General features: G+C 35.3%; 1 protein-coding gene across 1 annotated transcript in view; it reads right to left on the bottom strand.

Annotated features, from left to right (window-relative positions):
* Positions 1-70,134: 70,134 nt before the first annotated feature.
* Positions 70,135-72,089, bottom strand: part of LOC149531013 (putative serine/threonine-protein kinase PBL1) — a 2,969-nt gene continuing 1,014 nt past the window's right edge. Inside the window, exons 2-4 of the mRNA XM_089811084.1 lie at positions 71,907-72,089; positions 71,549-71,662; positions 70,135-70,738 (exon numbers count right to left, since the gene is read on the bottom strand). The exon at positions 71,907-72,089 is cut by the window's right edge and continues 84 nt beyond it. Coding sequence (XP_089667210.1) covers positions 70,241-70,738; positions 71,549-71,662; positions 71,907-72,089 — 795 coding nt within the window. The 3' untranslated portion in view covers positions 70,135-70,240. The remainder of the gene's footprint in view (positions 70,739-71,548; positions 71,663-71,906) is intronic.

Consider the following 72,089-nt stretch of genomic DNA (forward strand, 5'->3'; position numbering starts at 1 on the left):
GAAAAAGTGTGAATCATCCAAACATAGATAAAAAAGAAGAGAAAGTGACATAGAGATCTGATCAAGCAAGGTAGCACTATATCCAAAAGATTATTTGAGTGTTACGTTGTTACCATTGTAGCAAATAAAATCTCTAAACTGAGTAGACTTGACAAGTCTTTGAAATCCTATAAAGTAATATCAATTAGTGATGTTTGTAAGTCATTTTAGAAGAGTGAAATATTTTGGTTGCTAATTCTAGGTGGTTTTTTCCTTTACAAGGGTTTCACGTTAAATATTTGTGTTAAAATGTGCAATTTCCTTTGTGTTGCAGGTTTATTTTCACATTCCTTACATATTGTTACAACTCAATATAAGCTAAGTTCTATCTTTGATACTCACTAAAGTAATGGACAGTAAGATAACAATGTAATATTAGAAGATTATAAGTTTGAATTGGTAGTAAATTATTTAAAAGGCTTACAAGATAACTAGATATTACTAATTTACACCCCTCCATTATCTAACATTATATGTACTAATTTTTTTTGCATACTTAAAAATTAGTGATTCTTGGCCAAATGATCACATAATCATTTATTTGATTATGTCCTATAGTTTGACCACCTTATCCTAAGTTTATTTGATTAAAATAACAAATCCTCTTTTAATTAAATAAAAAATCCACTTTATCCTAAGCACACATGAAAAATACATTTTTAAAATAAAAATAAAATAAAATCCCATCCACTCAAAAGTGCAATTTCTAATAAGTGGAATCTTTTGAGTTTTTAAAAGGCTCTTTTGTCTCTTTATCTCAAGCACTCTTTGTTTTCCCTCTTAATCATAGCCACTTCTTTTGCCTCTTAATCATGATCATCCACTCATTTCTAAATATCTTTAAAAGGAGGCTGTCTCCTCAATCTAGAGATCTAGAGTTCATGTTGTTGTTACAATGTCGCTTTGTCATTTTCTTTCTTGAGATTTCTTTCATCCTCATTTAGCTTAGATTTTTATCTAATTTCTTGCATTTAGAATATAAAATCTAGAATAAATACTATGGAATTTTAATCTTTCGTCTTGCTAGTTTAGATTTTTTTCCTAATCTTGCACTCCTGCATATAATCAAGGTTACTTTGCATTTGCATTCATGTAGATAATGAATATTTGGACTCTCATTGCTTGATATCTACTTGAATTTTCTATTATATAGTATATCTTGTAGGGATTTTTCTTATTGGATTCATTTGAGAGAAACCATATTTATCTACACAAGTCTTGCATGCTATGGATAGGAAGCTATACGTCACATTCCAAGACTCCAAATTCATTAGATATCTTGGAAACAAGGTTTATAGAAGTATCCATATTTTTGGTATACATTATTGGCACCACCATGCAACTCAGACTAGTTTTCAGCTCTACTCACTTTCCATTTTTTGGATTTTTACATTGCAAGTTGGTTGTTTTAGTGCTCAAATACATGATATCATATGATATAGCTCTAGTCTATGCATGATTTTTTTTGGGTCTATAGGTGACAAACTCTCACCATAGTTTTTCATTCTACCTCTATCTATTTTATTGCACCACTTTTGTAGATTTATCATTTAGGATCTATACTTATTTCATCTTTGCATGTTTTATCACACAACTTCTAGAAGTTTATTGTATGATGCCCTAGTGAAGTTTATTTTATTGCACTTTTCCAACAAGAATAGTCTAATTCTTATATCTTGAATTGCTTTCATTTTTAGTTTCATCTTGCACTTTTTGTTTTTCACAATAGTGTACATCATTTAATCAAATGGTTTTGAAGGTTTATGTATTTTTATTTTGATATTTTATGGCCTAATTTGTAGGTTTACTTGTAAAAGTTAGAAAATAAAGACTACCAATGCCATTTATTTTGAAGGTTGCATTGGTGGCTCAAGTAAGCATTGTGCTTGTTACTAGATTTGATTTCATTTTACTAGGCACATCAAAATATAATTAGTAGGGGTTTATTCATTTGAAGGGGATTATAATCTTTCCTTTCTAAGACAATCAGAAACCAAAACCCTTTAAATTAATCATCGAAATTGAGTTTGGATAAGGTTTCTCTTTAGCAACCTTAATGAACCAAGTATTTGGTGCATTTTGGAGAAGCATATGAAGTAGGAGAGTATGCTCTTTGTCGTAAGGAAATTAAAAATAATAGAACTTCAATTATCATCCATTTTTTTAGATCCTTTAAAGGGTCATCATTGAGGGAAAAATCTTGTGGGAACAAAGTGGGAACAATTAGACCTAGCTATTCTAACCCACTATAAAAAATAATTCCCTTTTTGAGATCAAAATCTTAGAGGATGTGGTTAATTCTATCAAATAAGTGGGGCCCTTGTGGATTTACTCTTGCTTGTGAGACTACTAATTTGGTCATGCTTATTTATGTCTGGGGCCCTTGAGGTCTTAACATATCTAGTGAGACCATCATATATAAGTACTCCTAGGGTCATGAGGCCTTAATCCTATATTAGGACTAGGGGTGATAGGAATAAAACCCTTACTAACTACCTTAGGTTAGATGCCACCTTTTTATTCCCAAAAGTATGATTATCTTTGTGCAATGATTAATCCAAGTGGACTACCTAGATTGCTTGAAAATTTTATACTCACCATTTGTACTACATAGTACACAAATGTGAATGGGGCATCTTTGGATATAAGGGCCACTCACTCTCCAATGCATCAATACTTGTTAGATACCTAGCATGGGTAAATAAGTACAAATTATTTAGCATGTCTCTGAATTGTGCTAGATCCATTGAAATTATTTTGAACATAGACATTGATGGTAGCTAGGGCTTACACCACATTAGACCTCACAAGCCTTTGTATCTTGCAAGGTTACTTTGTCCCTTGTGAGATTGTTTGGAGACTACTTCTTGCATCACATTATGTCTTATGTAAGTGACTTTGAACAATAATCTACTACCATAATTAAGCCTGGACATTGTTAAAACTATCAAACCTTGTCAAACCATCAAAATAATAGGTCAAATCACACATTTTGAGTTAAACATTCAAACAATTTATGCTTCCATATTCTTTAGTTGCATTCAGTTTTGAGGTTTTTCATACAACATAGTGTTCTCTCATCTACCTATTATCCAAGTTATCATTTTTCTTCTAGTATTTTATTGTCCAAGATCACCCATTCTATCACTTTAGGAAGTTCCATTGTCTATCTTTTGGAGTTGTATCGTGTTGTCTCTATTTTATCACGTTTACTGTAGAGCTCCAAACATAATTTATTTTTCTTGGTTTCTAGTGCTTAAAAATTTATCAAAATTACTTTAGGGACCCTTTATTTTTGGTCTTTTCCTATTTTTTAGATTACTACAATAAGTTAGAGTTCTTTTGGTTGAAAAGAGAACTTGAATTGCTTGATTTCATGTCTTGGTTAGTTGGTTGTATCACTTGTCCATATCTTTTTTTTTCATCTCTATTTTCTATCTTTATCTTATCTTTTCTTGTTCATGGGTGTCATACCTTGGGCATTCATACCCTCAGTTTGGACATCTTGTAGAATGTTATCATTGTTTTTTTATATCACCACTTTGGACAAGTGTACACTTTTCTTAGCTAGTTTGGAAATCAAGAACATTCTATTTTTCCTATTAGCTTCTTACATATCATTTCATTCATGTCAAAAATATAAGTTATATAATTTGAGGAAAGCAACCCAAGGTCACTTTTGATAATTCATTTTCGAAGGTACTAGAATGTTGGAGTTTTAATCCATTTTCTACAACACTTAGTGAGTCCGAGTCATCATCTTCTTCACCTAGATATGAAGAAATTATTTCTTTAATACCTTCCATGGAGGATACAAATATGAAGATAGACTAACTCCTTGATAGAATAGCACATGAATGAAACCAACATTGGAAACAAGAGACACAATACTTTTCGAAGAAAAAGATAGACACTTGAACCAAGACTTTACATGTCACACTTCTAGACATGGTTCTCAACATGCTTCCCATCACACTGTGCATCATGCATGCCAAAATGAGCATCATTGAGGAAGACATTATACACTTTCAACAAGACAAGACTTTGAAAAATCTCACGAATATGACTTTGAATCAAGAAAAGGACAAATAGTTTATGCCCTTAGCCTCCTGAGGAGTGAAACTTCCACACAAATTTAAGGTAGAGGACTTGATTAAAATAGGTGTTCCATTACCTTATGAAATCTTAAACAAGAAAATAGAATAGATGATAAAGAAGATGATCCAACTTGAGAAGGAGAAGGAACAACCAAAGATGCCACTTTCACTTGAGCCCATATGTCCATTTTCCTTTTACAAGGACCTATACATCCCTCATTTTCTTCCTAAGATTGATCTTCTTAAATATGAAAAATATGATTGTAATAGTGATTCTCATGACCATTTTAAGGATTTTTTCACTCTCATCATGGAGTTCTTACACAAGCCTACCTATCTCATGAGTCTCTTTCCTAAGAATCTTAGTAGGCAAGTCATTGAGTTGTTCACAAAATTATCTTCCCTACTTAGGTCCTTTGACCAATTAGTGCAACACTTTATCTAATAGTATTCATATAACATTAAACATGTGGTGATTATGCTAGACCTATGCAATATCAAACAACATCATGGGGAATATTTTGTCACTTTCCTTCAATGATGGAGGAAGATACATTCTCATTATCCTCAATAAACACTTGAGTTTGAGAAGATTGACATATTTTTTAATAACCTTATTCCTAATTTACACTTTGAACTTAGGAAACAACTCTTTGCAACCTTTGATACGATGATAGAAAGTGCCCTTCACATTAAGGAAATTTTCGTTAAGAAGGGTGAACTAACTTGAACAAGGATAAATATAACAATAACAATAACAACAACAATAATAATGGATTAGATAAAGGAAAATGTTGGAGCATGAACAATCATATTGTGACTGATTTTGTAGTTGATACACCCACTATGAAACCTAAAGAGCCCATTTTTAGCTTGACTAGTGGTATCCAAGTTGTGAAAAAATAAGAGGCTCCAATAAAATCCAATGATGTAGGAGCATCTTGGGTTGTTTGACAATCTTGCATCAACTAAAAAATATTTACAATTTTCTGTACTAGTCTGATATTCATCGGGTGACCCTTGTTATCTATGTTATCTTTTTTTTCAAAATTGATTACTTGATTTGGACCTATTATGGATCACTCCTCTATGTTTGCAAAACTAGATTTATTCTCACTAAAGAGTTATCCTTCTCTTCTCCTGATGCATGTTCATTTTCTAGCATAGTGAGTAACATATGGCTATTTCCTTTTGTGAGGTTTTTTTGATTTCAAGGATTTCTTCAGCCTTGGATATATTTTCTTGGATTTCTTTTGGACCTATATTATTTCTCATGGATGTTAGTTTTCTTGATTGTTTGGTCACTAATTTTCTCTTTGGAGTAGGACCTATATTTGTAATATATATATTTTTCAAGATGACTTGTTGTCTTGATTGCTATATATTTGAGATCTAGGATGAGATTAGGCAGAATGAGGATAGTAAGAAGAGAGATTGATGCAAGATCATCTAGTCGTGTAAGGGCAATCCTTTATCAACCAAAAATATTCTTAGTGTTAGTTTTTGTTTAATGTGTTTATATTTCTAGATACCCATTTGGGCCAAATAGAGATTCTAACTCTCATAGTTCCACTATTGGTTTTTTGGGTTAGTTTTTAGCACCTTGGGATATGTGTAGTGTAGAAAATAGGTTATTTTTTAATTGAGTCATAATTATGATGATTTATAGGGTGTAAGTTGGAGGGATGATTGCACTTGTAACTTAAAGCATTCCAAAAAAAAATTAGGTCAAAAGGCTTGAAGGTTAGAAAGTTATTGTAGTTTTAAGTTGTCTAGAGACCCCCTAAGAATGCTTTAGAGTCATATTTGAGGCACTAAATGGCCTCATATAGGCCTAAAAAATGGGAGACAATAAAATATGATCCATAGAGCTATAGGGCACTTGGAGAGATTTCTGAAAATGTAAACGGTTTGTCAATTAGAGTCCCAAATCAAAAGTTATGCCTCCTAAAAGTGGGTCTACCATTTCTAGATTCTTCTAATTTTGTAATAAGTTTTGGCATGTCTTCTAGAACCTTTTGCATTTTTGGTGGATTCCAAATGGAATATTCTAAAATTTATTCCTTTCCCTAAACTTAATTTAGGTTACTTAAGGTCATTTCTTGCATTGTAAAAGTAGTTTTTGTGGAGTTTGGGAGAAGGTACTTTAAGAAGGGTTTTTCTCCAAAATATGATAACATTGTAAGCCCATATAACATGTAGTTGAGTATATTTTTTCTTTACTACATGTAATATCATATTATTTTTTATAATAAAATTATCCTTTTCCTATTGTGTTCATTTTATTTTGGTTTGTGCCCTCATCAAGTGGTATTCGAGTGGGAATTCTTGAGTGTGTAGACATAGCGTTGACTATGAGATAGTTTGCACTAGGACTATGTGGTTGTGGGTTTTGGGATAGTGAGAAGATTCCTCAAGAAGATAGCATAGTGGAAGGGCTAGAGGTGTTTCCCTTGAGGTTAGAGTCCCCCAGAGACAAGTTTTGGCATCACAAGAGGAGATTTGTAGAGGGACGAATCTTGTCATAAGGGATGAAAGTGAGGAGGAAAATGAACAAGAAGGAAATATTGTGCATGAAGGGGAAGAATAAGGAGAAGTCCTAAACTAGATGGAGGAGAAGTTTTTTAGGGCCATTGGAAAGCTAGGCAAAAGACCTAAACTCAAGGTCAACATATTTTTGGGAAATCTAAACCCAGATGAGTTAATTGACTAGATCAATGAGCTGAAGGAATATTTTGAGTATGAGGATATTGAGGATCTTGATAGGGTTAAGTTTTTGAAGGCCAAAATGAAGGGCCATTCCAAAATCTAGTTGCAAGAGATTTAGTTAGATAGGAATAGAAGAGGGAAGGAGAAAATCACAAAATGGAATTGCATGGTAGACAAACTAAAGAAGCAGTTCATTCTTGTTGACTATGAGCCTGATTTGTTCAAGAAGATGCAAGAGTTAAATCAAGCAAGAATATATAGAGGAGTTTTACTAAGTCCTTATTAGGATATGGCATGTGGAAGAAAACAATGGGAAGGTTTCCCATTACCTTAATGGGTTAAAACCTAGCATTTAGGAGGAGCTACGCCTAGTTAGAATGACCAACATTGAAGAGGCATATCAGTTTTCTGAGTTGAGTAGAAGCTAAACAAAAGCTTTAATGGAAGGAAGAGAGGGTGAGGTAAAGGAGGAAGGAGAAATGGTAGGTCATTGGGAGGCCAAAATGAGGACAAGAAGAAAAAAACTAGAGGAATGAGAGCTTCAACCACTCTCATGATCAAAACTTTGGAGACCAAAGAGGAAGAGATAGAGGACATGGAAAAGGTTTAGGAACAGGAGGCTTCTGTGGTACATACAACTTTCACTACAACAAAGAAGGCCATCATGCATATGAGTTCTCTCAATGCCAAGGATGGAAAAATCAAAGAGATGATGATCAAGCAAGGGTTTTTCATGTAAATGATGATGCTAAGTCATCTCAATTAGAGGATGCAAAAAGAGGAGAGGCTCTAGTTAATGAAAGGGTCTTGTTGAGTGGTGAGATTGAGTCTATTTCATAATAGGTGCAAGTGTGAGGGTAAATACTAAGATGTGATTATTGATGGTGGTAGCAGTGAAAAATTGGTGTTAGAGGAGATGGTCTCAAAGATAAAGCTTGAGAGGGAGAAATGCCCCCATCCATATTGGATTGCCTAGGTGTAGGATGATTATAAGGTCCAAGTTAGTAAACAATGTATGGTAAAGTTAAAGATTCAAAGTTACCATGATGAGGTTCTCTATGACATCATCTTGATGGATGTATGCCATTTTTTGTTGGGAAGGCTATGGAAGTGTGATAAGCATGCTATACATGATGGTAATGTAAACACCTATTCTTTGATGAAGGATGTAATTTGTCACAAGTTAAAGAACTTGATAAAGGAGGGTGAAAAGGCATGTAGTAGTGCTAGGGTATGTCTTTTTGATGGAAGAAAATTTCTAGATGGCATGAAACATCAGCATATGTGTTATGCTTTAATTCCTAGAAAGTATAATGAAGGTAGTAGTGAAGTTCTAGTTGAGGTTTTGGGTCTATTAAGTGAGTATGGAGATATCATATCTGATAATATCCTAGAAGGGCTATTGCCAGTCATGTAAATCAATCTCAAATAGATTTAGTCCCTAGAGCTAGTTCTTCTAATAGTGCTACTCATAGGATGACTCCTACTGAGACTAGGGAGCTAAACAGACAAGTTCAGGAGCTATTGAGGAAAGGTTTGATTCAAGAGAGCCTAAGTCCATGTGTAGTACTTACAATACTACCACCAAAGAAGGATGGAGAGTGAAGGATGTGTATAGACTCTTAGGCTATAAACAAGATAACCATCAAGTATAGGTTTTCTTTGCCAAGGATGGATGATCATATTGACTGGTTGAGTGGAGCACAATACTTCACAAAGATAGATCTCAAGAGTGATTATCACCAAATATGGATAAGAAATGGAGATGAGTGGAAGACTAAATTCAAGACAAAGGAGGGTCTATATGAAGTGTTAGTCATGCCATTTAGATTAACTAATGTGTTGAGCACCTTCATGTGACTTATGAATGAGGTACTAAAGAAAATTTTGGGAAAATTTGTTATTGCCTATTTGGATGATATTTTAATTTTTAGTAAGTCTCTGTATGAACATTGGCTGCAAATTTTTAGTGTCCTTCAAAGGTCGAGGGAAGAGAAAATGTTGATTAATTTTGAATAAATGTAGCTTTTTCAAAAAGGAGTTAGTCTATTTGGGTTTTTTTTTTTATCAGTTGAAGGTCTTAAAATGGACCTAGAGAAGGTGAAAGTAATCCTAGAATGGCCTACTCCAAGGTGCGCCACTGAGGTGAGGTCATTCCATGGATTGACTAGTTTTTATAGGAACTTCATTAGGAATTTCAGAAGTATATGTGCACCCACAATTAAAATAATGAAAGGGGGTAGAAAAGAGTTCAAGTGGACTATAGGAGTTGCAAGGAGTTTTGAGTTGCCAAAGAAGAAGATGATAGAGAAACCTATTTTGGCACTTCCCAATTTTAACAAAGTGTTCCAAGTGGATTGTGATTCTAGTGTTAGTGTTTTTGGGGAAATGTTGAGCCAAGAAGATAAGCCTATTGCCTATTTTAGTAAAAAATTAAATGATGAAAAGAAGAAGTAATCTATTTATGATCAGGAGTTCTATGTAATAGTTCAGGCTTTAAAGAAATAGAGATGTTAATTGTTGCCAAAAGATTTTTTCTTGTATACTGATCATCAAGCATTGCAGTACCTAAATAGCCAAGGTAAATTGAGTCAAAGATATTTGAAATGGGTAGAGTTCTTGTAGAGCTATACATTTGTATGGAAACATAGAAGTAGAAGATATAATATGGTTGTAGATGCATTAAGTAGGAGAAAATTGTTGCTGACAAAAATACAGGTTGAAGTGGTTGGGTTTGATGAACCCAAAAATTTGTACCCTAAGGATCCTAACTTTGCAGAAGCTTGGAAGGCTTGTAAAGAAATTGTTACTCTAGAAAAGACTAGGTGGTTGGATTACATGATCCAAGATGGTATGTTTTTCCAAGGTAGTTAATTGTGTATTCAAAGGAGTTCCATGAGAGAGAACATGATCAAGGAGAAACATAGTGGAGGGATGGCAGGAAACTTTGGTCGAGATAAGACCATTGCCATTGTTAGTGAACATTATTTTTGGCATCAATTATCACTAGATGTGAAGAAGTTTTTGTGGAGTTGTTGAGTATGTCAGACAACCAAAGGAGTCCGTCAGAATATTAGACTCTATCAGCCATTGCCTATTCCATCAAAGCCCTGAGAGGACATAAGTATAGATTTTGTTCTTGGATTTCCAAGGACACAAAGGGGTAATGACTCAGTATTTGTGGTGGTTGATAGGTTCTCCAAAATGGCACATTTCATTCCATGCCACAAGAATCATGTTACAATGCATATTGTAGATTTATTTTTTAGAGAGGTAGTGAGGTTACATAGTTTGCTTAAAAGTATTATTTCTCACAAAGATACTAAATTTATTGAGTATTTCTAGAGGACTTTGTGGAAGAAGTTGAAGACATAATTGAAGCTTAGTTTTACACATCATTTGCAAATTGATGGACAAACATAAGTGGTGAATAAAGGCATGGGCAATTTTATGAGATGTTTAGTAGGAGATATGACCAAGGGATGGTATTTGATTCTACCATAAGCATAATTTTCTTACAATAATTCTATGAATAGGAGTACTAGTAGATCACCATTCCAAATCATGTATGGGAGTAGTCCAAGGACTACACTAGAGTTGAGGAAGATAAAGGAATGAGAGATGACTAGTGCTGAGGCAGAAGACTTTGTTGAACATGTCAAGAACCTACACAAGGAGGTACATACACATATTACCAAGATGAACCTGTAGTATAAGGCTAGAGAAGATCAAAAGAGGAGACATAAGGAGTTCCAAGTTGGGGATCTAGTTATGGTTTACTTGAGGAAGGAACTATTTCTAGTGGGCACCTACAACAAGCTGAAGATGAAAAAATTTGGCCCCTATAAGATTTTTAAGAAACATGATTGAGGAAATATATATGAAGTAGAGTTTCTAGATGGGATCCATATTTCCTATGTTTTTAATATTGCAAACTTAATAGAATATCGTGAAGATAGTGTAGAGAAGGACTTGATAATATAGCCATGTCCCATTCCTACTTCTTCAAAGGAAGAGATTGAAGAAATTATGGATAGTTGTGTTGGTCAAAGCACCATAAACATATAGTATGAGGAGTAACTAGTGAAGTGGAAGGGATGACTATTGGAAGATTTGACCTGGCTATAAAAAATAAAGGTTTCCCATTCGGGTTTTCCTCTACTAGCTATAAAGTGATAGGGTCAGTTTTCAATTTACCCTAGGTGTTTGATGTAGGAGCATCTAGTGGTGTAAGGGAAATCATGTATCACCCAAAAATATGCTTAGTTTTAGCTTTAGTTTAATGTGATTATATTTCTAGATATGCATTTGATCCAAATAGAGAATCCAACTCTCATAGTTCCACTATTGGTTTCCTGGGTTAGTGTTTTTGAGCAAATTACGATATGTGCTAGTACAAAAAATAGGTTGTTTTGTAATTGATCCATAAATATGATGTGTTAGAGGGTTTATGTTGGGGGCATGATTTTACTTGTAACTTAAAGTATTCAAAAAAAAGAATTAGGTCAAAAGGTTTTATTTGAAAGTTATTGCAGTTTTAAGTTGCCTAGAGACCACCTAAGAATGCTTCAAAGTTAGATTTGAGGCACTAAATGACCTCATATGGGCCTAAAAAATGGGTGAAAAAATAAGCAAGTCTTTTTGTCTATAGAGCACTTGGAGAGATTTCTGAAAATGTAAATAATTTGTCAATTGGAGTTCCTGATCTAAAGTTATGCCTCTCAAAAGTTGGACTACCATTTCTGGATTCTTCTAATTTTGCGCCTACTTCTAATGTGTCTTATAGAATCTTCTACCTTGGCAGTGGATTCCAAATGACATATTCTAAAATTTATTCCTAACTCTAAACCTAATTCAGGTTACTAAGGTCATTTCTTGCATTGTAAAGGTATTTTTTATCGAGTTTGGTAGAAGGTACTATGAGAAGAGTTTTTCTCCTAAATCTAATAACATTGTAAGCCCATAGGGCATGTAGTTGAGTCTATTTTCATTGTACTAAATGTAATAGCATATCATTTCTGATAATCAAATTATCATTTTCCTATTGAGTTCATTTTTTCTCGGGTTGTGCCCTCATCAAAGATAGAAGTAATTTGGATCTATAAGCCCAAGATTTTAAGATCACTCTTTGTAATTCAATTGTATAGGGGTACAACTAGATATTTCTTATGCTTGGCACATTGTAATGGATTGTTTCATCATATCTACATTAGAATAAAGTTATTTAGTTGTTAGAATAAAGTTATTTAATTTGTGCTTCTCTGTGTAACTCTAGTTTGGTGGTTGGTGAGTGTTCCCTTGGAGGCCTTTATTGATCCCACCCTTGCAACATGTAGTATTAGAGTGAGGGTTTCCTTCATTGTGGAGTCTTAGGACTAAGGAGAACCCTATTTGGATTGGTTGTAGGGTGGAAGGTTTGATTTTTGACCTATAACTTATATAGATAATTATGATTCTTGCAGAAACTATTTTCAAAATAGTTTGAGGTAGAGGAAATGCAAATAATGTTATAATGTACACATTGAGGAAAATCACAACAAGGCTTAAAGCTACTGAGATAGCCTAGAGAAGAGTACATCTTGATGATTTTAGTGGTGGAGAAGAAATAGTTGCACCTAATACTAAACCTAAAGTAGAATAAGATGAGGAAAGACTTTTGACAACTTTGACTAGAGAAAATTCCAAACCTTTTGATCCTTCTAGTTATTATAGGAAGAATGATGCAAATTCTTTGTTGGATTGAATCTTTTAAATGGAAAAATATTTTGATTATGAAAGTATACCTAATGACAAGAAAGTGAGGATACCTGTCACTAAATTAAGAGGACATGCTTCTCTTTTTGTGGGAATACTTTCAAACCGATAGATAAAGAAGATCAAAGGAAAATATCAAGAATTGGGTTAAAATGGTTGGCAAGTTAAACAAGAAATTTCTTTCTATTGAGTATCAAGTTAATTTGTTAAGGAGAATGCAAAATGTGAGGTAGAAAAATGTCATTGTGAAACACTATACTGAGGAATTTTACAAGTTGGACATTAGATATGGACATGTTGATGATGAGGTTGAAAATGTTGATAGATATCTTAATGCACTAAGGAGTTCAGATAAAGATGAAATTAGTTTTGTGAAGATGGAAAGTGGAAGAATTATATTTGTATGCCTTGAGAGATGAAGAGAAATTGACAAAGAAACAAGAATATAGATAAAGGACAAGAGAAACTAACTTACTCAAAGATGATATCAATCCAATCTGAACATCATCATCATCTCCAAATAAATTTATGAAAACTAATTGTAATGGTGAGTTAGATTTGACTGGAATTTCTAATAAGATATTTGCCTCATGCTGAAAGGTAACTTTATTGATCACAGTCTTTGTATGTTTCAATTGTGGTAAAATGTTGTTTCTTGCATGATCAATTGTTCTTAAGTTTTTCTACTTCCTTTTCTTCTTCTATTTTCTCTTCCTCTTCTTCATCCTTCTTCTCTTCCTCTTTCTTTTCCCTTCTTTGTCCTTATTTTCTTCTTCTGAGCTTGTGTAACCTATTGAATTTTCAAGTGTTGGGCCAATTTTTTTGAAAGGATCTTCTTCCATATCCACTAATATACCAGAGTTGTCCACTTGCATTGTGTTTGTCTCAATTATAAATTGTATCATTATTGATGTAGGTACCTTTGATGTTTTGGTAGCTACTACACCTTTCATCTCTCTATCTTTTATAGGTGTTGCTACTACTGATGCTTCTTTATACTTTACCTCTACTTGTATTTCTTCTATAGGGATCGCTCCCCTATCATGATGCTTTCCTTTTCTTGTACTAGTGGCTCTGTTGTAGTTTTTTGCAACATATATGGCTTGAATTATGCCATCTTTTTATTATTGTTGCCTCTATCTCCATGTTAACTTCTTTGTAGTTTCCTCCCATGATCAATATAGGTCTTGTCTTGTTTCTTAGGTAGGTCCAAGACTACTCAATAGACTCTGTAACTTCTCTTCACTAGTAGCTTCACAAATATTTCTTAATTGGTTTTCTCTTATTTTTTGATCCTCTTATATTACTCTCTTCTTTTTGCTAACAAGTCTTATGTACAAGTCTTTCAGAATAAGACTTTGTATATTTGATGTTACTCAATATCAAGTTCCTTATCACAACATTTTCTAGCTAAAAAGTTTCAAAAATACTGTACAAATCAAAGAATTTATTTAACTGCAAAAAGTTTACTTCATTTATGATTGTATAGTTCATTATCTGTATCTTTGGTTTCCACTACTTTCTTCCTCTAGTAGAAGCTTTTGGTTCTTCTTTTTCTTTTTCTAATTCCTCTTCTTTTATTTCTACTTCTTCCTTTCTAGACTCTTTTGATTTAGACTCAAAAACTTGAGTTCTTCTCTATTTACCTTTATGTATGAGAAGTGTATTCCTCTTCTTCTTTGGTCAACTAGCCATCTATTTGACTCTTTTGTGTCTAGGAGGTTCAATTGGTTCATGTTTGACTTTAACTAACCTCATAGACCTTTTGGTGTTAGGAGGGGTGGCTGACTAAACTTAGATGTGGTTGATTGAACTTTGACGATTTAACATCTTCTTCTTTTCTCTAAATAGGTGGGATGAACCAGCATTGTACTTGTGATACTGCTGCATAAGGTGCACTAGGTATTCTTCTCCACTCCTAATAGCTAATGGATTAGCAATAAGAATTTTGGATTGCCCACTTGCTCTCATCTTTGCTACTATTCCAAAGGCTTCTTTAAATTCTCCTATGCTCATTCTAGTTCCCTTCAATATGTTATCAATCTTCTTGCCAACCTTCTTCTATATGTCCTTACTATATAGTTTATTGTAAAATTCTTTTACTTTTTCTTCATATTTTCCCCATCTAGGACATTCCTTGTCTATTTCTAATTCAAGAATGATCTTTACATAACCTTCTATTAGTTCTTTAGTCATCTCATACCCCATTGAATCAATGAGCTTTACCCTTGGATCAACTTCTTCCATGCAAGTTATATTAGTTTTAACCATAAAACAAATGTCATCTTTGTACTTCTCAACTAGTGATGGTGGAATTCTAAACCTTCGTTTCATTTCAGCTTGAATGCTTTTCATCATTCTAGTGATGTCTTCTATCATTTTGTCCTCTAAAATTTTTCTATAGTAATGAGTAATCAAGTCCATTCCACATCTATCTGAGTTCCATTCATAGTTAGGCATTCTAGGGAATTTCCTTATCATTTGAAAGAATAAGTGTGTAATCAAAGATTCAAATCTAAATGCTGCATTCTTTATCTTCTCAATTCTATCACTATTATTAAGTATTTGTTTCTTTAATATTTCACACATGTTCACTTTTTCATTCTTAATTGTCATCAGGTAGGCTACATGGATAAATCCTACTAGAATGAAGTTAAATCTAGAACTATAATTTATTTTATAACCAATTATCTTACTCACAATTTTGACACTAGTTTCTTTGATCACATCCAATTTCATGTTGCTTCTATTTGATACTATATTCAGATTTGTCTCTACTAACTTCTTGATATTCCTAAAATTCATAGGGTTACTACCTTCAATGCTTAATGCAATTAGTTTGTGAATCATGTCATTATCAATCATGACTAGTATGTTCCCTACCTAGAATATGTCCTTATGTATACAACTCAAAATAATCATTTTCCATTCGTGATTGTCAGATTCTGTAAAGACCATGTGTGTGGTGATGTTTAAGTCTTTTAGGTGCTCAAATCCTTGTTTAAATCATAGGACATTGTTGTATACCAAGTTTATGTCTCCATGGATGTCATCATTTCCTCTAGACTCAAATGTACATTGAATATACATGTGGGTGTCTTCTACATGTAAAATATTGTTGGGTATTTCTGAAAACACTCCTAATGAGTCATCATCTAATGAAATATAGTGATGTTTCTTGAATTTTTACCTAGGTGTCTCATTGACATCACATACAGTTGGGACTTCCATATCTTGCAAATACAAACTTCAAATTATGATTATGCAAGCGATAAATACCTCAAATTTGTAAAACGAGGGCTTACTAAATCCCTCACTTAAGACACTATAATTTTTTCTTTTAATTCAATCCAATGACTTCTTTAATTATTTCATGATCAAATGGAACTCAAAAACTTGATTTCACTCTTTAAATCATATCCAATTTACTTCATTTATTGTGTACATACTTGTAGTTGAAAAAGTTGTTCTTATTTTATTAGTAACCTTGTTTACTTCATGCACTCACATATCAACTCATAATCATATGCACACTTAACCATAGCTTCCATTAATCTTTTTCTACCTCATACTAACTGCACAAATCTTCAAGCTTTTTCTAGGGTTTTATCTAGTTTTCTAATCCTAAATTAGTATAATTTGCTTATGAAATAAGTTGCTCAAATAGATAGGTATTGGTTACCAACTACCACTAACTTTAGTCTATTTTTAAATGCTTCATTTGACTAATTTTCCAACACACCATATAAACTTTTTGATTCCTTAGATTTAACAAGTGACTCATCAAGGTTTCCTACAAGAACTTCCACATTTCTCTTTGACTTTTATTGTTATTCTCATTCCTTCTATTGTTGTTTATATTCCTTCTAGGATTAGGGCTTCTCATGTTATTCCTCATATTTTTAGGAATTCTCATATTTTTCATCCTACAAATATCTTGTTATGTGTCCCATGTTATTACAAAACTGATAGACTATAACATTATTTCCATATCTAGGTCCTAACTAATTGATATGTGCTTTGCAATATCTTGCAATATGCCCAAAGTTGTTGCACTTGTAACACATAATACCATTTATTATAACATTGGTTCCTCCAATAGGTCTATTTTCTATTTAGTACCTCTAAACATTCTACTATTATTATTATTGAATCTAGGTTTATTACATTCAATAGCTCTATGACAAAAACCATAACAGTTATAACAATTTTTAGAAAGGGGTTTAAATGGCTTAGCTATAAAGTCTATTTTCAATTGACCAAATTTATTTCACACATAACATCTACCTCTAGATTTGTTCCTCAATTCTTTAGGTGATTCATCTTGCTCGGGTTGTTTAGCTACATCTTTAGATTAATTTGACTCAATCTTATTGATTTTATTGTTTGTTATGAGATTCTTGGATCGTAAGATCTAGTTCTTTAATTTCTTTAGGCTTTATAGATGACTTCAATCCAAGGTACCTAAGACTAGTCTTATCATAAGAGCGTCTCTATATAAAGGTATGTTCATCAATATTTTCACTACTAGAATATAACTTCTCAAGATATAACCTAGACTGAGTTAGTTATCCTTTCATAATTGTATTATACTTCTCAAGTTCTTCATATTAAGATTTTGTAGTCTCTAGCTCAGTTAACACTTTGGTAAGGTTAAATCTTAGATCTGCATTCTCATATTTCAAATCTAACTCAATTTTACTATCATCATCCTTCACACTTAACTTTAGATTTGTAATCTTCAGTTCATGCTTCAAGATCTCATTCTCTTTCTTTAGTCTCAAAACTTCATCACTATCCTTGACTTGATCTTTAGGCCCTTTCTTGTACTTAATATTTATCTTTCAACTTCTCAATGTAATTTTTCACATCTGCATACTTGTCTTTTAGAGCATCTCTTTCTTCAATAAGAACATTAATCTTCTCAAGAGATTCTTCAAGATTTTTCTATAATTGATCCATATCCATAGAGATATTACTCAAGCTCGTAGGCCTTCTTTGAGTAACTATGCTCTGATACCAATTGTTAGAAATATGAAATATTGAGAGGGGGAGGGGGGTGAATTAGTATTTCAAAAACTTTAGCCTAGTTATGGATATCATCAATAAACTTATACCTTGTAAATGAAAGTAAATTGATTATGCTGAATAGTAAACACAACCATAGAGTAATGCAACACATAACACCATATTTTTTTAATGAGGGAAACACTGGACAAGGCAAAACCTTGGTGGGGATGACACCCACAAAATGATCCACTAATCAAAAGTATCTTGTGAAAGATATTAACCTTGTCAGGAGTCTATTACATCTATATAGTGTCTCGGTCCTTGTTATAAGCCTCAAACCTATTAGGAGTTGTTATTACAATATTAAAAAGTATTCAAGATGAGCTCAGTGTCCAAACCATATATAATGAAATTCATTATACAAAGAGTAGATAGAAAAACCTCTTCATAATCTATTGATATCTTCAATATCTATCTTTTTTCATTTATTTGTCTTTTCCCTGATATTACATTGAAATTTGCATCTCAAACATATCATTATTATCAGTTACAAATCCAGTTCACTTTGCATTTAAAATCTATTGCTTTATACCTTATTTCTTTAACATGTCAGCCTTCATTACTTCACACACTTGCCAAATTAAAAAATCAGCTCTTTCTCACTTAGGATTAACATCTAGGATGTCATCCCTGATTAGTTAAGTAATTATTTTTTTGAACAAAATAATTCCTTATAAAATATCTGATTCCATGTCTTTTACCCTATTCTCTTGACTTAACAATGTCACTATAAAATAGTAATATCTTTGTCCATACTGATCGTACAACCTTATGCTCATAGTTGTAGATGCTTCATACTCTATTCTATGTGTATCTCAGTGCACATGAGATAGAAATGACTCTATGAACTACATTAACCAAAATAGTAGTTGTACTAAGAGATAAACTCTATTCTACTTAGACAAATTTCTAAGTCTTTATTCCAAAAAATTATTGCCAAGATTTGCTCACTCAATCTTGATTGTATGTTTCCATAAATGACAACATCATACTATGTAATGGAGCCAAATTTCTAACATATTCAATATAATAACATATATTTACAAGCGCATGATGTTTGCAAAGAGATGGAGAAATTTACAAATCAAATCTAGCCTATAAAGAATGATGTGAGCATGAAATTGAAACAAACCAAAGTGGCATGATACTAAGAAATAATTATAACTAATATGGTTTAGTTATGTTTATAGTTCTTTATATTCTCATGCACATATTACCATTTCCATTTGTTTCCCAACTTCTCTATATTCTATATGAATGCATTTTGTAACTATTCACTACATATTTACTATCGCATTAACCTACCAAGCAAGCTAAACCAATCTATAAACTTGTGGCATTACAATCACTCCATATTCATGACCTACAAAAAAAGAGAAAAATATTAAAGATAAAGAATCATGAAAATATTTAAGGCCATAATGTTCCCACTTTTTGCCCAAGTTTGAGACTAAAATATATTATTAAAAAAAAAAAACTTCACTTTTAGATGGATTTTACTAAAAAATTGTAAAGAATTTGAAGATGATGTAAACTAGTGATTTTTAACATTTTATTTCTAGTTTCTAACAATATTTATTTATTTTTTATTTTTTATTTTAAATTTATTTGAAGTTTATTTTCCCATCTCCTTCAAGAAGTGATTTATATGAAAATCAACATTTTTTTAAAAAAATATGATAATGACAAAATTCTTTCAAGGCTACAATAATAACATCGCTACCTAGCAACTCTAGTTGGTTTCATTCAATTTTGTTATAAATTATAGATTTTATTCAGTGGGAAAGTGATAGTAATGATAATTTTTAGAAATAGGTTATTTTTTATTAATACAATTTAATTTTTATAAATTGTAGTATAATTTTTCTTGATTTTCTAGAAAGGAAACACACATACCTTTGTAACACATATTTTTTGAAAACTTTTATTCTCTTATTTTCTATTTTCCTAAAGCTTCAAACAAAGATTTGTGAAATGGCCAAAAAACTATATTTAATAAAACTAAAAACTAAAACATCATGTAAACACAATATATACTTTAAAAATAGTCATTAAAAAGTTTATTCAAGGTACACCAATCTTCTATATTTGGTTTTAGAATATGGACCTATTTAGCCCTTCTTTGAACCTCCAAAGGACAATATTTGATAGAGAACCAAGGGACTTAATATTTACATTTTTGGAGGCTTTGCATGAAGAGGGCTTCGAATGAGGCCCCAAGGGGAGGATTTTCATGAAGACATTTTGTGCAAAGCCCTTTGGCTATCATTTGGCCAATCCAAGGGGGCTTTGTTCAAAGCTCTTAGGACCACTTCCCAATGGTTTTTCATGCCGCAAGATTATGGTTGATAATGCTTCAAATGAAGCCCCTATTGGCCACATTGGTCCCAAGGGGATTTGAGAAAAATACTCTAAATCCCATTATAGGACCTAGGGGGCTTTCCTTAAAGCCTATCAACTAACAACTTTTTTAAATTTAACTTTTTTAAATTGATATAAATATCAAATTTCTTTTATTTTCTAAATGAATTCAAGAAACCTAACAAGAAGTTCACTGTAGGAAGAAGGCTTATAAATAATAAGATTTTTTTTGTTTAAAAGATAATTTAGAATATTTTTATAGTTTTGAGAAGATTGAAGATGGGATGAAAGATGTGTTATCTTGTGTTGGGGACTATTTCATGCTCAATGGTCAGTCTAAAAGGGTTCACAATTATCATTTTATTTTTTCGAACCATTTTAGGTATAAATACAAGATCTCATTTCCTTTTCATTTGAAGTGCTTGTTGTTTCAAGGGCTTAGGTCTCATCCTTAAAAGGAGAGCATACATGCCCTCCACGAGAGATTAATTATTCTTATTATGGAATATTGTAAGGATAGGGGCCCAAGGGTGTCTTTGTCTTTGGCTAAGAAATAATAAAAATTAATTAAGGGCTTTGTGGATAAGTTTGATGTAAAGAAAGGGAAGGTGAGTCATGATGTGAATAAGGATGTGGAGGTTTGGGATATGTAGATAGAGTCAAAGAGTGTTTCAGAAGCTTGAGAGGAGGAGGTGATGACTTAGGAGAGAAAGAGGAAGAAGGTTTCTAGGACATGAAAGAAAATGACTAAGAAGAAAAACTTAAAAGATGATACTAAGGCTGAGAAGGAGGAAATGTAAGAAAATGCTATTGGTGGTGAAGATAAGGTTGAGGCTGATAGTAGGGAATGCAACTCTAACAATGAAGGCTACTCTAGTAGCAAGGGGAGGCTTCAAAAAAAACTATGAGAATGAGAAGTGATTTGAAGAGGGTCTCTAACAATAAGGGAAATGTAGTTGAAACCCAAAAATTGGAGAAGAAGGTAGGGACCAAGGTTTAGGATGTCACTCCTCTAGAGACTTTAGAAACTCCTATGAAGGAAAGTTTTTCTAGAAAGGAGACTAGGGAGGAAAAAGAGAAACTTGAGGAAAGGAAGGAGGGGTTACCATAAGCTTTGGACAACCAATTGTGAAATCCCACTTAGACTAAGCTTATAATCCAAAAAGTGGATGACCCGGGTCATAAAAAAGCTATATTAAATGAGAAGACCTTGCTGGAAGGAATGGTTGATGCTATGCTTGAATATTTTAATAGTGGTCAATGTTTTCCTGAGGGTAAATTAGCTATTGGGGCACTAGGGAACCTGGTGTGATGGATGGGGAGGAGTGCACTGGTAACTTGGAATTTCCCTATAAGGCTAAGATGAAGGCTGAGATCTCCCTTGTGGTAGACACTTGTATATATAATAAGATAATTTTTTTGAAGAAGATGGTACAAGAGTTGTAGACCACCCTGGAAGTTGAAAAAAAAAAGGATCGAGCTGGAACTAAAGGTTGGGAATATCCTTGGTAAGTTGTTAGACTATGAGGCTAATCTGTGACAATTGGTCAAGGATGGTGCAAAACATATGTATATGGTTACCTCAAGCTTATGTTTTGATGTTGCTATCTTAGGAAGGAGAAGCATAGATGAGATAGTTTCCCATATGGCTACTTCATTGAGTGGGGTCCCAGAAAGCATACAAGGCTAAGTACCAAGAAGGTTATTGAAGATGCTTTGGGTTCAACTGCATAAGACTCATTTGAAGAAGTTGGCATTATTGGAAAGAATTTGGCTTGAGCATACAAGGAGTTGGTTTAGTGGGTTACTTTCTTTTTTGTCTTTTTTGGTTCAACTTTGAGGTTTGTGGTCCTAGTCTCTAGTTTTGGTTTTCGGTCCTAAGATTGTGTGGTGGTAACTAGTAGCTTTTTCTCTTTGGGGATTTTGAATTGTGTATAATTGTACCTATTTTTACGTTTTAGGTCCTTGTAAAACTTGGTTGTTATGTTGGAACTATAAACACATATTTTTTGAATTCTTGATTTGTATGGGGTTTTAGGTCCCCTCAAAACCTATTTTTACTTAATCCAAAAGAGATAGGATGAAAGAATTTAAGACAAAGTAAATCTAAAAGAAAGAGATCACTTGGTGTAGAATAAAGAAATCAAGAAAAAATACTAGAAAATTATTACTGAAAGAAAGAAGGTATGTAAATGTAAATTCATGTGTGTGTATTTTAAATTTTATAAATAAAATGTTCTAATTTCATTCATTTATATTCATGTAGGTCACAACAAACAATTGCAAGATGAGGAAATAGATGTTGGTGAAGTTTTGGGATGTGACAATTCAGGACATGACAATTCAGAACATGAAGAAATGGAAGTTAGGGAAGGGTTAGGATTAGTTTCTCAAATTAGTGTGGATGAACGAATAAGACTATCTACAAGTGTAAAGAAAAATATCATTAAGAGAAATTTAGATCATTTACTTGCAATGGCTGTGGATAAATTGAACTCACTTGTTGATATAAAATTGTTAAGTCTTTTGAAAAAAAGATTTGAATACAATAATAAAATAAATAACAAGTAAATCTAATGATATGGAAACACTTTAAAAATCCCAAGTACTTTCTTGTGTTCTTATAAGAAAAACCTTGGAAGAGCCATTAAAATTATTGGGTGTAGACACAACATCAAAAAAGAGAAAATTTTGTAACATGTAAAGTGATATTATTAAAAATATTAGGAAAGGTTTAAGCTTTGGAGGAAAGAAAACTTGAAGTAAAGATAAGACATTGATGAGAAAAGTTATATTGACATCCATTATTAGCAACACTATACCCCAAAATAGGAAAATATCTTCAATTTCATCGCAGATTAGTTTTAGTAGAAAAAAACATATCAAAATATGTAAAGAGGAGAATGGTTTTGGATGATAGCACTTTGGAAGGATATTGGGTAATTATGTGTAGAGCTACTCATTCTAATAGGATTGATGACGAAATAAGAAATTAGTAATATCATTTTGGAATGATAATACCCATCCTTTATCAAATACTAGAGATGTTCTTAGATATAGGGTTAGAGATAATGTTTACACACATCATAAAAAACATTGGTTGGACATTATACAACGTGAAATGTATGTCACATTTTGTAGGTCAAATCCTGATATAAAAATTGGGTAGGCATTATTTGAAATTTTGAATCCATATTTTTTAGACTATTCATAACTGATGGGGACACAACCCAAGAACAGAATGGACACAACAGAAAAGGGAAATTGTATTAACTGAGAAAATAAGCTCGTACAAACAGTACAAAGAAAATAAACTTCAAAACATGCCCTAAGGGCTTACAATAGCATAAATCTGGAGATAATTTCTCCTTTCAGTACCTCCTCTCAAACTCCACTCCGAACTGCCTTTTACAATGCTAGAAATATCCTTAAATAGACCGCTGAGGGTTAAGGACTAGGAGTAAATTCTAGAAAGTGCTAGTAGGCATCCACCAACCAAATAGAAGGTTCCAGAAGCTGTGTTAGAAGTCGGTGCAAATCTAGAAGAATCCAGAAATGGTAATCGAACTTTCGGGAGGCATAACTTTTGAACCGTAGCTCCGATTGACGAACCATTTACATTTTTAGAAAGCTCTCGAAGCGCTCTATAGCCCTATGGACCAGCTTTGCTCGTCCCCCATTTTTGGCCCTTTTTGAGGTCATTTAATGCCCCTAACCTGACTTTGAAGCATTCTTAGGAGGTCTCCAAAACCCAAAAAATTGCAATAACTTTCAAACCGTGGCGCCTTTTGACCTAATTCTTTTTCTGGAATGCTCTAAATCACAATTACATTCATCTGGCCAATTTACACCTTCTAGGTCACCAAAATGATGGCCAAATTGCATGCTCCTATTTTTTCAAGATTTTCTAGCACACTAATAGCTGAACTGTGAGAGTTGGAACCTTTATTTGACCCAAATGGGTATCCAAAAATGAAAAGACATGAAACAGAAACTAAGTCTAAGTACATTTTTTTTTGGGTGACACAGTATTGCCCTTATACCTCTGGATGCTCCTGCATCAGACACCCAGGGTAGATTGACAAGTGACCTTGTCACTTTATGAATGGTAGAGGAAATCCCAAATGGGAAACCTCAGCTATTGAAATCCAAGTTGAGTCCTCGATTGATCGTCATTTCCACTTCACCAAATACTCTTCATACTGCCTATTTCTGGTACTCCTACCCACACGATGATCTAGAATGTCTTCTATCTCCTCCTTCTTAGAAGCAGGAATTGGACATGGCTCTAACACCAGTTCCTCATTTGCACCATCATCATGATACTCTGTTAAATCTGCAATGTTGAAAATGGGAGAAATGTGAATACCATCTGGCAGCTCCACCTCATATGCATTTCCTGAGTCATGTTTCTTCAAAATTTTGTAGGGGCCAAATTTCTTCATTTTCAGCTTGTTGTAAGTACCGGCTAGAAATCTTTCTTTTCGTAAGTGCACCATGACTAAATCCCCTACTTGGAATTCCTTATGTCTTCTCCTTTTATCAACCCTAGCTTTATACTCTTGATTCATCTTTGTAATGTGTGTCTGAACCTCCTCATGTAGACGCTTGATATGTTCAGCAAATTCTTCCGCTTTAGCACTTGTCCTCTCCCCTTGCTCTATCTTCCTCAGCTCTGGTGCAGTCCTTGGGCTATTCCCATATACAATTTGGAATGGTGATTTTCCAGTACTCCTATTTATAGAGTTATTGTAAGCAAACTCTGCTTGTGGTAGAATCAAATCCCATCCCTTGGGCTTATCCCCAACTAAACATCTTAGCATATTTCCCAGACTTTTGTTTACCACTTCTGTTTGGCCGTTAGTTTGTGGGTGATGCATGGAACTGAATTTCAAGTCTGTTCTCAACTTTTTCCACAATGTCCTCCAGAAATACCCCACAAATTTAGTATCTCTGTCAGAAACTATGCTCCTTGGAAGACCATGTAGTCTTACCACCTCTTTGAAAAACAAGTCTGCAATATGGACAACATCATGAGTTTTGTGGCATGGAATGAAATGTGCCATTTTGGAGAACCTGTCAACCACCACGGATACTGAATCATTACCCCTTTGTGTCCTTGGCAATCCAAGAACAAAATCCATACTTAAAACCTCCCATGACCTTGATGGAACATGCAATGGCTGATATAGGCCAGTATTGTGACTAAACCCCTTGGCAACTTGACAAACCTGACAACTCTATACAAACTTTTTCACATCCTGTGAAATTTGAGGCCAAAAATAATGTTCTCTAAGAATGGCAATGGTCTTATCTCGACCAAAATGTCCTGCCATCCCTCCACTATGTTTCTCCTTAATCAGATTTTCCCTCATGGAACTTCTTGGAATGCACAATTGACTACCTTTGAACAACATGCCATCTTGAATCAAATAGTCTAACCACTTGGTTCTATCTACAGCAACAGGTTCTTTACAAGCTTTCCATGCTTTAGCAAAATTAGGATCCTCAGGGTACAAATTCTTGAGTTCATCAAACCCAACTACTTTAACCTGCATTACTGTAAGCAACAACTGTCTCCTACTTAGTGCATCTACAACCCTATTAGATTTTCCACTTCTATGCTTCAACACAAATGTATAGCTCTGCAAGAACTCTACCCACTTCATATGCCTCTGATTCAATTTACCTTGGCTATTTAGGTACTGTAATGCCTGATGATCAGTATACAAAACAAATTCTTTTGGCAATAAATAATGTCTCCATTTCTTTAAGGCCTAAACTATTGCATAGAACTCTTGATCATAAACAGAATATTTCTTCTTTGCATCATTCAATTTTTCACTAAAATATGCAATAGGCTTACCTTCTTGGCTTAATACAGCCCTAATAGCACTGCCACTAGCATCACAATCTACCTAGAAAACCTTTCTAAAATTTGGAAGTGCCAACACAGGATGTTCTGTTACCTTCTTCTTCAGCAATTCAAAACTTCTCGCAGCTGCTATAGTCCATTTGAACTCTTTTCTATCCCCTCTTATTGTATCAGTTAGGGGTGCACATATGCCACTGAAATTCTTAATAAACTTCCTGTAAAAACTAACCAGACCATGAAATGATCTTACCTCAGTAGCAAACCTTGGAGCAAGCCATTCCAAGATGGCTTTTACCTTCTTTGGATCCATTTTGAGACCTTCAGGTGATATAAAAAACCCCAAATAAACTAACTCCCTTTTTGCAAAGTTACACTTCTTCAAATTAATTAACAGTTTCTCTTCCCTTAGCCTTTCAAGGACACTATGAATATGCAATAAATGTTCTTCCAAAATCTTGCTGAAAATTAAAATATCATCCAAATAGACAATAACAAATTTTCCCAAGAACTTCTTAAGTACCTCATTCATGAGCCGCATGAAGGTGATTGGGGCGTTCATCAATCCGAAGGGCATAACTAACCACTCATAAAGACCCTCCTTGGTCTTGAAGGTTGTTTTCCACTCATCTCCTTCTCGAATCCATATCTGATGATAACCACTCTTCAGATCTATCTTTGTGAAGTACTGAGCTCCACTCAAGCAGTCCATAAGGTCATCCATCCTTGGCAAAGGAAACCGGTACTTGATGGTTATCCTATTTATAGCTCGAGAATCTGTACACATCCTCCACTCTCCATCCTTCTTTGGTGCGAGTACTATAGGTACTGCACATGGACTCAGGCTCTCTTGAATCAAGCCCTTCCTCAATAGCTCCTGAACCTGTCTATTTAGCTCCTCTGTTTCAGTAGGAGTCATCCTGTGAGCAACCTTGTTAGGCAAACTAGCTCCTAGAATCAGATCTATCTGATGATTGATTTACCTTATTGGTGGTAATCCATCTGGAACATTATCAGAGATAATATCTCCAAACTCCCCTTATAAATTTGAAACTTCAAGTGGTATTTCACTACTACCTTCTTTATCTTTCCTAGGAATCAAAGCATAGCACATATGCTGATGTTTCATGCCATCTAAAAACTTCCTTCCATCAACAAGACAAATCCTAGCATTGCTACATACCTTTTCACCTTCCTTTTTCATGGGCTTCAATTTGTGGCGAACTCCATCCTTTGTCAGAGAGTATGTGTTTGCATGTCCATCATGCACTGCATGTCTATCAAACTGCCATGGTCTACCCAACAATAGATGGCAAACATCCATCGAAATAACATCACAAAGAACTTCATCATGGTAACTTCCAATTTTGAATTTTACTAAACATTGTTCACTTACCAGGACCTTATGATCATCTTTTACCCAAGCAATCCGATAGGGCTGGGGATGTTTCTCCCTCTTGAGCTTTAGCTTAGAGACCATCTCTTCTGATACCAAGTTATCAGTGCTACCACCATCAATGATCACGTCACAACATTTATCCTCACACTTGCATCTGGTACGGAACAAACTCCTCCATTGTCCTGGTTCAATCTCACCACTTAGTAGGACTCTTTCATTTACCAAGGTCTCTCCTCTTTTTGCATCCTCTGAATGTGATGATTGTGCATCCTCATCCACATGAGCAACCCTAGCTTGGCCCTCAGCTCTCCTATCTGTCCTTCCTTGTCATTGAGGGCATTCAAAGGCACGATGACTTTCTTCATTGCAATGGAAACAGGTACCACGGAAGCCTCCTCTTCCTTGTCCACGTCCTCTACCCCTTCCTCTCTAATTTCCAAAGTCTTGGTCATGGGAGCAGTTGAAACCTCATTCCTATGGTTCCTGCTAGTACCCTCATCTTCATTTTTCTTTTGGGTTTCATTGCGGCCTCTAGATCACCTACTGCTTCCCCTTCCTCCTTGACCGCGCCCTCTTTGTCTTCCTTCAAACCTTTTATTCAACTGCTCTTCAACTCATAGGGAAAACTGGTATGCCTCTTCAACGCTGGTCATTCTTACTAGACTTAATTCCTCCTGGATGCTAGGTCTCAACCCACTGATATAACGAGCAACCTTCTCCTTCTTTGCTTCTAAATGTCTCGCTCTAATCAAGAGTCAGTGAAATTCCTCTATATATTCTTGGACTGATCTTCCCGCTTGCTTTAACCCATGCATCTTCTTAAATAAATCAAGCTCATAGTCCACAGGAATGAACTGCTTCTTCAATTTGTCCACCATGCGATCCTATCTTGTGATCTTCTCCTTTCCTCTTCTATTTCTTTCCAATTGAACCTCTTGCCACCAGATTTTGGCATGGCCTTTCAGTTTGGCCTTTGCAAACTTAACCCTATCTGGGTCCCTTATATCCTCATACTCAAAGTATTCTTCCAGTTCATTGATCCAATCGATCAACTCATCTAGTTTCAGATTTCCTAAAAATACACCCACTTCAATTGTAGGTCTTTTCCCAAACTTAGTAATGGCCCTAAAAAGCTTTTCCTCTGCATGATTCAAAACTTCCCCGTCAAATTCCCCTTCTGGTCCCATAACTTCTTCTTCATTTTCATCCTCACTGTTGTCACCAATGGAAACATTTGCTCCTCTTCAGAGCTCCTCTTGCAATGCTTGTACCTACCTTTGGAGGGCTCTAAGCTCCTCAAGATTGATAGCTTTGGCCCTTTTGCCATGCTCTCTTCATGGAGGCATCTTCTTAACTCAAACCCACAACCACACAGTCTTGGTGCAAACTGCCTCACAATCGGCGCTCTATCTACACACTTAAGAAAATCAGCTCTGATACCACTTGATGGGGACACAACCCAAGAACAGAATGGACACAATAGAAAAGGGAAATTGTATTAACTGAGAAAATAAGCTAGTACAAATAGTACAAAGAAAATAAACTTCAAAACATGCCCTAAGGGCTTACAATAGCATAAATCTGGAGATAATTTCTCCTTTCAGTACCTCCTCTCAAACTCCACTCCGAACTGCCTTTTACAATGCCAAAAATCTCCTTAAATAGACCTTGGAGGATTATGGACTAGGAGTACATTCTAGAAAGTGCTAGTAGGCATCCACCGACCAAATAGAAGGTTCCAAAAGCTGTGTTAGAAGTTGGTGCAAATCTAGAAGAATCCAAAAACGGTAATCGAACTTTCGATTGACGAACTGTTTACATTTTTGAAAAGCTCTCAAAGCGCTCTATAGCCCTATGGACAAGCTTCACTTGTCCCCCATTTTTTGGCCCTTTTTTCAGGTCATTTAATGCCCCTAACCTGACTTTGAAGCATTCTTAGGAGGTCTCCAAAACTCGAAAAACTGCAATAACTTTCAAAACGTGGGGCCTTTTGACCTAATTCTTTTTCTGGAATGCTCTAAATCACAATTACATTCATCTGGCCAATTTACACCTTCTAGTTCACCAAAATGATGGCCAAATTGCATGCTCCTATTTTTTCAAGATTTTCTAGCACACTGATAGCTGAACTGTGAGAGTTGGAACCTTTATTTAACCCAAATGGGTATCCAAAAATGAAAAGACATGAAATAGAAACTAAGTTTAAGTACATTTTTTTGGGGTGACACAGGATTGCCCTTATACCTCTGGATGCTCCTGCATCAATAACAATTGAGAGGGGGAGGTGAATCAGGTATCCTTAGGCCTAGATGTACCAATTCAAGTTTTACCAACTTCAAACAATTTATTCAATCTCATAGAATCACTTGGCTAATATATTAACTTATCAACAACTTAACTTATTCATACATCAATAGCTCTATGTTCAGTATATGCTGATCAATAGAAATAAACATCAACAAATAATATGCATCAAAAACCAACATTCAGACATATGTGACACTAGGATTTAATGTGGAAACCCAATTTGGGGAAAACCACCAAGTAACATGCTACCACTTTTCACTCTTCTAAAGTGAGCTTGATTAAGAGCCAATCCTATTAAAGGCTAAAAGACACATTATTAGGTGTGACATGGTTAGAGGATTTAATCATCCTATTAGGAGTGCCCTAGTTAGAGGACTTTGAATCATTCCATTAGAATGTCACCTTGATTGAAGGATTTACAATATGACTGTTAGGTCAACTTTTATTAAAGGATGTTTACTACCACAACAGTTATAAGAAAGTAATAACTAGGTTTGGTCTTTCAAGATACAACTCACTTTTCAAGTTTAGATCTCTATTTGGCTAATTTTCTATTTCATTGACTCAACTTTATTACACTCTCCATCCCTAATCTTCTTGGCAACCCTTCAAGCAATCACACTTCACCAATCTTCTCTCTTTTCCTCTGCTACTTTTTTCTTCATAGGTTCTCCACAAAATTGCCAATAAAAAATGAACTAACCTTAATAAACATCTCTTATGCCTCCTTAAATAGGTAGCTTTGATCTTTTATCACTTAAACATCACCATAGATCTTAGTGCTTGATCAGATTTATTAAATTAATCCATCATTTTCTATTTCTTCTCCTTTCTTGAAATTTATATAACTTTCTCTTTGATTCCTTTCCTTTTATCACTTAACAAACTCAATTCATGCACTAAATATGTCAAATCATCAATCCTTATCATCCACACACTTTTACCCATCCAAAAATTCAACTATGTTGGCCTCAAAACTTGATTCTTCTTAAACTATTAAAACACTAATACTCGATCATTACTATCACTAATACATTTGATATGAAATTTCCATGGTATGTCCATTGAAATTTTGGTGTCATGACCTATCATTGTTGTAATTCCAATGGTAAGTTTTTGGAATTGCGATGGTGATAGGTTGCGATACCAAAATTGTGATAAACTTCCCGTAGTAATTTGGTATCAAATGTAGTAGTGTATGTTAGGGATATTTCTTTCTTAGGGAATGAGGAGGAAGGTATACATTAGTTCCAAGAAAACTTAATTTTTTTGTAGAAGACCTAATAAAAAATTCAAGAAAAATGATAAGCATGAAAAAATTAAATCTAGGGGGAGATCCAATTCTCTTGAGAAGTCCAAAGGTTTTTTTTGTTGAATTACAGTAAGCTTGGACACTTTTTTATGATTGAAAACACTTGTGAAGAACAATAAAAAGAAGAATTTTGGTTCTAAATGTAAACTCAAAAAGGAATATGGTGATGGATATATTGCATTATTTTCCTCTCATGCATGTGATGATGTATGGTTAATTAACTTAGGTACATATTTTCATATGACCTTAAATAAATATTGATATTTGAATAGGAGGATTTTGATGGAGGTAAGGTGTATTTGAGTGATAAATATCATGTTAATGTTGGTTGTAGTAAAGTTTAATTAAATTAGGCTTTCTTATGGTCGAATAAGAAAGATTAATGGTGTCTTGCACATCCCTATTTTTAGATATAATTTGAACTATTTGTGAGCAAGCTAATGATTTAGTATGTCAGTAGTCTTTTGTTGCATAGCATGAAAAATAGTAAGAGGGGATATGATCATAGTTGATAGAGATTTTGAATTGGAACTTTTCATAAGCTATATGCATACACTTATAAGTGTAATAGTCTTTCTATGAAGACTAGATATGTGGATACATTCATGGAAAAGGTGACACTTTCACCTTAAATAGATGGTCATGGATTATGTCACCTAAGGGTACTTTTTCTTCTAAATCAAAACTATCTATAGATAATATTATATTTTGACATGAGGTACTTGGCCACATTAGGGAGAAGGGTCCAAGGATTTTCAAGAATAAAGGACTTTTTGAAGGTTTGAAGGATTGTAATCTTGACTTTGACTTTTATGAGAATTGCTTTCTATGATAAAAGAAAAACTTCTTGTGGCATGTTGAATCTTATTCATTCTAATGTGTTTCATCTTGTAGATTTTCCCCCCATTAAAATTATGCATATTATATTATTTTTATTGATTATTGTAGTAGAAGACATTGGTAAATTTTTTAAAGAGGATATCTAATTTTTAGTCTATTTAAAGAATTTAAAGAAATTGAATTGCATATTGGAAGATAAAATATTTGAATACTAAAAATGATGGAAATTTTTTCTTTAATGATTTTGAAAGGTCATGCATAAATAGAAGGAAAAACCATATTCTTCACACTAGAATGGAGTTGTAGGAAAAATGAATGTGATGTTGATGGAGAAGGGTGAGAATATGATGACTTGTTCTTTCCTAGAACAAAGGTTTTGAGAAGAAGTTATTTTCACTATGTGCTACATGATTAATAGGTTTCCTCTATCAAATCTTGTCAATAAAATGTCCATGGAGGCATGTTCAAGTCATAAGCCTTCGTTGAAAAATCTTGAAGTTTTTGGAAATGAGGTATATTCATATGTGCCTAAGAATATGAAAATGAACTTGGAGAAAAAGGTTATTAAATGTATCTTCATTAGTTATAGTCATGGTAAGAAAATATACAAGTTTTGGGACCCTATTTCAAACAAGGTAATTAATTGTAGAAGTGTTGTTTTTAGAGAAACTAAGTCTTCTTCTATTGTTTTTAGAGACACATGATCAGAGACAACCGTAGGAGGGACCACATTAGTAGTGTCCACCTAACCAAGGCCAACAACCAAATGATCAAGAGAAGGGACAATATCACCTTCCTAATGAACAACAATAGCCTTGGAGGGAACTTCCACCACAAATGAGGGCTTCTTGGACAACTATAATATTGCAAAAAAGCACCAATACACCATGAGGAGGGTTTCTTAGATTTAACCTTGTTAGCCTCACACTTTTCAACAACATGCCTAGTGTTGAAATAAATCCTACATCTAAATGGAAGGCCTTCATAATCTAGAAACTAAATCAAAGAGCCAATAGGACTACATAGTTTGATCTCCTCTAGAATTCTGTTGGATGCATCAATATACACAATAATCTAATCATAGGTAGAATGCAATATGTTAAAGGATTCTAAGACCACCATTAGAAAATTTCCTAAAGCCTCACCAACTTCCTCAAGAGAAAATTCATGCCAAAGATGAAGAGAGAGGTTAGAAAGTCATACCCATATTATAGGCATTTTACAGAAAGATTCATTGGTAGGGTTGAAGTCCTTGTGCCAAGGTTTCATCATCAAATGGAAGTAGTTCTCCCATGTGAAAAATGATCACATAGGATGGTTCTTCTATTATCCACATTGTCAAATATTGTAATAGTGAAACCTTTCACCATAGGAAAGATCCATACAACACTATTTAGATATTTCTCCTAGTGCTTTTCCATCCAAGCGTAAAGCACCTTGAGAGAGGGCTAGAAGCCCTTGAAATGAAAAATAATCACATCCACCTCGAGGGTTATAGATATTTTCTTAATCCATGAAACTATATCTTTATCTAAAGCGATTGTAATGCATTTGTGGGTAGGAAAGGGTATAGAGACAGGCTTAGAACTAGCCCTCAAACCCCCCACCTTTAACAAATCGATCATAACAGGGCCCATTCAAAACCCCCAAACCTCGCACCATAGCCTCCTTCCAAGCCATAACCTTGCATAGAATAGCTTCATCTACAACAGAATGAGAAAATGGATACTTGATTAGAATCTACCCCTGACTAAGGCAACAAAGACCCAGCTACAAATGGAGAAGATAAAATACAAACTCCCCGCTCTGCAGGAGAGACCAAGCGATTGTCAACACATAACTCCATATCCCTCGAGACCTTAGATGCACACAGCGGCTCGCCAAAGGTAGCCTTGTCAACAACCACACCAGGACTTGGTGAGTTAGAGGCATGCACATGAGTATGCACCATATTTTTCAAAGTCACCATGTTGGAATCAAAATTTATGTTATTGGAGGGTTTTAGATTAAATTCACATAATTATTTAACTATATATGGGAATGAAAGTTACACTAAGATGATTTTCTTTAGATTGAGAGAAAAGTATTATAGGTTGTCTTTTTTTAAAATAATTAAGGAAAAAATAATAATTTAGTCCCTTATTTATTGCATCTATAAAATATTTTGATTCTTAATTGATGAAGTGATTAAGAAATGTACTTGTCACCCTCACCAAATTGGCCTATACACATATTCAATAAAATTTGTTTAACTCCTACATTTTATGACACAACACCATTAGGAGAAGTGTACATTACTTGTTATAGCTAACTTCACATATCTATAGATCTTAAATAGTACATCATATTTTGATGTGTTTTAGTTGTATATGCATGTGACTTAGAAACTTCTAGTCTTCTAGCTATTTTTTTGGATTCTAGGTAGTAGCAATGCATGTTGTGAGATCTACTATGTATGCAAGGGTCAAAACATGGTCATTTCAAAGTATTGCTCACTAACTACTAGAAAATGTCACTATAAATGTGCACTACAACAACCTTAGAAATTGTCAATGCTTATTCAAAAATGTTTAGTCATTCAAGAAATGCTAATACTTATTTACAAATGTTCAACTAATTGCTAATTGTTTTAAAAAGTTTGATGTACTAGTGGAAACTATTGATACATGATATATTTTTTAATGAACGTTTAGTTATCATTTATTCATTTCTTTAACATCAATATTTAGAATTTTGATGAAGAAGTAAAGAATAAATAAAATATAAGTTGTAATTGATATTATTCTTCTAATTTTTTTCCAAGAAAACTTGAATTGGAAGTTAGAGGATCAGAATAGAGAAAGTTGGACTTTGAAAATGGAGTACCACGTGGCCTCCTCCATACTTTATCTATAGTGTGTTAGAGACACCTAGTTGGGATGTGATTGTGTCTTTGTGCATTGGCTTAGGTCATGTGTGAATGATATTGTCTTTGTGAAGGTTTTCATTTGGTCTTTTTATCTTTATCTTTTGATTTTTTGTGTTTCCTCATGTGTGCCCTAATCATTTCTAGGTAAGAGCCATCTCATGTTTATTTAGCAATCCATCAACCATATCTTCTATTGAATGGCACCGTTATATAGTGATAACGAGAAGTCAAGGTAGGAAAATACCACCAATTCCATCCAAGATGAAGGTGGTACTACAAATCATGGTGTGGCTTCAAAACCCTCTTAGAAGGTGGTGGTTAGTAATGAAAGTTCAACAATTGATATTCTAGATATGGTTGTGTTCGATGGAAGCATTCTTTGTAATGTTGACACTGGAGGAGATAGAGGAGGAGGGACTAACTCTGACGAAGATAGACAAAAATTTGGTAACAATGACAACACAAAGAACACTGATGGTGAGAGAAGAAAGGTTGGGAACTATGACGCTTTCCCTCTCTCCAAATTTTGATATAACCAAAGCCATAAATAATGAGCATGCTAGACTAAAAAGAATTGTTGCATTTTTCATTTGCATTGATTTGAAGTTTTTACCAAATAAGAATTTCTTTGATGACTAGATTAATAATAAGTGGGGAAAAGACTTTTTATTTTTGTGAAATTCAGTAGAATGATACAAAAAGGTTTACTTGTAATCTTTTTTGAAACACATGAAATGTAGAAAAATGTTTTAAACAAGGGGTTGTGTAATGTAGGTCAAACTATGTTCAAAGCCATCCCTTGGTCTTCAAAAAATGATTCAAATAAATACTTAACCAAGCTTCTCCTTTTTGGGTTGAAACTAAAAGGTTGCAGCCTATATTTTGGCCTTTCATATCTTGGATGTTGAGTCCTATAGGGTCAATTCTCCAAGTTGAAGAACCCAAAACTATCTTTCCATACTTGAATGCTCATATCCTCATTTCTTTGAACCTTGATGTTACTCTCAAAAATATTTCTATTAATTTTGAGCGTGAATCCTATAGATGGGGTATTGATAAATTTGGTGATTTGGGTGCTTATTTTTACTATAAAGTCAATGGTCATAATAGGAAAGAATGCCCTACCCTAACAAATATTTCAAAGTGTTTAATAATAAAAACCCTAATGTAGATCCCAACCAAGCTTCTAATACTGGTAAAAGAAACTTTCAAAAGAAAGATAATTTCAAAGGAGATCATAATACGAATAAATCTAAAAGAAAGAATAATGATACTGTGGGGGATATAATGGATGATAAATTGCATAAGTTTGTGTCTCTTACTACTTCTTTGTATGAAGAGGAATTTGATGTTAGACATGTTAATCAATATGAAAACAATAATAATAACAAACCATTTGCTAATCAACTAGTTTATATCTAGGTTGAAAGATAAAAACTTAATGAAGGTAATGTCATTGAGTTAAATGTTCAACAAATAGCAATTCAAAGTCTTAATGAAAAAGATCAAGCCTTGAAAGCCAACGAATAACATACCAAGAAGCAGAGTGATATTAACAATGAAAATCAGCTCCATATAGCTAAAAATCAATTAGACGTTAACACTACCCAAAAACTTCAATCAGAAAAGGAAGGGAGAGATGATGGTTTTACTAAAGTTGTTGGGAAAAAGAAAAGGAAAACATATGAAAGAACTAATACAGTCTTTGGATAAAACCATTTTGGTTATTTAGAATGACTTTGATGGGGATCATGACTACCATGAGGGTTTAATGGTGTTGATCATGAATACCCTTAAAGCCAAAAAAGTGGATAGACCCCATTATAGTAAAGAAAACCTAGAGTGTGATACTAAAGGGAGTGATCAAGAAGAGGGTTATGAGAATGAAACAAAGGATGACAAGGACGTGATTATTGAAAAGAAAAGGAAAAACCTCCCATCGGGGATCTTATCTACCAAGAAAAGTAAGGGGAAGGATGTGGATTATGAGAAAGACATGGATTCTAAGGAAGACTTTGAGAAGGTTATAGGGAAGAATGTCAAAGGTAAAATTGGTACTGATACTAGAACTTAGAGGAAGAAGATTGGAAAAGCCTTGAACACTCCCTTTGATGATGAGACTCTTATTCAAAGGATGTGGAGGGGTAAGGGAAATTTCAAGCAAAGATAGATGACATTGGTAAAAATGATGTGGATATTGAGAGAAATACCACAGATATGGATGTGGATTGCCTTAACCAAAGTAAGGATTATCAAGAATAGGGGTTTATGAAGGAGACCTTGGGTAACCTAAGAGTGATGGAAAAGTATATTTCTACCATGAATGGGAAGATGTAGGATATTGGGAGGGATTTTGAGTAGCTTAGCAAGACAATTAGAGTGGAGAGGACTCTTGGTTAGCATCTAGATAAACTCTCAGAGGTTATTGGTAATGTGAAAGAAGTCAAAAAATTTAATGAAGAGAGTTCCACCTCTAGAAATGAAGAATAGGGCTAATGAATAGTTGATTAAGGATATGAAAAAAAAATGGATGCTATGGGTAGCAGAATTGACAAAATGAAAAAGGTTGTTAAAAAACCAGCTGACCAAAATTGTTCCATATTGAAGACTATTGCAGACAACATCAATTCTCTATTGGAGAAACTAGATCAAGGGAGTATTCATGGTTCTAGGAATAGTACTGAGGATTAGGGCTGCAATAAATGCACCAGAGATAACTCCAAGAAGAAAAAGGTGGTGAAAGATAAATATATCAAAGAGTTGAAGGCCTATGCAGTGAACATGAATGTCCTTGTTGAGTAGGCTACTGATATACTAAAGACCCTATAACTATCTGGGTGTTGGCTTTTTGCTGGCTTTTTGTTGTTTTTTCCTATTTGTTGTTTTAAGGCTTATGTCTCAGTTTGTTTTGTAGTTTTGGTGTTGATGCATAGTTCCTTATGGGATTCTTTCCTTGTTTCTATCTAATACTTTGTATAAGGTTTCAGGTCCTTTGAAGCCTATTTTTTCTTAATTAAACCAATGTTAAAGTAAAATAAAAAACAAGAGTAAGATTGAAAATCTACCCCAATGTTTTAATAGATTATGCAACAGACAAAACAACACCTCACTTCAATAATCATGATGAACATTTATAGTTGGAATGTTAGAGGGCTTGAAATGCATGACCTAAAATACATTGTTCAAAAATGGTGTAATAAGCTTGTAGAGAAAGATATTATTTTCCTTCAAATAATTAAAGTTGTAGGATACCGAGCATATAGTTCCCTTAAGTTTCTATGGAAAAATACCACATGTTACTACTCTAACCATAACAAAAGTAAAGGAGGAGTGGTGTTTTTGATTGGCAGAAAATGGGCAGATCATATCATTAATAAAGATATGTCACCTTGTCAGAGAATTATTTGGGTAATCATTGTCACAAAATCTTGCACCCTTGCCTAAAGTCTTACCTAAAGGCAACCTTGTGAAACATTGAAACAATCTCCAAGCTATGGGACTTGAACTGTGAAATTGAATCTCCAGAGAAGGTTGGCTCCCTTACTATCAAGGTGCACCTAACTACTCTTGAGAGGAAAAGGGAGAAGGAGATACATGTAAATAAAACTACCTAATCTAATCTAAAGGGGTGATATGCCAAAATAGTTTGTTCAGCCATATCTTTGCAGAACAATGCACTACTAATCAATATAACCTCAAAATACATTGATTCAACCTTTGTCTTAATCCAACAGTTACATACAGATCAGAAACCAAATGAAATGCCACAAGGAAGGAGCTTCACTCTATAACATTCAAAAGGAAAGAATAGATATTGTTATGCTAATAGAAGAATGAAAACAAAAAATACCAATAGAGGCAAGAAGATTTTGCACTAATATTGATGGGAGAATGAGTTAAAGTAGAGGATTGCATTCATTCTAGACAAAAGGAAATTAGAGTAACAGAGTATAGCATATTGCTTCTATAGAATTAGAGAAAAAATGACTAACCCTTGGAAGAGTCACAAAACTTTCTTTTATAGTTCAAGCATGACTAAGATAGCTTCTCCCCTGAGGCTTAACTCAACCACTACCATTAAATTTACAAAGAATAATGATTGAAGAGTTAGAACTAAATCTGATTATAAAATACAATTTGTTGTAATGAAGTGATAGGAAGGGATAAACAAATGCACCCAACTGTAAGAAATCAAATCCTATGAGATTTGATCATTACAATCATTAGTGAGGCATGGAGATGCATAGATGTCATGCAAACAAGGCTAAAGAATAGAATTCACCATTAAAGAACAATCCTTGTAATGTGCCATGACCACAACAAATAAATCCACACTACTGTCAAAAAATGCGAGATGGGATAACATGCAATGTTAACCCATTGCAAAAATTCTAGAGTTGACTTGTGTGGAATAAATCTAATTTGCCCCCAAAGGTATGAACCATCGATGTAGATCTTCATTTTGGAATGAATGGCTTAGATACTGTAAAAATCTCCTCAATAAGTGATTAAAACCCAACCATAGATCAAGACCTTATTCAAAGAATGGATGGCCTAGATACATCCAAAAAATATTCAAAGATTCACAACCCAGCATGAGAAAGATCCACCACATGGCATAAATTTGTTGGTCGGTGCATTTTTCAAATGCACAGTTGAAGAGGCAACAGTAATTTCACAATTTCATGGAAGAAAAAAGGTAAGCCTTATGAAATAGGGAATTTTTCTATTTTAGAAAAAGCAGCAAATTCATTCTCTAAAATGATGAAAATGGTCAATGCAAAATGTTAACCTTGATAGAAAAATGCATGTTAACCTGCAACTTGGCAAATGAAGGAAAAGTAGCCAACTTGGTCAATGAAAAAATTGAACTAGCTCAGCTAATAAAGGAACTGAGCCAACTTAGCTCATGAAGAAACTGAGTTAACACAAGATGTTAACCCAACCAAAAAGTGTGTTAACCCACATCAAAGAATCCAACCCATTAAAGATCACTCAGATCGGTTATCAATGATGGGCTAAAGGGGGGGCAAAAATGGCCATTATTCTTGGTGACTTGGAGTAGATGCTTTCTTGCTAAGCATAGAACAGTAGCCTTAAGAAATCCATTGGGCATGGAGTCACTAACAAGGATTGATGCATTATCTCACCTACAACTTCACAAAATTTTGCAACTAGCATAAAACAAAAACTCTAGGGAGCTCAGAACAACTCCTAAAAAAGGAGCAAGTGTGCTCGTGCACTTCTTGGAAAGCTGGAAAAATTTTCTAATATGTACAAAAAACCTTTAACCTCCTCTAAAAGAAAGGTTTAAGGTGATTTCCATTGACTAGGATTGGGATAACTTCACCATCAAGCGTAGATAGCTAAAATCATTGGCCTCTTTGTAGTTGGTGATAATATATGGGCCACTCCACATAGCATCAAATTTGGAGTGCCTACCTAACTTGGCTCTATCAGCATCCCACTTGAGGAAAAGGTCCCACTCCTTGAAGATTCTAGTCATAGCCTTCTTGTCAAAGATTCTTTTGACCTATTGTTGATGTACCTCAAGTGTATACATAGCTTGCTATCTTTTTTCCTCCAGTTCTATTATTTCAGCCAGCCTGACTATAATGGCATCATCCTCAATTATCTCCAATTTATGAGCTAGTTCAAGAGAGAAAAAATCAAGTGAAATAGTAATCCTTGCTTCCCTTTCATATACTAGCATGAAGGGTTAGTTCCCAATTTCTCTCTTGGGTGTGATTCTGTCATCCTAAAGGGCAGTCTTCAACTTAGCGTGTCAACACCTCTTATTGTCTTTAATTGTCTACTTCATTATTCTAATGAGGTTCTTATTATAGAATTCAACCAAACCATTCCCTTAGGGATAGTAGTTTGAGGAAGTGCTCAAATATATCCCATGTTGTAGAGCATATATGAGCTCCAATAAAAGATTTGGCATTATTAGATATGATAGTTGATGGAGCACCAAATTGGTCATAATTTCATCCAAGACTTCCACTACTGAGGCTTCTATGGCATCCTTCAAGGCTATTACTTCTATCCACCTTGTAAAATAATCTATTTTAGCTAAGATCCACTTGTGACCAGAGCTAGAAGGTGGATTGATTGGACCAATGAAGTCCAATCCCCATTGGGCAAATGGTTGATCAACCTGAATAGGATGCAGGGGAAGAGTTGCTAATCTTTGTTTACCTAAAAAGAAAGTAGACTTCTCACATTTCCTTACATGTTTATGAAAGTCATGGAATAGAGCTGTCCAATAATAACTAGCTCTCATGATTTTCATAGCTATTGTTCTAACTGAGAAGTGGTCACCATCAGGACCATCATGAAACTCTTTGATAATCCTATTAGTTTGATTAGGGTTAATGCATATCAATAGGGCTCCATTGAGATCTTTTCTAAAAAGGATCCCATCCACTAGGACAAAAGGAATAGATTAAAATATGAATTGCCTTCTTTTAGCTTTCTCTAGTCCATGTGGGTATCCTTCTCCCAAAAAGAAAGTTGTCATGCCATGTATCCAATTATTCAAATGTTCATCCCCTATTGTTTTTGCATCTGCTATGATTAGAGAAATCTCCTCAGTTGTCTCCTAGGATAAAATCATCTATTTTCATAGTCTCTTGCCTCTTACAAGCTTGGTGATCTTGATATCTACATCATACTCCATGACCTTAGTGATCCATCCAGCTCTTTTCTCATTGATGTCTTTTTTTAGGAGGAACTCCTTCACACTTGCATGTGGAACTAGGAGTCGGACTATGTTATGTGATAACAAATGTCTAAATTTCTTTAATGCTCTTATGAAAGAGAGGACCTATTTTTCTACATATTTGTATTTATCCTCATAATCCTTTAGTGCTTCACTGGAAAAGGCTATAGGTTTCTCTTCATTAGCACCATTCAAATACATCAAGATAGTTGATATACTTGACTCACCTCCCATAGTATAGAGAATTAAATCCTTCTCAAAGTTAGGATTGATAAGGGTAGGAGTTGATGCTATTGCTATTTTAATTTTTGCAAAATTGGCCCTCCCTTCCTTTGTCCAAGTGAACGTCATATTCTTCTTTAGCATGGATGTAAGAGGTTGAACCATGGTAGCAAGATTAGGGATAAATCTCCTTCCAAAGTTGATTCTACCAATAAATCTTTATAGCCCTTTCTTATGAGTAGGAAGTGGGAGAACAAGGATTTCCTTTGTTATTTTTGAATCAATAGTTAAGTCCTCCTTAGACACAATATGTCCAAGTAACTTCCTTTGGTTGATAGAAAACATACACTTGCTTAGGTTCAATGACACACCATACACCCTACACTTGATGAATACCTGCCTAAGATAACCAGAGTGCTATGCCACATTCCTAGAATATATCGTTATATCATCCAAGTAGACCAGTACAAACCTCTCAATCATGTTCTTGAAGGCCATCTACATTTCCTTTTGGAAGGTAGCACCTACATTAGTTAGTCTAAAAGGCATCATGTTGTACGCATAAGTGCCCTATTTAGAAGTGAAAGTAGTCTTGTACTTATCAAACCGCTTGACCAACACTTGGTTATACCTTGAAAACCCATCTAAGAAGGAAAATCTTTTGGAACCATTGACCTTGGACAAAATTTATTCCATGTAAGGGAGGGGATGGTGATCTTTAAGAGAATTCCTATTCAAGTCTCTGAAATCCACACATAATCTAATCTCTTCACTCTTCTTCCTAACAAGAACAAGTTTGGCTACCCAAGAGGAATGTTTAATAGGAAAAATTATATTAGCCTCTATCAGTTTGGATAGCTCCTTTCTCATCATAGGCTCAATCTTAGGGTTGATCGATCTTTGTTTTTGTCTAATAGGTTATTGCATCACTACTCAAATCTATTGTATGTTGAGTCAAACTTAGGTTAAAATCCTTTAAATCATCATATGTCCATGTAAATATATCATTGAATTCTTGACATAAATGAACAAAACTCTCTTGTTCAACTTTAGAGCATACCTTTCCTATATTGAGAGTCCTCCCATCAGTAATAGAAACTGGTATGTGGTCATCTTTACTTGTAGCCAAGCTTGAGCTTTTCCCCCTTGCTTGATCATTAGAATTAAAGACACTCTCCAAAGTAATTAGACCCTTGGGAAAATTTTTAGAACCAAGATTCATAATTTGGTCACCATATTGACCTTGTAGCTTGGACTAATTTCTTTGAGAGAATTTTGCCTCACATTGTAGAAAGCTAACAATTTGTGCATCAAAATCAAAGACCTGCTAATTGGTATGGTTGTCTGGAATAGTAAGTCTTATGAAAAATCTAATGTGTTATTGTTTCTTATCCTCAACATGCTCTAGTACGTCATACTAAGCATCTATTGTTGTAAGTTTATCTGTATGTTTATAGTGTTGTATGAATATAATGAAGTCCTTGAATTTTCTTGTAATTTTCTTGAGTTTACAGTGTTGTATGAATGTGATTTTAGAGTTTTTGTTGTCATTTCACCCTTAACTGATTTCAACATGCATTTTAGTCTTTCTTTCATATAGAATTTGGTACCATTGGTGTCAGTTATCTAAATTTTATAATAGTTTTGCAGCAAATCAATTTCTTGCTCTATATGTTTATAGATTTTTTTGGGAGACAATGAATATAATGAAGTCCTTGAATTTTCCTATAATTTTCTTGAGTTTATAGTGTTGTATGAATGTGATTTTAGAGTTTTTGTTGTCATTTCACCCTTAACTAATTTAAACATGCATTTCAGTCTTTCTTTCATACAGAATTTGGTACCATTGGTGTTAGTTATCTAAATTTTATAATAGTTTTGTAGCAAATTGATTTCTTACTGTTGATTTTCTTTCAATGTGAGTATTTTAATCTATTCTATGAATCATTAGTAAATGATAAATTACTTCTCATTTCTTATTTGTATGTTTGTTTTTTCTTCTAGGGACACTTAGGATATTGAATGCCTGAAATCCCTCAAAAAAATCCTAGACTCTATGTTTATAGGCTTTGATTAGGCCATTCTTAGTGATTTTTTGACTCCTTACTTGATTAACAACCAGCTCACAATCTCCAAAGACCCTTAGAGCTTTGATTCCCCTCTTATGAGTAAGTTGGAGGCCTTGAATCAATGTCTCATATTCTGCTAAGTTGTTGGTGCAACTGAACTAGAGTCTGTAAGAGAAGTAAAACTTCTCCAAATTAGTTGAAACCAACATTACACCAGCACCTTAACCATTTTTATTTCTTGAGCCATCAAAGAACATACTCCACAATCCATTGGTATTTTCTTTTTTTTTCATGAGATTGGGAATAGGAGCATTCTCCTCAAATATGCAATATGTTCCAAGACCTATCTCTATAGCCTCCTACATTGGATCAAATTGATAAGAAGTAGCCCACTCATCCAAAAGATAATCAAGCACCTCTACTAAGGAAGTAGCATGTTCATGAGTTATGTGTTCCTCATCTTCCTCTTGGATTGTGCAATTAATGTTTGTGGAGTTGGGAGTATAAGTTTCTATATGATTAAGGGCTAAAGTTTCTACTCTTAGGGAGGATTGTGTTCCATATCTTGTCCTAAGAACATATAGGACCAATCTACTACAATATGTCCCACTATTTGTGCAGTGAAATCCCTAGAGAGACAGATGGAAAAGTATGACTCAACCTTAGCTATTGATATATCTTGGATGATAGTGTAACTAGGGCATGCATGCACGATCATTTCCACATCTTTTAGGATCCCTATAGTTTTTTTAGAGCTACCATCTAATTGAAGGACATCCCTAACTATGGGTTCATATTTAATGTCAAGGAGATTGACTACATTTCTAGGCATTATAGAGCTACTAGCCCTTCAGTCAATCATGCAATTATAGACTAGCTTATTTCCTATGATTAAAGAGGCATAAAAGGGAGCAAGTATGCTTCTCTTTACTTTTTTCTCCTTCCTTTGTTGGCTACACCAGGCTTGCTATACTTTCTTCTCTAAGTGGTTGATCTTTCACCTCTATTATCTCTAACTCCTACTACAAAAATTGCCTCTATGATGGCATGAAGGTAATAACATCCCATATAGAGATATTGATTGTGTCCTTCTTCATCTACTATGACATATTAAGGGGAGTATTGACTACTTTAGCTGGAGATTTGGGGGCTATTAGGACTGGTGACTAAAATTGAGTAGCTTGAGGTTCAACAAAATCTTTTTTTTTGATGTTATGCTTCTACTAAGGAGCAACATTGGATTGTGCATTCATATTTGGTACATTAGAGATCATGAGGAGAAAAAATTGAAGTTGAAGCTTGGTTTGGTGGAGGAGGGATGACATCTTCAATAGATCTTCTTTTGCTCCTAGTATTATGAGCTATGGCATCATGATTGGCATGACAGTGTTCTTTTGGCTAATGGTTCCTAAAAGAACAATCACCCTTTTGTTGTAGATGAGAAGCATCAATAGATTGACCAACACTATATTGTTATCATGTTGTTTGATCCTGTGTAGCTAGTGCTAGGAAAGATTCTACCTTCTTGCACATATAGAAACCATATGAATAATTACAAGGACAAAAGTCTTGATCTTGAGCCAAATTATTCTGAGGGACTAAAGTTCTATTGAGGTTTGTATTTGTATTTACAACAAAGATATTACTAGTAGGCCTATTCTGATTATAGGGAGCATAACCCCGATTTTGATTTGGAGGCCTATTATGTATGGGACCTTGATATTAAAGTTGGAGAGGCCTATTACTTTGAGTTTGTTCCCTTTCTAGGGTCACCATCTTGTTGCCCACTTTTTGTATCACTAAGATGCCATCCTCTAGCTTCTTTTCTAGATTAGAACTTTGATCTTGCATCTTTTTGTCTATCATTTGCATCAGTATCTGCATAATGGCCTCATCTTATCTACCTCATTGGAAGATGTAGAAGCTATTGAAGATATAGAAAGAGGTTGACATATAGATGTAGTAGGAGTAGGGGCTATTGTAGGCTAATTATTGGGCATGTTAGGAAAGAAAGGCATTAGAGATCTTGGAGCTAACTTGCCTCCTTAAATTAGGATATTTTCTACTTTTATAGAAATTTCATATGCATTTGGTAAGGTGTCTCCTCTCGGGGTTTGAAAATTGATACAAATCTCATTATTGAAAGCTCTTAGGTAATACATGAAAGTGTTACTAGGGGAAGGTTTTACCACTACAGATATTCTATCCCATGTTTTCTAAAATCTATAATTAAAATCAATCATGCATTCATGGGGTGCTCTTTTAATTATTGTTAGCTACTCCAAAAGTGAGAAATTGTCACTCTTGTCTTCAAAGTGTTTGCATAATCTTTCTCCTAACTTGTCCCATTTATTGATGAAATTGTGGGGCAATCCCCTATACCATTGTAACTCTTTTCCTTTAATGAGGAAGCTAAGAGTCTAACAACATTGTAACTCTTTTCCTTTAATGAGGAAGCTAAGAGTCCAATAACAACAACATCTTCAATGACACCATGAATATTAAAAACATTTGAAACTTCTTGAATGTGCTCTAAGGGAGAAATGGAGGTCTCACTAGTAAACTTAGGTAGACTTTTGAGTGCAGATAATGGAATATCATGCCTTTGAGCTAGAATAAGGGGACTCCCACCATTGAATGTGGCAAAAGCATGCACTCTAGGTTGGGCCATGCGAAAGAGTGATCTATTCAAATGAAAAGATGGTACCCTAGGTTGTGACCTATCAATAGGAGTACAAAGAGATCTTGCAGGTGTATGTATTTCTTTTGTACTCCTAGCTGGTGATAGAGAAAGTCTATTCCTTTTTCTTCTAGGATTTTAAAATGAAAGCTCAATGTATTGAAATGTGCCTCTAGAAGATGCCCTTGTGTGAGCTTTGGGCATGAATCATAGCAACTTTGGTCTAGAAACCAAAATGTATAGGTAGAATAGAGTCACCAAATAATTGTAAAAAAAAGTGAGCCCCTTGAAGGCCTAGAATACTGATAGCAACTCTATCTTCTCAGCATATATTTGAAGTTCCCTTCTTTGACACCAATGAACTAGTAGACTTATAATGCTTCAATATGAGAGTCCCACCGGGCATGCTAAAAAATATTGTCACAAAATCTTGCACCCTTGCCTAAAGTCTTACCTAAGCGCAACCTTGTGAAACATGGAAACAATCTCCAAGCTATGGGACTTGAACTACGAGATTGAGTCTCTAGAGAAGGTCAGCTTCCTTACAATCAGGGTGCACCTAACTACTCTTGAGAGGAAAAGGGAGAAGGAGATACATGTAAATGAAACTACCTAATCTAATCTAAAGGGGTGATACACTAAAATAGTTTATTTAACCATATCTTTGCCTAACAATGCACTACTAATCAATATAACCTCAAAATACACTAATTTGACCTTTGCCTTAATCTAACAGTTACATACAAATCATAAACTAATGAAATGCCACAAGGAACTTCACTCTATAATATTTGAAAGGCAAGAATAGATACTATTATGTAGATTGAAGAATGAAAAAAAAACCCCAACAGAGGAAAGAAAATTTTGCACTAATATTTATGGGAGAATGAGATAAAGTAGAAGATTACATTCATTAAAGACAAAAGGAAATTATAGTAATAGGGTATAGAATACTACTGCTATAGTATCAGAGAAAAATGATTGACCCTTAAAAGAGTCACAAAAATTTCTTTTATAGTTCAAGCATAACTAAGATAGCTTCTGCCATAAGGCTTAGCTCAACCACTACCATTAAAGTTGAAGAAAACAATGATTGAAGAGTTAGAACTAAATCTGATCATGAAATACAATCTGTTGTAATGAAGTGATAGGAAGGGAGAAATAAATGCACATAGCCATAAGAAATCAAATCCCATGAGATTTGATCATTACAATCATTAATGAGGCATGGAGATACATAGATGCCATGCAAACAAGGCCAAAGAATGTTGTTCACCATTAAAGAACAATCCTTGTAACATGCCATGGCTACAAAAAATATCCGTACCACTATCAAAAAATGTGGGATGGGATAGCATGCAATGTTAACCCACCGCAAAAATTCTAGAGTTGACTTGTGTCAACCATCAATGTAGATATTCATTTTGGAATAAACAACTTAGATACTACAAAAATCTTCTCAACAAGTGATTAAAACCCAACCATAGATCAAGATCTTATTCAAAGAATGGATGGCCCAAATACATCCAAAAAATATCCAAAGATTTGTATCCTAGCATAAGAAAGATCTGCCACATGGCATAAATCTGTTGGTCATCGCATTTCTCAAAAGCACAATTAAAGAGGCAGTAGTGATGTCATGATTTCATAGAAGCAAAAAGGCAATCCTTCTAAAATAGTGAATTTCACTATTTTGGAAAGTGAAGAAAATTAATTCTTTGAAATGGTGAAAATGGTTAACACAAAATGTTAACCACAGTAGAAAATGCATGTTAACCCACAACTCAACAAATGAAGGAAAACAAGCCAACTCAGTCGATGAACAAACTGAACTAGCTCAACAAATGAAAGAACTAAGCCAACCTGACTCATGAAGAAATTGAGTTAACACAAGATGTTAACCCAACCAAAAAGTGTGTTGAGCCACATCAAAGAATCCAACCCATTGAAGATCTCTCATATCAGTTATCAATGATGGGTTGAATGGGGGGCAAAAATGGCCAACAATGATCATCAAATTTCATGATATTTCAATATGGGAATTTGTAATGTCTATGCACCTAATGACTAGAGAGAGAGAGAGAAAGAGAGTTTCATTATGGGATTGGATCCCTACTAAATTTTATATAAAGCCTATTGGTCCTTCATAACAGACTTTAAAAAGATTGAGAATAGACAAGATAATACAAGAGGAAGAAAACATGAATGGAAGGGGAATAAGTTTTGTTTTTGGAATAAATTCAAAAGAAATCTTAAAAGATCCTATTGAGGGAGGAAGAAAAGAGTATGAAAATATATGGCTCAATTGGTTAAATAATCAATCTAACACAAGTAGAATATATTGAGATTGGATAAAATCTACCTAAATTCCTCCATGTTTGATCTTTTCCATAAGCTCGGTAGCAATCTAGTAAGTGTCACACCAGAAAGCATATCTGATCACTCTGCCATACATGCTTACATTAATTTCAAAAATCTCCCTATTTAAATCTCTAAAAGAAGTGGGTTGAAGATATTCAAACTTTATACCTCCCTACTTCATGTGAAAGACTCTAAAGAGGCAATTAAAACTACTACATGCCTTTCAAAATTGTTTTTGGTAGGGGAATCCCCAAGAATCATTTGGGATTGTCAAGTGGAAGTTTGGAAGAATATGTTCCAAATTATTGGTACAAATGAAGCTCATAATAGAATGAAGGAGGAAAATTTTAATTAGAAAACTTTAGTTGAGATTGAGAAAGATTCGTAAATCCATAAGTTTGATACCAATATATTTTTTGTCCTCCTTATTAAATTCTCATACCATTCCAATGTCAAGAGAGATATATTCTCAAAAAGGATAGATTTAGAATGAAAAATAGAGAAAAGATAGGGTAGCGAGTTGGAAAATCAAATAGGATGAAATGAAAATTACTCTTTGATCTTGATGATGTCAAAATACTAGGTGAATGTAGCGAAAGAAGTCTAAACATAAATGCACCCTAGACGATGAATAAGTTTTGTGGGATTAAATTAACCTAAGAGGTTTTTAGTATCTAACTCACACCAAACCAGATATAGTAAATGAAGTTGGGATTGTAGCTAGATTCCAAGCTGATCCTAAGGAGTCTCATTATGTAGTAGTAAAGAGGATATTCAAATATTTGAAAGGAACATCTGACTATGGAATTTGGTATGAAAAATTGAGTGATTTCACTCTATGTGCATATACAGATGTGGATTGGAAAGGTAGTATGGATGACAAAAAGAGCACAAGTGGTGGAGAATTTTTTCTTGGAGGAAGATTGGTTTATTGGCTAAGCAAGAAACAAGATTATATTTCTTCGGGTACAACTAAAGTAGAGTATGTTGTAGCAAAAACTAAATATAATCAAGTGATGTGAATGAAAAAAAATGTTGAAGGATATTAGAATTGAGTTTGTACAACATGTTATCATTTACTGTGATAACATACGTATAGTGAGTATGTCTAAGAATCTTGTATTGCATTCTAATACTAAGCATATATCTATTAAGTATCATGGGTTGAGAGAGGAGGCAATAGAAAAGGAGATCAGATTAGAATATGTGAGAACTAAAGATCAGATTGCAGATATCATTACAAATCCTTTACCTAAATGTATACTTAAGTACTTGAGAGGTATGCTTTGGGTTATGCTCCTGCCTACTTCAAAGTAGATAATGTAGTGAGTGCGTTAGTCCACTAGTATAGATCACTATTATTAGACTGGACTAAATGCTAATTCTTCCCATATGGGGGAGTGTATGTGATTAGCTGAGTTAGTTGAGGGCTCTTGGTATTTGGTCTTGAACAATTTCTTTGGACACTTGAGCTGGTTGAAGACTTGGAGTAGTTAATTGATAGAATGAGGCCTTTGTCATTAATGTCAATGGGGGAGAGAATATGCATGAAAAAAATCTCCTAAGTATATATAAGGGAGATATGTACATGAATGGGGGAGAGATAGTTATTAGGGAGATTTAGAAAGATTCCTAAAGAGGATTTGAGAAGATGAGAACAACAACATCGACAACAAAGTATTATTTCGGTATTCTTCGAATTTAGATATTTTTCATCTATGTTGCCATCAATGCCAAAGGGGGAGATTGTTAGCATGAATGTTGATGATACTACATTGGGGGAGTATCCTAAGTATTGAAGAGTATTGACATGTTGCATTCATGACTATGTTTGTCATTGATGTCAACATAGCAATAAGACTTAACAGAGAGAAATCATAGTTGTACAGACAAGGGTTTTTTTTTTCTGGTGATACACAGTCATGGAAATTTTTAGTACAGTATCCTAACGATGTGGTTCAATGCACAACACATAAGTAAAAAATGTAAAGAAGTTGTTCCTGATTTACAAAAAGCAATTCAGAGACAGAGTGTTTGGAAAGCAATTTATGATGTTTTTGTTATATCTTTCATCTGAGATGTAAGAAAGAGATGTGTTATTAGATAGTGACAAAGGACAATTGGATGTTGATGTCAGTAGATGCACAAGCCCTAGTATTGTATGTGTGAAGTTTTGTATAAATTGTGAGCTAATAGTGCTATTGTAATTGGAATTAATTAATTATTTTATTATAATTAATTAGAAAAGCCTCAAGGCCAACTGAAGGAATTATTTTGAAGGTATGGTATAAAGGAAATATGTTTTCTTTGTTTGAAAAGAGTATCAAGTATTAGATTGAATGTGAAGTGCAAAAAGGAGAAGAGTGTTTGGTGAATGCAAGTAAGCAATCCAAGGGATTGTTGGATGCAAGATTTGTGATCTAGTTACAAGATTAGGAGTAGAGGTCCAATTGATAGGATAGAGGAAGGAAGTAATATTCATTTATATTATTCTATAAGGAATAATACAGAGATCATTTGGACAATGGGTTCATTGGTCTTGCCCTTGAAGTTGTTTGTGCAATGGGTCCAGCTATCTTCCACAACTCCTAACAAGGTTGGTGCAACTCCTAACAAGGTTGGTACAACTTCTAACATGGTTGGAATCTCCTAAAAGGGATTCAAAGTCTCCTAACAGGGACATATATGTACTAAATGTTTTCATGGACTTCTAATAGGGTCCATCCTCTAACAAGAAATATTTATATTAGTACATCATCTTGTGGGTACCATCCCCATCGAAGTTTTCCCTTTAGTCAAGTGTTTCCCTAGTTAACATATCTAGTGCTATTGTGCATGAGTATCTTGTTTTGGTTTCTAATTATATTACTCATATGGTTAATTTTGTTTAAAGTTGATAATTGTGATATTATTTGGATAACTAATTCACTCCCCCCTCTTAGTTATATTGGTAGACTATATATTCTAACAATTCCTAGTAATGTCTTTACTCTTGATGCTTTTGTCAGTAGATTGAATACTTTTGAGTTAAGTAAATTTGATAACAATTTACCCAAGGTAGAAAGTTCTTTCAAGTCATCTTTAACTATTGGAATTTTAAGGAAAGCTAAGACTAGAAAATATGATAGTGACTATGATTCTAATGAGAAAGAACAAGGCGAGCTAAAAGAACTATTGGCTATGAGGCTATCGATATTAAAAAATAATTCAAAGGTAAATCACCCTTGATTTTTTTCAAATGTAATGAAGTTGGTCATGATGCATCTAGATGTCCTAACAAGAGTAGGAATGGAAAGAATGACAAAAGAGATAACAAATATTGAAGGAACAAAGACTATAAAGACAAGGCAAAGAAGTCTTGTTACCTCGCTGAGGAAAAACACACCAAGTAAGAATTTGATGATGAAAATGAAGGTGAGAAATTTGTGTATATTGCTATGAAATAAATTTTGGAGGAGGAAATGTATGAAGAAGGAAAAACCCTTGTATATCATGTTAGTAATAATGTTACTTGGATTATTGATAGTGGATGTTCACATCACATGATTGGTGATATTGATAAGTTTGATAAATTATAAGAGTATGATGGGAGACTTGTTAAGCTTAAAAACAATGTTCCATGTCTTTTGAAATGAAGAGAATCACTAATGTTGAATGAAAATAGTGGATCTGATGACTTTTATTAGATTCAAGGTCTAAAATACAATCTATTGAGTGTTGCACAAATGAATAACATAGGTCATTGACTAGAGTTTCTAAACAAAAAGGTGGAAATATTTAATGTTTGTGGATAATTTATTGGAATTGGTGAACCTATAGTGAGACCTTGAGGACATAGATTGCAAAAAGAGATTGAGAGTATTGTATGGGTATGCCATATAGAGAGAGACAAAGACTAGACCATGTGTTCTTGAAGAGCATTATCCTTGGACGGGGACCTCTACTAAGGAAGATTATGCTATGCATCACAACCACAACTACCATAACCAATACAAAGGGTACAATATTCTTGACTTGTCTAGCACATATAGTTAGACATATATGGAGAGATAGATGACAATATATGCATGGGGACATAGCTTGATAGCACATCTGTACTATGAGGTGGGGAATTTTTTGAGATATCATCAAGCTATTCTTACAATATGTACACTCTTATAGGTGTGGGCCTTCAAGAACTTCATGTGCATGAGGCCAAAATTTTTTCTAAATAAGATTCTGGCAGTCACCGAGAGTGTATACGTACTTATTGAGCCATCTCTAGTAGTTTGGAGATATACTATACTAGAGGATCATATTTGACTAGTTATAGTCTACTGATGTTACATGGAGACCGTATCGCCTCATGACAATATGGCTAGACTCAGTAGTATAATTGAGATGGATGTAGAGATAGAGGGTGCCAGAGCGAAGGAACAAGCACATAGTGGTGTCCTACTATTATGATAGAGTGATGCAACAATTTAATATTCATTAGGTTGCACCCCACCCATACCCCAATATCCATATGGAGCTAGGTACATGGATATACCCAGGATGAGATAGGGATTGACTATAGATGATGTGACTGTGAAAAATATCGATGGTGTAGATGAAACAAAGGTTCCACCTACATTGGAGGATGCAGGAGTGTCCAAAGACTACATACTATATTTCAATGTGCATGGTGCGAGAGCTATATTCTCATATCACTACCCTACAAGTGTTTTGGTCCATATTGTAGAGAACCATGAGGAGGTGATGGAGATGATAGTGATGACAAGGATGATGATGAAGAGCCTCCACTAGAGGGAGATCTGATAGAGAGAGTAGGATACACCACTAGTGGGTGGGAGACCATAGGAAAGGATGTTATCTCCTATAGCAGCCAGACCACTACATTCATGCACACCATAAGATTATATTGAGATTCCTTTCCCTAGGAAAATATAGACAGAGTATGGAGAGTCAAGTCATTGACCATCAACTACCCATCTCTAGGATATAGATTTCAGGTTCCATATAGGAGATCCATGTATGAAAAATAGATATATTATGAATGTATAAACAATGATATCAAATATATGACAGATGAAAATTGTAACTTATGTAGCTAGTCAAAGGAGTGGAGATCCTTTGTATGAGATATCCTAAAAAAAATAGCCATAGAAGAAAGGATTCCACCCACTTCAAAAATCTAGTACACAAGGATACAAGACCCTGGATGCCATTCAAATATCTTTACACCTCCAGTAGTGGAACTACAATTGATGTGAGAGTAGCTAGATCAATAGGGATGAGAACTTCAAAATGAGAGGATTCAAGTTAAGAACCAATTGATAAGAATTCAAAACATCAAGATTAAAAGCATGAAAGTAAGGTCCAAAGCTGATTGGATTAGAGAGCAGGATAACGGCACTGAATATTTTTTCAATTTGATTAAGGAAAAATAGTGTAGAGGGGAAATTGGAGGAATAGAGGGGATAAAAGGTTATACCATTGACAACTTTGAAATAATGAAGATTTTTGTTAATTTTTATTAAAACCTTGTTCCTTCAAAAATGAAGGATAGCAATACCTATGCCATGGAGAAGTGTCTTAAAAATAATCCCAACTAAAGTGTCTAAGGAGAAATTTAGAGCACTCCAGAAGAACATAGACATTGGAGAGATAGATGGAGCTATTGGATCTCTAGAAAATGGTAAATCCCCTAGCATGGATGGGATTTTGGTTGAATTCTATAAGCACAATAGAGAATGGATAGTTGGATAATTTATGGATATGTATAAATATGCCTATGATTGTAGGTCTTTAGGGGCTAATGTCAATAGAGGGGTTATCAAATTGCTTCCTACAAGTGGGGACAATTTTCTTGTCAAAAATTGGAGGACCATTAATCTTTTAAGGATTTCTTACAAGATCATTGCCAAGATTATGGCTAGAAGATTATCAGATTATCTCAAATCCATTGTTACTCTGACTCATACTAGATTTATCAAAAGGACATATATTCTTGATAACCTCATACCTAGTTGGGAAGGCATGAATTAGGCTAAGAAGAGTGGACAAAATGTGGCAATGATTCTAATAGATTTTGAAAAATCTTATGATAGAACTGAATGATAGTTTGTTATCAAAATTCTTCATGCAATTGCTTTTCCTCCTTCTACAAATGGGTTTAATTACATTATATTTAAAGACTCCTTTACTATTATTGAGATTAATGGTGAGCTCACAAAACCAATGCCTCTAGGAAGATATATAAGACAAGGGTGCCCATTGGCTTCAGCTCTCTTTGTTTTAGCAGTTGATGATTTATCCTACATAATCAAGAGTGAAGACATGAGATCTCCAGTCAAAGGGATTGCCTTGCCTAATAGTGATGAGCTTTTTATTGAAAAATTTGTAGATGATACCTCTTTATTTGTGGATTTAGATGAAGATAACTTCAATAATACTCTCAACAAGCTCTAGGTGTATTGTTATGTTTTAGGGGCAAAACTTGCTCCTAGTATGTCTATTTTGCTAGGATGGAATGATGAGCCTCCTCAATGGCTTGTTCAGTTGGATTGGAAATGGGTTGGATTTGATACATTGGTTAGATGCTTGGGGATTCCATTTTTTGTGAAGCCCTCTATCAAGGAAATGTGATTTTAGATATTTATTAAAATTGAGAGTAAACACATTAAGTGGAAAACCTATATGTTTTCCATCATTGGTAGAGCTCAAGTTGTGTAGAAAGTGTAATCATATCATGCTATATACTATGCTTCAACTTGGTTTTTTTCTAAATCCCATAGTAATAAACTAAAAGAGATCGTAAGAGAGATTCTTTGGTCTGATGACATTGATAACAAGAAAAGGCATTATGTGAAATTGGAAAGTGTTTCTCACCTAATAAATTTGGGGGTCTAGGACTAAGAGACTTACAATCTCAAGGTATTTCTCTTGCCACTAAATGGATTATTAAGGCCATGAATGCAAATGAGCCATGAAAAATCCTGATAAGCAATAATATTTCAAAATCTATCCCAAAAAAGGAGAACTAGTAGAATAATATCCCTCTTCGTGATGTAGTTTTGGGGACTTTGATAGCAAAGTGTTTTATTCTAAAGGGTTTTTCTTCGATATGAAGGACTTGGTGCGAGGTCAAACCATTGATCTTCTATAGGTATATTGTAGGAAAAATCTGATGCAAAGGGATTTGGTACCCTAGGTCCTCCTCTTTCAAAATGCTTCTTTCTCTTCCCTAACCATACAAAATTTAGCTCTTATTGGACCTTCCCCCAATTAGGATCTACAAGAACCTCACTATCAACTTCTCCTCTAAGGTATAGTTGATCTTTAGAAGATTCCAAAGTTCCTAGGCTTAACCAGTCCAACTAGTTCCCAAGTGCCTAGTCTTCTTCACTAGCTTCCCTCTTAGAATTCCAAACCTCTGCTTATGATCTTCCCATACATTCACTTAGAATGTTATTAGTAGTATTGGCCCATCAAAGGCCATTCTGAATCCTTTTCCCCACTTCTTGACTCATTACCAATCCAATTGGTCTCAATTTCACTAGGAGGCCTAATTATTTAATTCCTAGCAGGTCCAATATCACTTTTTTGGCCCATTTCTCCCAAATTCCCCAAGTAAATCCACACAAGACCATGAAATTATTCAAAGAATCTATGAGCACTATTAGAATCCAAAGTTCTAACTTATGGATGCACTTGTAGCCCTAATTTCCACTAGGCCCTAGTTTTAAGCTTATTAATTAGGCCTCTGGACCAGTCAGCATAAACAATTGACAAATTGATCCCCAAAGCTTGGTTTAACTCCTTCCACCTCTAAATCCTTTTAGGAGACTATCTAGGGCATCTAAAAATACCACCAAGTCCTTCACATAGGGTCATGGGTGCTCATGCCAAATCATTGTTATCCCTGTCCTAGCTCACCTATGTTCAACAGATAGCCATAAGGTTTCTCATTTGGTCTAGGAAATCCATTGCAACAAAAAAAATGGAAAAAAAAATAATATTTATAGACTCTAACCCTAATTCCCCCATGGTTTCAACCAAATCCACCGATGGGTTCTTAGGTTAGACCCATTTCTAACTAAACAATGTTGTAACTATCACTTACAGACCCATGACCTTCAAAATTCTCTAACTCTACACACCAAAAACTTGAAATAAAGCTATCTATTGCAAATGAAAGCTACTTGAAAACACTACATCCCCTTGGGGTCTAATCTCTTATGCTAATCTATATAGAGCCATACAGTAGCAAGAAAACAATACAATTTACAAAGATGATGTCACAGTCATCTGTACAGAAGTGCCAAAAACAATTGTTGCAATCCAAAACTTCATTAACCACCTCAAATCATCAAATACATGCTTATATCCCAAGCATGGGTAGTTACAACTAGTCTAACTACATTTTGTCCATTTCTTGCAAAATTTGCTCAAGCAACTTTTTACATTATGAGCATTTTGATTCATTTGTTTGACTTTCATGACCCTAGATAGGATATGTAGGGTCCTAAAACACCCCTCAAACCCACATTCTACTAAAATGGAAACTTCTCACTATTTAAAGTCAAAATGACCCTAAATCACCTAATGAGCATTATGGGCTCTTACAAATATGAAGTTGACTAACATTGCATTCAACCCATTGGATCTTATTCCAACACACACCCAAACACCAAAGCATGCCAAGACACTCTAAAGCACACCAAAACATCAAATAGGGAGGTGCCCTACACCATACTTCCCTGGGAAAAACAACTCAAGTCCCTTGAGCTAGGAGGTCTTCAATGGAGACCTCATGTTTTAGAATATCCTCTTTTGTCATCCAGGTGACCTAATCAGCTTTAGGTAGTGCCTACCACTTGATGAGTTACTTCTTATAGTGACCCTTCCTTGTCTTCTTGAGCACTTTAGAGTCCAATATACTTTCCAACTTCATTGGCATTGGGATAGGTAAGTCTTTCACCCAATCATCATTCTCCAAAGCTACAAGGGTAGACTGACATGTGTCTAGGGATGGTCCCTTGTAGGGGCACATATCACAAACATTGAAAATGGGTGAAATCCCCAAATTAGGAGGTAACTCCACCTTGTCGGCATTTTTTCCATACTTATGCAAAATTCTCAATGGGTATATCTTCTTTATGAGTAGCTTAATTGGTTAACCCTTGGGTAGCCTCTCCTTCTTGAGGTAGGCAAGTACTAGATTCCCTACTTTCAACTGCAAATCCCTTCTTGTCTGATCAGCTTTGTACTTATACTTCTCCACTTTCTTTTGCAAAGTCTTGTTGACTTGAGCATGAAGTTCCTTCATTTTTTATGCAAATGACTTCCCTTGTGCACTCCTCTTGTCTGATAAACTGAGATCTCTTAGCTTTAGGACCCCTCTAGGGTGAGTCCCATACACTATATCAAATGGGCTTTTATAGTGCTCCTATAAATGGAGTCATTATAGGAAAAATCTTCTTGCCCTAAGATGTGATCCCATGATTGTCCATGTTGTGATCCCATGATTGTCCATCTTGTTAGAGTAAATAATTAATTATTAATTATTTATTCTATTACTTAAGCTTACTTAGGTTAATGCATATTTAGTATTTAATGCATGTAGTGGTTGTTGTTGACAACTCGGGAGTTTTCTCCTTTTTTAGCATATTCCACTTTTTGAGGATATGTGCTGAGTTGCCATTTTTGTCCTCTACCTCCTTCCAGCTTGTTCTACAAGCTTCCATGAGGCCTTTTAAACGGTCTCTCTCTCATTGTAATTTGATTCAATTCACATAGCAATCTCATTTTCCTATTGTGAAATATTTCCTCTTGCATTGTTTGCTTCATGCTCTTGCTCTTTCGGTTTCTCTTCAGCAAGCTATTTGCATGTAGGTGATCTTGGCGACTGCGGAGTTGGATTTCATCAACTCCTACATGGTATCAGAGCCTCCCTACTGCTTCTTGTTTGAAGGATTTGTGAAGCCGTGATTCGAAGTCACAAACCCTAGTTTGTTTGTGCATTTTTTCTTCAAATCAGGGCTAGAGCAAATTTTTGGAGCACTTTCAGCCCAAACGGGCATCACCATTGGATCCGGAAGGCCGTTTGCAATCAGGATTCATATAAAGCTTTTCGTTTTTGGAGACAGGGCAATTTTGGCGATTTTTTGAGGATCTCGGGTTCGCTGCCGTACGGATCGTACGGACGCAGCGCGGATTTTTTTAAACAAAAAAATTTTTTTTCGGCTGCCGCCGCCGCGCCACCCACGCGCCGCCCGCGCTCTGCCGCGGCTCCTTCCGGCTCCGCCGCTGCCCGGCCTCCTCCTGTCCGCCGCCCGGGCGCAGCTGCCTCCGCCGACGTAGACAGCGGTGCCGCCGGGTTTTCCTCCCGGGTGCCACCGCCACCGGTGGTTTCCGCTGCTCCGCCGCCCTGCGGCCTCTCCAACCACCGACCGCCACGTGGCTGCGAACAAATGTGCTGACATCATATTCCGGTGTGCTGACGTCATATTCCGGTGCGCTGACGTCACTTTCCCGGCACGTGACATCACCTTGCGTTGACGGTTTTTTTTTTTCGGCGACAGGTTTGTGACGGGCATACGGCCGTCAAATTTATGCCAGTGTCTGTAATTTTCCAGCAAGTGTATTTTTTTGAGCAGCAGTCGGTTTTTTGGCTATAACTTGAGCATACGGAGGTCTTTTTCCGATCCGAAAGAAGCGTCGGAAAGCTGACTCAGAGATGGACACATTGGTGCTAGTTTTGCATGATTTTGAGTTCGTTTGAGCTTCCATTTTTGGTGTCAAAGTAGAGGATTTTTCTGCATCAACAAATCCAGGTTCCTTTCCAGTTTTTTGCTTTCCTTAACTATTTTTTTGTGGTATTTGGGAGATATTTTTGTACGTTTGTGGGGGGGTGTCTTTCTTTTCTGTAATTTACTTCAGTTAAGACCCTTCTACTTCCGTCTTCTTCTTTCTCTCAATGGCGGATCCATCTATATCCCGTCTCACACCACACAACTACCACACATGGAAGGCACAAATGACTAGACTTCTAATGTCAAGAGGTCTATGGTCTTGTCTAGATGAGCATCAGCCTAATCTCCAACGACCTTTTGAGATTCTACAACACAGTAACAAGATGGATGAAGCCATGGGGCTTATTGCACTCAACATTTCAGACAGCTTGTTGTTTCACTTGGATGGTTTGACTACTCCACGGGCTTATTGGCTAAGATTTCAGACCTTGTTTGGACAAGTGAATGAGTTTCGGGCACTTCAGCTAGATGCAGAATTGACTTCTTTGACACCTGATCACTTTCCCACCATTGAGGACTTCTTGATGAAGTTCAAATCTCTACGTACACTTTTGCAGGGATGTGGGAAGAACAAAATAGATGATGAGTGTATCTTTTTGGTACTCTCAAAGTTAAAGGGACAGTATCAGATCTTCTCTTCCACTTTCTACTCCACTATGGATGCCTTGGGTGATATACATAGGATGCCGTCATTTGAGATATTTTGTAATCGGTTAACCCGTGAACAATCGAAGATTACTCAAATGGATTCACTTTCAAGTTCTCAGTCACAGGCATTGCTTTCCAAGGTTACACAGGAACAGAAGTTGAAGCAGCTATTAGATCCCTCTTCTACTAGTTCATCATCTTCTAACAAGAAGGAGAAAAAGAAGACCGCAACTCCTACCTGTTCCTATTGTGGGAAAGGATCTCATGATGAGGCACGTTGTTTTCAGAAGAGATGTGATGGCTATGAGAAACAGATTGCTGATTTGCACGCTCTCTTTCAGAAGAGCACTATTTCCTCTCCATCCTCTTCTACCTCACAAGGGTCTTCTTTCCAGGCTTCTTCCACCTCTTCAACATCTACATCAGATCTTGGAAAGGGTCATGCATTACAGGCTTCTATTGCATCTTCTTCACAGGTTCCTTGGATACTGGATTCAGGTGCTTCTCACCATATGACATCTTCTCAAGGTGTCTTCTCCACTCTTGAGGCTTCTCCTATTCCTCACATTCTCATGGGGAATAACACTGCATTACCAGTCTGTGGGAAAGGTTCAGTTCACATCCAAGATGGTATATTCAATGATGTATTGTATGTTCCATCTTTGTCTGCCAACCTTCTCTCAATTTCTCAGATTACACGCAGTGGATCAGGGAAGATAGTTGAGTTCACTACTGATTCAGTCTTCATTCGAGATCGTGCTACAGGAGATCTTATTGCTACAGGGGCAGTTGATTCTTCCACTCATCTCTATACCTTCTCACACTTTGGTCCACCATCTCCTTCGCAGGAGCATCGTGTGGTGCAGTCAGGACACTTGAACCTTTGTATTGTTCCTAAGATCCCTATTTTGACTGCCACACCACAACCAGATGAGGGCTTTTCCTCTCTACAAGATTCTCCTTCCGCCCTACCTAATCTTCCAGCTTCATTTATTGAGACTCCAGGTACACTTGTTGTAGATACTTCAGTGGACATTCATGACAATGTCATCACACCTGCCTTGGGGATTCCCTTTTCGGTTCCTCATACATTCTCTTCTGGACATCAGCTAGGCTTTCCAATTGCTCCTCTCACGCAGGGATTTCCTTGTTTCGTTCCTTTGTTCCTTCCGAATTGGAGTTTCATTGGTTCGATCATTTCTACAGGAGCTCCATCATTATGGGGGGGGCTTGGTGTCTATTCTCATGGGGGGGCTGGTTGTACTTATGGTTTTGAGAGAGTCTCTTGAAACATTTCTGGCGGAAGTTGTCCTTGGGGGAATTGGTTGAGGCCTTCCTTCCTTCACTTCATGTTTTTTTAGCATGTTGTTTTTACCTCTTTTTTGGGGGAGGGTTTTTCCCATGTGGTTTTCTCTCTTTCCTCGCTTACAGAGGTTGCTTTCTTCTTGCATTGTACATGGGTACCTAACATGGCCTCGTTGCCGGGACCCATTTTGCATTTCATCTTAGTTTTGTGAGCTTAAGGCATTTCCCTAAGTTGCACTTAAGGGGGGGTGTTAGAGTAAATAATTAATTATTAATTATTTATTCTATTACTTAAGCTTACTTAGGTTAATGCATATTTAGTATTTAATGCATGTAGTGGTTGTTGTTGACAACTCGAGAGTTTTCTCCTTTTTTAGCATATTCCACTTTTTGAGGATATGTGCTGAGTTGTCATTTTTGTCCTCTACCTCCTTCCAGCTTGTTCTACAAGCTTCCATGAGGCCTTTTAAACGGTCTCTCTCTCATTGTAATTCGATTCAATTCACATAGCAATCTCATTTTCCTATTGTGAAATATTTCCTCTTGCATTGTTTGCTTCATGCTCTTGCTCTTTCGGTTTCTCTTCTGCAAGCTATTTGCATGTAGGTGATCTTGGCGACTGCGGAGTTGGATTTCATCAACTCCTACAGTTTTGTCAAGCACTTTAGAAAATTTCCAAGTGACCTATTCACTACCTCTATCTATCCATTTGATTATGGATGGTAGGCTGAAGAGAATGATAAATTTGTCCCAAGCTTCTTCCATAAGGTCCTCCAAAAGTGACCCACAAACTTACTATCTCTATCACTTACTATATTCAATGGAAATCCATGGATCCTTACAATGTCCCTAAAGAATAGACCTACAATTTGAGAAGCATCACTGGTTTGCCTACATGGAATGAAGTGTGCCATTTTTCTAAAATGGTCCACCACCACAAATACACTGTAATGACCCCTTTTTATTTTTGGTAATCCCAACGCAAAGTCCATGCTAAGGCTCTCCCAAGGCCTTTGGGTATGGGGAGTGGTTGATACAACCCACTATTGCTACTTTGTCCTTTTGCTCTCTGGAAAATTTGACATTGTTCCACAAACTTCCTTATATCTGATTACATCTTAGGCCAATAATAATGCCTATTCACTTGTTCAAGCGTTTTGTCCACCCCAAAGTGGCCTCCCAAGCTTCCTTGGTGTTTCTCCTTCACAATGTTCTCCCTCATTGAGTACTGGGATATACACATAAGATGCCCTTTAAACAATAAACCTTCCTACAACACAAACTCACTAAAATCTACTTTGAATCCTTGTTGAAACTCCACACATGCCTCATAGGCTTCTCTAAAATCTTTATCCTCTTTGTAGACATCCTTCAAGTCATCCATCCCTATACTTTGTAGTTGTATCTCTTGTATGGTTAAGACTCTTCAGCTAAGAGCATATGCTACCTTGTTACTAACTCCTTTCTTATCCTTTATGACAAATGTATAAGCTTGCAAAGACTCTACCCACTTAAAGTGCTTTTGATTCAATTTTTCTTGCCCATTCAAGAAACTTAGAGCATAGTTGTCAATATAGACCACAAATTCCCTAGGTAAGAGGTAGTGCCTCCACCTCTTAAGGGTTTGTACCATAGCATATAACTCCAAGTCATAGGTGGAGTACTTTTGTTTGGCCTCATTCAACTTCTCTGAGAAGAAATCCATAGGATGTCCCTCTTGGCTTAGTACTGCTCCAATAGCCAACTTACTAGCATCACACTCCACTACAAAGAGTTGATTGAAGTTGGGAAATCTAAGAGTAGGTAGCTTTGCAATTCTTGTTTTCAACATTTCAAACCCTTGGTCTACTGCTACAATCCACTTAAATTGGCATTTGACTTCGCCTTTTATGGTGTTAAGGATAGGGGCACATACATGACTAAAATTTCTTACAAATTTCCTATAGTAGGAGGCCAATCCATGGAAACTCCTAACATCCCCTATGGACCTAGGTGTAGGCCACTCCAAGATTGACTTAACCATATTAGGGTCCATCTTTATGCATCCATTAGCAACCACAAAACCAAGATAAACTAATTCAGTTTTCAGAAACTCACACTTTTCTTGATTAATCATCAACTTCTCTTGGTGTAGCCTCCTTAAGACCATCTCCAAATGTTTCATGTGCTCCTCCTTGGACTTGATAAATATCAAAATGTCATCAAGGTAAACAATTACAAACTTACCAATGAAATCTATGAGCACTTCATTCATGAGCCTCATGAAGGTGTTAGGTGCATTTGTTAGGCCAAAAGGCATAACAAGCCACTTATACAACACTTGATTTTTCTTGAAGGTTGTTTTCCATTCATCACTAGGCCTCACTCTTATTTGACGATATCTTGACTTCAAATCTACTTTGGAAAAGTAGCAAGAACTTACTAAATTATCCATCAAATATTCTATCTAGGGCATTGGGAATCTATATCTAATTGTGATTTTTTTTATAGCCCTAGAGTCTATACACGTCCTCCATTTTCCATCCTTCTTAGGTGCAAGTATAGTAGGTACAACACATGGGATTAAACTCTTCCTTATCAAACCTTTATTCAACAAATCTTGAATTTGTCTTGCTATCTCTGCATTTTGACTTTGTGTCATCTTATATGTTGCTTTTTTTGGAAAATTTGCTCCATGTATGAGGTCAATCTGATGACTCACATCCCTCATTGGTGGTAATGCAATTGGGAAACCATTATCCACTATGCCATGGTATCTTTCCAACAATGCTTGCACCTCTAGTGGTATGTTGGCTTTCTCCTTGGTTTCCTCCTTTGGCTTCACTACCACTGCACAACATATCCCTTTCTCCTTCTTCATAGCTTTGAGAAAATCCTTCCCACTCAATAACACCACAGTAGTTCCCACATGCTTCTCCTCATGAGGCTCTTGCAATGGATCCATTTGCAACTTCTTGTGTTGCTTGATGATCACATTGGTGTTCTTATCACCATCATGAATAACCTTGACATCATATTGCGCTAGGCATCCTAAGAGTAGATGACATGCATCCATGGGCATTATGTCACATAGGACCTTGTCTTTATACTCATTAATCTCAAACTCATCCATACTTTGTTCATCCACCACTATTTTATGCCCCGTATTCAACCATGACACCTTATAGGGAGTAGTACGAAGTATCCTCCTTAATTTTAGTTTGTCCACCATCTCTATAAACACAATATTCTCAATGGACCCCGAGTCCACTATCACTTTGTAAATCTTCCCATGAGACCTACAAATTGTCTTGAATAGATTCTTCCTTTGTGGGGGTAGTATAGTACTAGACACCTTCAACAAGGTTCTTCTTAGCACTAGGTTTTCTCCATCCATTACTGGCCCTACTTTGGAAATGAGGGAAGTAATACTTTGTGTCTCATCCTCTTGCACCAAATGATTTCTTCATTCCCCCATGGAAGATGAGGTAGCCTTTTTCAAGACATCTACCCATTGTGTGACCCACTTGGTTGCAGTTCTAGCACTTGCCAATAAAGATTGAATTAGTCTTCCCTTGTGACTAAGACTTGCCCCTAGGAGGCCCCCTTCCTCTATATCCTCCTCTCTAAAAAGATTCCTTGTACTGGTTATTACCACTGTTATCAGTAGATTGAACTTCATCAATTTTGTTAGGACCTTGTCCCCTTCCAAAGTTGCCTCTACCTCTAAACCCTCTATTATTTCTTCTTTGGTATGACTCACTTTTCCTTCTAGCTTTGTCCTTTGCTTTCAATGTCATTTGGAAGCATTTATGCATGCTATGAGGAGCCTTGATGGAGATCTCATCTTGGATCCCTTACCTTAAGCCATTAAGGTACCTTGCTGCCTTTTCCACCTCTTCCTCTTGTCTCCTAGCTCTGAGACTCAATCTATTAAACTCTTTAGTATAGGCACTTACTATTAAGTCTCTTTTTCTTATATTCTGCACCTTTTGATACATCTGGATCTTGTAATCAGTGGGAAAGAACTGGGCCTTAATCCTTATTTCCATTCTCTCCCAAGATACTATCTTCTTCTTCCCTACTACTACCATGTCATCTTGCATCATATTCCACCTTACTAATGTTGATCCCTTAAGCCTAGCCTTAGCATAGTTGACTTTCTTCTCCTCTTGTACCTCCTTGTAATCAAACTAGTTGTCAATGGCTTCCAACCAATCTAGAAATTCATCCCCATTCAAGCTACCACTATAGTAAGGAATATGCTCCATTTTGTCTTTGTTCAGAGACTTAATGGCATCCAAGAATACATTTTTATCATGATCCACCTTAGGATCCTTACCTTTAGATGTCTCCCCTATGATGCTTCCATCTTCCTTATCACTCCCATCTCCCCATTCTATTATTTTTGTCTTGCTCTTTGTATCTGCCTAATTGGCTTTAGCCAAGAGATGTTTGACCAAATTCACTATGGCACCCTTGCTCATTGCCTTGGGTGGCATACTATTAGCCTCTTGACTTCCTTCCTTGTTTGACCTAAACCAAACTAAAAGTTGTCTCTAATACCACTCTGATGCAAAGGGATCCGGTACCCTAGGTTCTCCTCACTCAAAATGCTTCTTTCTCTTCCCTAATCATCCAAAGGTTAGCTCTTGTTGTACCTTTCCCCAATTAGGATCTACAAGACCCTTACTATCAACTTCTCCTCCAAGGTATAGTTGATCTTTAGAAGATTCCAAAGTTCCTAAACTTAACTAGTCCAACTAATTCCCAAGTGCCTAGTCTTCTTCACCAGCTTCCCTCCTAGAATTCCAAACCTCTAGTTAGGTTCTTCCCATACATTCACTTAGACTCTTATCAGCCTTCTTGGCCCATCAAAGGTCATTTTGAATCATTTTCCCCACTTCTTGACTCATTACCAATCCAATTGGTCTCAGTTTCACTAGGAGGCCTAATTGTTTCATTCCTAGTAGGTTTGATTTCACTGTTTTGGCCTATTGCTCCCAAATTCCCCAAGTAACTCCACACAAGACATTGAAATTCTTCAAAGTATCTATCAGCACTATCAGAATCCAAAGTCCTAACTTCTGGATGCACCCATAGCCCTAATTTTCACCAGGCCCTAGTTTTAAGCCTATTAATTAGGCCTCTTGACTAGTCAGCATAAACAATTGAAAAACTGATTCCCAAACCTTGATTCAACTCCTTCCACCTTAGAATCCTTTTAGGAGACTATCTAGGGCATCTAAAAATACTGTTAAGTCCTTCACACAGGGTCATGGGTGCTCGTAGCAAATCACTGTTATCCCTATCCTAGCTCACCTATGTTCAACATTCAGCCATAGGGCTTCCCATTTGGTCTAGGAAATCCATTGCAACAACAAAATGGAAACAAAAATAATATTTATAGACTCTAACCCTACTTCTCCCATGTTTTCAGCCAAATCCACTGGTGGGTTCTTAGGTTAGAGCCATTTCTAAGGAAACAACATTATAACTGTCACTTACAGACCCGTGACCCTCAAAATTCTCTAACTCTACACACCAAGCACTTGAAAGAAAACTATCTATTGCAAATGAAAGCTACTTGAAATCATTACATCCCTTGGGTCTGATCTCTTATGCCAATCCATACAAAGCCATACAATAGCAAGAAAACAGTACAGTTTACAAAGATGTTGTCATGGTCATCTATACAGAAGTGCCAAAAATAATTGTTGCAATCCAAAACTTCATTAACCACCTCAAATCATCAAATCCTTGCTTACATCCCAAGCATGGGTAGTTACAACTAATCTAACTACATTTTGTCCATTTCTTGCAAAAGTTGCTCAAGCAACTTTGTAAAGTTGCTAGCAACTTTTTAAATTATGAGCATTTTGACTTATTTTGTCAACTCGATGGGTGAGTTTGACTCCATGACTCTAGATAGGATAACACCCCTCAAACCCACATTATACTAAAATGGCAACTTTTCACTATTTAAAGTCAAAATGACCCTAAATCACCTAATGAGCACTATGGGCTCTTACAAACATGAAGTTGACTAACATTGCATCCAACCCATTGAATCTTATTCCAACACACACCCAAATACCAAAGCACACCAAAACATCAAATAGGGAGGTGCCCTGACCCAAAATCCCATACTTCTATGTGAAGGATAGGTTTATCTGGTGGGGCATTTATCTTAACAATAAGCCTCTTGCTCTTACTCAATGTTGCTCAGCTAAAAATTGGCATTAAAAACGTATCTCTGTCATTCGAGATATATGGGTTGATAAGCAAATAAGGTCTCGAGAGTTTATTAGTAGAAAGCATAACATCCCTGTGGCTCAAAAGAAGACATACACTATGATCTATTAAGTTGTTGGCAAGTTTTTCTTGAATAAGAAGATGAACTCTCGACAAATGTTGGATTGTATTAAATGTGAAGATGGTAGAAAGCTTAATGAATGCCAAAGCAAACACATCTATAATATGCTCAAACAAGATGTGGGAATCATTGATCACATTAAGAAGTAATGGAGATGTAATTGGTTAAACTCTAGATGGCTCTTTGTCTTTGAATGTTTTTGGCACTCACGTGTGGAACCTAAAATTATTTGCTTTAGATGGTTCCTCCTGCTCAAGAAACTTATTGTGGGCTCTTTTTTCTCTAATGGTACCCTTCAACCTATTGTTTGTTCAATATGCAACTACCAAGAGTCTTATGCGCACCTTTTCTTTGATTGTCCTTTTTCTAGAAAGCTCTGGTCTTTATTTTTTGGTCAGTGCTTTACTTGGAATACTAGAAACAATGTATACTAGTGAGATATCCTTACTAGTTTTTATGATAAGCTTAACAAATTCTGGTTTGTGCTCACTGCTCACATTTTACGGTGCATTTGGAAACAAAGGAGTGAGGAGATTTTCCAAAGCAGGAAGCAAGACCTTACAAAGTTTAATTATAAACTCACAAATTTCTATATTGTGTCTCAGGTTACTGTCACTCTAGGAATCACAACAGAAAGACTCAATTCATTGTTGAAAGATGGAACCATGGTCATATTCAGCAAAGACATTCAATCCTACGAGGGATTGGAAAGCATTGGTCAGGATGACTCAGTGAGCCCGAGGATTAACTAGGAGAGCTTGAGGATGAATCAAGAGTTGTCTATGAATGAAGAGGATCATATTGCAAAAAAAGACATCACTGATCTATCTTTGATGGAAACCACAGATTGAAACTAGAGCACTATACGGGACATGGAAATAGAGATGATAATAGATAATCTGAAGTCATTTATGAGGATATTGTGCCTAATGTCAATAGCTTATGTTCTTGTGATAATTTGGTCATTATTAGTTATGTTGCACCAGTGTTCAGCTATTTTATCATTTCAAGCTTGTTTTGTCTAATTTGTAAATTTTGTTATGTTTATAGTCTGAATACTTCAATTTGCTGTTGTTGGTCATGGTCAGCAAGTTTTAAGATTTGGCTGACCACTTTGTACCTATGGACTACTCTGCTCTTCTTAGTTGTACTTGTTGATAAACTTCTTTAACATAAAAAAGAAAACTCGAATTCAATACTATTATTTAGACTTTATTTTTATTAAATGATTTTTAAAAATACCAAATAGCCAAAAAGATTTCATAAAACACCTCCATCAAAAATACAAAACAAAATAAAGATAAACATACATTCGAAGAATCTGGTTCTTTGCCGACCATTAATCGCTACATCTTGAAGAGAGAGAGAACATCTCGAACAGATAAAAATCGGCACATTAGTAGAGGCCTTATTTCCGACACGGATATATCAAACAGTTTTGTTATTTGCGAGGTACATAGCTATTAACTAACATTAGGACAGGATATAATAACGCAGACAAGAAAAATGAATTGAAGAATTCATATGACAGACGCCCATACCCCTAGCAAACACATCCTTTAAGAAACTTTAGAGAAAGTAGACAAACAGATCTTTTAAATTATGGAGCAAATTCTGTATCAATCTTTCACATCATTTAAATGGGATTCAAAAGAGAAAACTGTCTACCATATTTCAACCAACTTCTTGGGTCATATTTTATTGTTCTATTAAATAGACTTTATTGAGGAAGTAAGGTTTTAAAATATTGTTCGTTGATATTTATGAGAATTTAGAAGATAACTTATGATCTGATTTTTTAAATTCTTTCAGTTAGTACTAGTAGACTTATATTTAAAGCCTTTTCAATGATAGTCTATGATTTATAGGTGGTTGTCTTAGATTGTGATTTGTTACAATTGAAAAAAAAATTTGATTATCAGATTTATATCAATATTTTATTTTCATTATGATTTGATTTGATTTAATTTAAATCTACAAAGTAGACTAAAATTAAGTTGTGCATTGAAAAATACATTATTTTTTTTAATAGAAATATCTTAGTATAAACAGATATCATCTCTATCTTTATATAACAGATTACAATATCATGAAGTAGTATATATATAAGTTGTAAGCCTATCATATCTTTGTCTGTCTTTATATAAGAGATTACAATGCTATGAGGTAGCATATATATAAGCTAAAAGTTTATCCTCCAGGTCATCTCTGTCTTTATATAAAGAATTATGAAATAACATATATACAAGCTACAATGTGTCAAACTTGTCCCAACTGCTCCCCTGATCAAAATGAACTAGAACCCTTGGGTTTTGATGATAGATTGAATGTTACTCAAAATCTTGTATTCAAAAATATACACAATTGATTTAAGCTTGTTTTTTAGTACGATCTATGAAAACCTTATGTTCATGAATAATAAGTACTAGGTGGGTTTTTGAGGTGCTTTATCCTTGCACATTGTGGCCAATTCTTCGACTGATAAAGTACCCCTACAGTTTTTGGCTCGGTAATATTGCAATCTTCATGTTTTATTGAGGTGGGTTCTTTCAATGGAAATTTGGGGGAGACGGAGCATCTTATGTCTGGAAGAGACTTGAGGGTTTCAGCAATTATTCTCATAGTTGGACGATCTGAAGGCTCCTCTTGCAAGCATTTTAGAACTAAGTCTGCCACAGCCATAGCTGTTTGGACTGAGATGTTTGATATACTCAGTCTGGGATCCATTATCATAAAGAGCTTTGATTCCTCGCTTAGAAAAGGTACACCCCATTTCACCAGATCTCTCTCGTCCTTTGGATGCCCTCCTGTTAGTAACTCCAGCAGCATTACCCCAAAGCTCCACACATTGCTCTTTGTACACACTATTCCTCTCCTTACAGTCTCGGGTGCAAGATATTCCGTTGTCTGTGCATCAAACAAATTTGATTAGATGGGTGACCGCAAGATGTCTCACCTCTTAAATCTGGGAGAGATTTGAACCTGAGACCATGGGAAACTACCCACAACCTCAAGCCAACTTATCTCAGATTTATACATTCCATGCTAATATCATTTAGTTGTTTATAGATATGATTGTCAGACATTTTAAGCACCTATCGCGAGGATGTATAAAGACTGAGATTTACACAACTCATGCTAGTATCATTTATTATTTAGATGATTGTGGAATCGGTCTTTAAACATCACATAATAGGAACAGATTAAGTCTAGAAAGAATTAGTCAGTTTTGACTATTTGATACTTTTGATTTAAGAATCAGTTGTTAGTGTACGATGTTTAACCCAGCTGAATTATGAATATGATTGTGTGACTTTTAAGCATGCAACATGAAGATGTTAGTGGAATTCATCAATAGATCATCAATTGTGATCAGAAACATTGATGCTAAAAACAAATCACAGATTTATATCCATATGTGAATCTTTGTTTGGCCTTCTGTGGCTGATTTAAGTTTACTGAGGGAGGGAAATTTGTAGGACAGCCCATAAAAAATTAGAGTTAACTACTCTCCTCTGAAACTCCAGAAAATGGAATCAAATGAAATTTATTAGATTTCTACAATATATCCTAATGCGATTTCAACTTCTGGATTTGATTGTGTAGAGTTTTCTTACCATCAACATTTCAGAATGTATGAATTAATGATTAAAAAGCTCTACATAATCAAATCCAGAAGTTGAAATTGTGGAATCAAATGAATTAATGTAAGCTCACCGTTGATGAACTGCAAGAGAGTTGGGCTTCACAGGCAAAGCCATAGTCTGACAATTTGGGATTGAAATCCTTGTCAATCTGGACGTTTGCAGCCCTGAATTCACAGTACATGGCCTGCATTCAAATATTGAACATATTACTTCACAATGTCAAAATCTTGCTATCAATTGGACAGCTTAAACATCACACACTAATGTTTGATTCCTAGGCTAAAAGTGTTAGATGTCAAAATTAGCTTATTTTTCCAAGCTCAACTTCTTTCTTAGTGTGCGATGTTTAAAAGTGGCCACCACCAACAATGTAATTATGAAATAATTAAGGAAATCTCAATACATTTTCATGGCAGCTATATGGGTACCTGGAATGATATTTGTTCATGTAGAAATGCAAGACCCTGGGCAACACCAAAAGCAATTTTCAATCTGCTGCTCCAATCAATTGGGGAGGATCTATTTCCATTTGTCCTGCTATAAATAAGAAGCTGATCCAAGCCGCCATTAGCAAGTCTCTCATAGACCACCATGCGATCTCCACTCTCCCC

This window comes from Cupressus sempervirens, chromosome 11 (assembly GCF_028749045.1).
Source record: "Cupressus sempervirens isolate cs-2001-9-10 chromosome 11, ASM2874904v1, whole genome shotgun sequence".
Taxonomy (NCBI): Eukaryota; Viridiplantae; Streptophyta; class Pinopsida; order Cupressales; family Cupressaceae; genus Cupressus; species Cupressus sempervirens.